General features: G+C 39.7%; 3 protein-coding genes across 22 annotated transcripts in view; 2 read left to right on the top strand and 1 right to left on the bottom strand.

Moving 5' to 3' along the window:
* FAM114A1 (family with sequence similarity 114 member A1) overlaps positions 1-4873 on the bottom strand; it is an 82597-nt gene extending 77724 nt beyond the window's left edge. For 8 of the 12 annotated variants that reach the window (XR_004628901.1, XM_034671944.1, XM_034671943.1 and 5 more), the window contains exon 1: positions 4678-4763. The gene's annotated coding sequence lies outside the window, so the exon portion shown is untranslated. Of the gene's footprint in view, positions 1-4677 lie in introns of all 12 variants that reach the window. The other 4 variants (XM_034671942.1, XM_034671940.1, XM_034671939.1 and 1 more) reach the window with 2 other exon arrangements.
* Positions 4874-14512: 9639 nt separating this feature from the next.
* Positions 14513-34694, top strand: TLR6 (toll like receptor 6). 6 transcript variants are annotated; one of them, XM_019808907.2, is made up of 4 exons: positions 14514-14635; positions 25173-25300; positions 31428-31570; positions 31754-34694. In XM_019808907.2, exon 4 carries the CDS (start codon positions 31823-31825, stop codon positions 34205-34207), a length of 2385 nt encoding a protein of 794 aa, XP_019664466.1. In that variant the 5' UTR covers positions 14514-14635; positions 25173-25300; positions 31428-31570; positions 31754-31822; the 3' UTR covers positions 34208-34694. The 6 variants fall into 6 exon arrangements, with proteins under 6 accessions (XP_019664469.2, XP_019664466.1, XP_011234245.1 ...); XM_019808909.2 differs by having other exon boundaries at positions 14519-14635; positions 25180-25300; XM_034671952.1 differs by lacking the exon at positions 14514-14635 and adding an exon at positions 14704-14726.
* Positions 34695-38565: 3871 nt separating this feature from the next.
* TLR1 (toll like receptor 1) lies at positions 38566-57725 on the top strand. 4 transcript variants are annotated; one of them, XM_019808911.2, is made up of 4 exons: positions 38566-39282; positions 43374-43633; positions 51620-51706; positions 55119-57725. In XM_019808911.2, exon 4 carries the CDS (start codon positions 55186-55188, stop codon positions 57568-57570), a length of 2385 nt encoding a protein of 794 aa, XP_019664470.2. In that variant the 5' UTR covers positions 38566-39282; positions 43374-43633; positions 51620-51706; positions 55119-55185; the 3' UTR covers positions 57571-57725. The 4 variants fall into 4 exon arrangements, with proteins under 4 accessions (XP_019664470.2, XP_034527846.1, XP_019664471.2 ...); XM_034671955.1 differs by having other exon boundaries at positions 43374-43581; XM_019808912.2 differs by lacking the exon at positions 43374-43633.
* The last annotated feature ends 14364 nt before the right edge of the window (positions 57726-72089 follow it).

Consider the following 72089-nt stretch of genomic DNA (forward strand, 5'->3'; position numbering starts at 1 on the left):
ATACTTCCCTTTAGCTGGTATAAAAAGTTGAGGACATTTAAGGTGGGAAATGGACTGTCAATGAGTACGGCCAATGCCTAGTTGAAACCGTAAAGAAGGAAACAAGGCCACTGTACAGAAAAGGTAGTTTGGCCCTTGACAAAAATGTTTGCTGCCCCATGGTCTAGAACATTGCTTGGTTGCCATGACCTGAACATTTTTTTGTTTCATCCTAGCCTTGCCTGGGTCCTTGGGGCATAAGGAGAACGGGATTGTGAATAAATGATGCTCTGGCATCACTTCTGTTCCCACTTCGTATTCATCAGTAGCTGGTCATAGGCACTGTCTGCTAGTTTCATTTCTTTGTAAAGTAATTTGAAAATCATTATTAATCTGGATGTCTAAGGCGCTCCAAACTATTTCACTTTTCCACAAGCAGGGATGCGAGAATAAACCTGGTTATAATAAACATTCACGGGCAAATAAAAACCATTTTGGACACTTCCTGATTATGCTTTGCCCTAGATGTGTCGCCATGCTGTTCATAATGTGCTTGGAAATACTCCATTATCTATTGTGTGACACACGCGCAGCGTAGGTGAAATTTACAGCCGAGGGGTGGATGGTTCACATCTGAGGTGCCCTATTCACTAGGACTTGAGTTAGCATTCAAAATCTGTAACTGGGTGTCCCCCTCTAGAGAGGGTTTCACTAACACCCTCTTTAGTCAGTGCTAATTAGCACAAGGGATATTAGAAACCATTTTTCACCGGTGAAATGGGAAGTGCCTACGGTATGTGGATTGGCAAGCAGTCATGTACAGGTGCGATCTGACCTTCTACTCCCAGGGCGTAAGATTATATTGAGTACAGCAGCTTAGCGCTCCCTGAGATAGAGATTTTCTAGTTATGCTCTGATTGCGGGAGCACCCCAAAGCCTGATTGGGCTAGCTGAGTCCTGCCTCTAGAGGCCCTAAAGGATGGAGAGCACAGACTTCATCAAGCTTCTAAGAACCAGCTGAGGGTCAAATTGCCCTAGATCCGTTTGCCTTAACTGTAGAAAATTTGGCTGTGACAAAAACCTCTTTTCCCTGCAACTGCTCTGCATTTAGCTAGCAAGAGGGAGCCATCCCTTCAGAAATACCCCAAATCAGCTGTAAGGTGTTGAGCCCATACTGTTAAAAATATTTACAGACTACTTATACATTTCAGAGACTGTATTTTTACATCAGTTTGATAATAAAAATGCCCACCAGAATATTCAGTCCTACTTTAACTGTATCTTTAATCTCTATTTACTTCTACCTGTTAGAGGTCTCCTTTTTCTCTAAACCAAAACCAAACCCCCAAATCTTCTTCGTTTGTTCTAGTAGGCCTTCCTTTCCTCTGGGGGTTGTGACAGGAGGGATGAAATCAGTTTCAAGACTGTGCCCCTGTATCTGAGACCGTTAGACACTGTTGTGTCCTAGAGACACGGCTGTTTGGGCACAGTGACTTTTGGAGTCCACCCGGACGACAGCTGTGACACATACTGTTTCCTGGGACAGTCCCCATCTCGGCCTGGGTGCCCCAGAAGCAGTCAGACATAAATCTCTCCCGAGGTAGGGTTGGAAACACGCATCACCGCAGCCTGTCTTGTGGCTTTGAAGCTAGCGAAACTCAACCCACAGAAACAAGGAGGCTTCTTTAGCAAACTTCAAGGAGAGGAAGAGTAGCATATAAAGGAGGCTTTGTGGGCTGGGAATGAGTTAGTTTTTCATGAGTAAATTCATTCATCACCTAAAATGCTCCCAGAACTACGCTGGGAGCAGCACCATCATGGGCTCCAAAAATAAGTTTCAAACGGAAGACATGGCTACTATCCTTCAGAAAATGACTGATCTGTTTTCATGCTATCCCTGGTCAATGAAGGTCCAGAAAACCACTTCAAGCTAACATGCAATGGTTAAGTGAGGATATAAAACAGCACACCAAATAAGGGAAAGACCTGCTGGAATTAGACTGACCTTGTGCAAAGGAGAACCTTGACAGTGGCTTTGATAGGAATACTCCAGCATGATGGGATAAGAGTCTGTGACAACGGCCCGCATCAGGAGTGAACTCTAGATAACTGGGATGAACGTGGCCCAGCCAGGAGGCAGTACAGAGGACTAGCAGGGCAGACGGCTGGGGGCGGGGGGCGGTACTCTGAGGTGGAGAGGGCATGCTCTGGTCCCACCATCTCTTTGTGGGCGCACAACTCACTCCTGCTGGGCTTCCTCACTTCCTCCTCTGCAGAGTAAGACTGGACAAAGTGATCTGGATACTTGGTTCCCAAACCCCAAAGACTGCAGGGCTGGGACCGGTCCATGATGATATAGAAAAATCAGGACAAGATCGCAAGTTTTTCATTAACCTAAATTTATTAAAGGACTGACTTCATCTTGCAGGTTTAGCCTCCATGCTTTTCTTGGTATTAAAATCTTTCATTTTATGAAATAGTAATGCAGCGGATGGATTTTTTTAAATGGCCTCATTTGGCAAAATATGAATTTCGTAACACGACACCCTAGGTAAAATCACTGCTCCCAATTTTAAAAAGGGCTGGACAGTGAAGCACAGGAACAAAAACTCTGGATGAGAGGCTAATCAGCTCCTAAGAGCTCCTGCCTATGAAGCCCCAACCTGTTTCCTCCCATCTAGCCTCCACCAGTCTCCTATGTATTTTTCTGAAACACAGATGGGACCTATTTTGCTTCCCTGTTTAAAAACAACTAGGTTTGGGACACCTGGGTGGCTTAGTCAGTTAAGCGTCTGCCTTCAGCTCTGGTCATGATCCTGGGGTCCTTGGATCGAGTCCTGCATCGGGCTCCTTGCTCAGCTGGGAGCCTGCTTTTCCCTCTACCTGCTGCTCCCCCTGCTTGTGCTCTCTCTCTCTCTCTCTCTCTGACAAATAAATAAAATCTTAAAAAATAAATAAAAACCATTAGCTTAAACACCTTTGCATGACATCTGTGGCCCCTCATGGTCCAGCTCCGATCTCTTTATCCACCTCTTGGAACTCTTCGGACACCTTACGCTCTCGACTCGGCAGACTTTCCATTATTGCCCACAGCTTGCAACCACTCCCACCTTGCGTTTGCCTCTCGGCTTCCTCTGCCTAGGCTGCCCTGCCTTCAACTGCCTGGCACACTTCTATTCGTCTCTCCATGTCTAGCGTTGCTTTTTACTCTACAATTTTCCTTAATTTCCCCCACTCCTTTCCCAAGAATTAATTGCTCTGTCTGTGGAAGATGCTGTGTGTGTGTGTCTGTGTGATACTTTGCACGGACTTCTACGGCATTTATAAGGAGTATCTGTCTCTGTGTCATTTCCTCCTCCTCCTCCAGGACTGTGACCAACAAGCACTTAGCTTGGGTTCTGACCCTCAGATGTTTACAGAACTGAAATATATTGTTTGATACTGATTCAAAAGAAAGAATATTTGACATAAGCCAGACTTACAAATAAATGGCTACTTATATGGGCTGAATCCTTGGTATTCTAGAAGGCTCCCTGTCACCCTCAAATTCCTTCTGCACTGGCTCCCTTGTGTTTCAAATACCACCCTGGAAGTTTCATTCCTTTGCTTAAAGCTTACAATGTAAGGAGTTATCAGAGTCTTTCCGAGCTCAGGCTCTGACAGAGGAAAGGAAGGAGGGAGCAGGGGGTGAATATGGGTGAGGTTGGAAAGGGGCATCAGGAGGAAAAGAGGACAGAAAGAGGCCTCTGAGGAGAGAGGCTGTCTCCTTGGTTACCTCGGGGTGGGGTTCAAGAGACATCGATTTTAGAAGCCACCTGCTAGTACCCCTAACGTTCAGGATGGGAACTGATGGGATTAAGAGGGTACAGATATACAGCCCTCAGCACGGACAGAGATGTCTTTCTGCTCCAGGAAAGGGCAGTGAAGTTCAGGCGCCTGATCTGACATGGCTGGAAATACTCACCAGATTCCAGGGCAGAAAAGGAGACAGTGGGTGAGGGGTGGGGCCTGGGGAGCTGGGGGTAGGCTCCGCCCGGGGGCTGTGAAGCCAGGTGCTACTAGCTTAGGGTGTTGGCTGAGGTGGAAGAGCAACCTAGGCTGCAAGAGGAGAGATGATGAAGTTGGGTGGGAGGTCAAGGCCAGAGCTCCGGTTTTCTGAGGCCAATGGCAGGCAAACCCCAGGATAGAGGCCTTTGCCTCATGAGGACTCGCTCCCTCTGTGCCCCCGGCGGCGGGGGCCCTGTAGCCTGCCTCTGACTCGGACCTGGGACACGGGGAGAACTTTCTCAGCCTTGCTTGGTGCCGGGACCGAATGCTTGGAGAGCACAAGGCAGGCTCCGCGGAGGTTCACGCCGGCCGAGGGGGCAGACCCCGAGTGCGGGCGTGTGGGTGTGTGCATGAGCGTGGACCCGGAGCGACACACACTCACACACACACACTCACACGCCCGCACCCACGCAGGGCCCTCGGCCGCGCCGCCGGCGCCTCCCCGTACCTTCACCCCAAGGTCCGGTCCTCCCGGGTCCCGCGCCCGGTGCCAAGTCCCTGCCGATGGCTTCCCACTAACGCAGCGGGCAGAATTCGGGGGCCAGGACAAGGAGCGACAGCAGGGTCTCCCCACCACCCCGCTGCGGCTGTCCCCGCACTCCGCCGCCCGCCCGGGGAAGGGGATGGGGAGAGGGTGCCCGGGGCTCTTACCGCTCCGGCGGCCGAGTGCGCGCGGGAGCGCCCGGCGGGTCCCGCCCCGCCACGTCGGCAAGGCCGGCGGGGACGCGGCCGGAGGGCGGCCCCGCGTGCGGCGGGCGCTGGAGCCCGAGCGGCGGGCTGGGATCCTCCCTGGGAAACTTGGCCTTTCCCGCTCTGTGCCCGCGGGGAGAGCCGGAGGGCGCCACCCCGACCTGGGGCAGGCCTCGAGGCTCCCCGCACCCGTTTCCTGCCTTTAAGGGTGCCCGGAAAACCCCGCGGGCGGTTCCCCTGAAAGGCGTCGCTCAAGTTCAGCGAGAGTTTACGATGCCCCGGTTATGCGTTAAAGAGCTTTTTCTTACCTTGCCCGAGGGAGTGCAATCTGATTTAAAACCGACCAGCTAAACAAAAACGCTTTCTAGAAGGTCAGTTTGGAAATGTGAATCAAAATCCAAAAGCATTAGCTTTGGCCCAGGAATTCCTCATCCGCAAATTTGTCTTAAGTAAACAGTCAAATGTGCAAATATGTATGTACAAGGGTATTGATTGTTGTATGCCCGCAAAAACCCGGGCATAATCCGACACACAATAAAGGATTGGTTAAGTAAATTATAGCAGCCTCAAACAGTCGCGTAAACTGTAGCCATTAAAAATTATTAACTATCCATTTGATTTGTTGACAGGCAAAGAAGGCAGGCCATCGCCAAATTCTAAGTCGATACTGGAGGAAGTTTACAAAAAGCTATGTAGAGTGCAAATATTTTCTTCTAAATACATCTCTGTGTGTGTGTGTATTTATATATATTAGGGAAAATACAATTTTAAAAACAGTGATTCTTTCCGAGTTCTGCAATTCTGAGCGTTAGCAAATTTTGTTAAAGAAGGTACGACAGGTGTGTTTGGGCGTACCGTGGACACAGGCACCGCGACTGTAACTTCTGTGCCTGCCGCACCTGCCCGCCCTGCTGCCCCGAATGGCCAGAGCTCAATCAGACATTCCCTTTTAAGGGCTCGTTTCCTTTTCTCCTTTGACCCAAACCACACCTTTCCAATAAAAGACTACCAAGGAAGCAAGTCTAGCAGCAAGTTTCATAGCTGACTGCAAATTATGCCGTTTTACTTAACTGTGGCTGCTTCCAAGCCCGTCAGGTTTTACTTCAAAAAGTGTTACTTTTTGCAACTTAAAAGTTCTTTATTCACTAAAAAAAATTCCAGTCTTTAAATCATACAGAAAATCAGAGAATAATATTTCAAGTATTTATTTGTGTAAGGAAAAAAGTAGAGAAAATTATGACAATAGGTAGATTGAACTTTTCTTTGTGTCACATTTATTTTAGAACCTTCTTTTAAAAGAAAAAAGAATGTTAAAGATATGTCGGAAATCCTTTCCCTTGCAGCGCCGCCTTCCCTGAAGGTGACCCCTGTCCTGAGGTTGCTGTGTATCCTTCCCACCCATATTTCCATACTTTACTGCACATACCTTTATCCATATGATGTAGGAAAGATGTTAGGGTTCGAAGCCAACATCCAAGAAAGAATTCTGGAGACGTCTTTGGTGCAAAAAGGTAGTTTTATTAAAGCACAGGGACAGGAACCGTGGGCAGGAAGAGTTGCACTGGGGTCATGAGAAGTGGCCCATTATATACTTTAAAGTTGGGAGGGGGTTTGGGTTCTAAGGAATTTTGGAAGCACGGTTTCCAGGACTTTGTAGGGGCTACCTGTTGTTGGGAAAGGGTCATTTATTACTGTCTAATAAAACCTGAACCATGAGACCCTTCAGATGTATATCGGCAGGTCATATGCTTGGGGGATGATTGCCAACATGCATCATGTGGGGTAGAGATAAAGGAAATTTCTAAAGGAATTTTTATATGTTAAAGCAGACTCACAGGATCCTGGGGGGTTGGGTAAAATTGCCTTTTGCTCTTAGCAAAGTATTAACATTGAGGCAGTTGAGTCCCTAGAGAAATGTCACTCTGCCTGTTTCAAGGACTTGTCAATGGGCTGTAGATAGTAAGGAAATTTAATAATTTTTCTTCTACTTTTGTTTCCCACATCACATTGACACTAAATAGAACTCTTTTTTCAATGTTTTAAAATTGTATAAATAACATCCTATACATTTGTTTACCCAACCTTATATTTTGGAGACTCATTTATGTTCATGAGTGTAGATCTAGTACTTTGATTTCAAAGTCTCATAGGATTCCACTGTATGAATATCCATGATTTATCTATTCCCCAATTGATGGACATTGGATGTATTTCATGTTTCACTATCGCACAAGGGCTGCAATGGCCATCTTTGTGTATGCTTTCTGGTATCTCAGGTGAGAAATGGAATAGCCCACTCATCTTACTAGATATTTGAAATTGTCTGTCCTCCTGTGTGGTTCAGCTGAGATAGGGGAACTGAAGGGACTCCATAAAAATCTGCTTTTTGCTCCTTTTCCCACTTCTATTCTTGCTAGGACCTGCACCCCCACCTTACATGTGCCTCATGTACAAATAATACATGTCCTCTCACTAGGGGACAAGGATTTAATGATTTCTTCAGTCTTCAGCAGGACAGATAACATCTCAGAAAGGACTGGGTGAGAATGACCAGACAAACTGTATTGCAGACCACTGGCTCTATTCATCTCAATGGCAAGACCCCTGGGCTCCAAGCAATATGGGACTTATAGAGGACACCTGGACCCTTGTCCTTGTTCTGACCAGTTCTTGGGTGCCTGAGCAGACACGTACACTAGACCACAATTCTCAATAAAAACTCCAGACCCTGAACCAAAAAAAGTCTCTCTTTCCTTTTCCTTTCTGAGTCTCCCAGATGCTCTATCTGTATCTGCACTCTCTCCCTATCCTTAATAAACTCTGCTCTCACTCCTTCCCGACCCACATGTGATTTCTATCCTGCATATAGCCAAGGACCCTCTTGGCTGGTTCTGTGGGACCCCTTCTGGGTTCTTGGTCCCAGCCTGCCTACATCACAACCATTCATTAAACAAAACTTTTTTTTTAAAGTTTTTATTTGTTTATTTAAGTAATCTCTACACCCAACATGGGCCTCAAACTCACGACCCTGAGATCAAGAGTCACATGCTCTTCTGACTGAGCCAGGCAGGTGCCCAATTAAACAAAACTTTTTTGAGTATCTACTATGTACCTAGATCTGCTTTAGATGCTGGGAATACAGTAAGGAGTAAAGCAAAGTCCTGCTCTCAAAGAACTTACATTTGTTGAAAGGGAGAGACCCTAACTAGATAACATCAGGTGGTGGCATAAAGCAGGATATAGTGTCCTTAGGTCTAGAGAATGATGGGTGGGAGCCGCTGTGATCTGGGAAGGCCATGACAATGAAGTGACATCTCAGTGTAGACTTTAAAGAAGGGAGTGAACATTTCAGGCAGAGAGAACTGCAAGACCAGGGTGGGAACATGCCTGGTGCACTCACAGAACGGTAAAGTGGCCAGTGTGGCTGGAGTAGAGGGAGGGTGGGCCAGAGTGGAAGGAATGAGGCCATAGAGGTAGCGGACTCTAAGAGATGAGGCAGACTAGGCTGTGCCTTGCAAACCACAGCAGGGATTTTGGTTTGGACTCTGAATGAGAAGAGAATCCTTACAGATTTTGAGTAGGCGTGTGCCGTGATTCTAGTGTCTGATTCTAACTGGGGTGGGAGAGGATGAAGGTGGGTGGGTGGAGGGCAGGGCAGAGGCAGACAGACCAGTTAGGAGGCCACTGTGGTTATCCACATGAGAGATGACTGTGGATTTGGCCACCATGGGAGTGGTGGAGGGCATGAGAAGTGTTTTTCTTGTGGAGATATTTCAAAGAAATACCCAATAGAATTTGGTCAAGGATTGGATGTGGTTTGAGGAAAAGAAAGAAGTCACACAGTAGTCCAAGAATTTTGACCTGAATGACTGCAAGAATAGAAGTATCACGGGGCCCCTGGGTGGCTCCGTCGGTAAAGCGTCTGACTCTCGCTTTCTGCTCAGGTCGTGATCTCAGGGTCACGAGACTGAGCCCCACCGCAGGCTCTGCCCTGAGTGTGGAGTCTACTGGAGATTCTCTCTCCTTCCTCTGCACCTCCCACTTGTACTCTTTCTCTCTCTCAAAATAAATAAATAGATCTTTTTTTTTTTTTTTTAAGTGTCACTTATTGAGATCAGGAAGAATGCAAAAGAGGCAGTTTGGGGTCTGAGGTAGTGAGGATTCATGCATTTGATTTTCAACAAGAAAAGTTTAGCAAATGTTTAGCAGGCAGTTGGATGTAAGAGTCTGGAGTTCAGGGGAGAAGTCTGGGCTGGAGATAATAACTGGGGAATCAGCAGCAAATCGATAGTTTTGAAGCCATGAACCAGGATGAGAATGCATGGAGTTACAGAAGAGAGGAGGGTCAAGACTGAGTCTTGGCTGTGCCAAGTCAGAGAGATAAGGAGGACCCAGAAGGAGACTGGTAAGGAATGTAGTGATTTAGCACGAAGTTGGGGGGAAGGTATGTGGGAGTGAGAGTGGAGGAAGGGAGTATGGGGTCCCAGAAGCCAAGTAAGAAAACCTTTCAAGATCCTTTAACTGTGTTAAATACTGCTGAGAGTTCTGATCAACACTGAGAATTGACCCTTGGATTTGGCAATGTGAATTATTAACAGGAACCATTTCTCTGGAGTGGTAGAGAAAGAAATCTGATCAGAGTGGGTTTGAGAAAATGGAAAAAAATATTTAGAGACAGTGAGTAAAGTGACTTTTTCAAGGAGTTCTGATGTAAAGAGGAACAAAGATGAAGAGATTGGGAGTTCAAATATGAGAGAAGTTGTACCATTATATGCTAATTAGAACCATACAGTAAAGCAAAAAAAAAAAAAATGATAATATAGTAGAAGAAAGATCATTGCTAGAGTGAAAGAGTGATTTTCTTGAGTAGACAAGCAGGAATGGAATTCAGTGCTCAATGGGCAGGAGTTGGCTCTTGACAGAGTTCATTCAGGAGATCAGAGGAAAGTACAGGTAGACAGGTACAAGGAGGCTAGTAGAGTTTTGGGGGGAGGATGAGGAAATGCTCTTCTGGTTGCATTTATTTTCTGCATGAAAAATGAAGCATCATCAGCTGAGAGAGAGGAAGGAAGGAGGTGTTGGAAACATAAGAGAGGGAAGGAGGTATAAAATAGAGCAAACGGGCTAGGGAAGGGGAGTAGAAAGGGTAGTAGGTGGGGTGCCTGGGTGGCACAGCGGTTGGGCATCTGCCTTCGGCTCAGGGCGTGATCCCAGCATTGTGGGATCGAGCCCCACGTCGGGCTCTTCCACTGTGNGCGTGATCCTGGCGTTGTGGGATCGAGCCCCACATCAGGCTCTNCTCTTCCGCTGTGGGCCTGCTTCTTCCTCTCCTACTCCCCCTGCTTGTGTTCCCTCTCTCACTGGCTGTCTCTATCTCTGTCGAATAAATAAATAAAATATTAAAAAAAAAAAAAAAGGGTAGTAGGATTGCTGCTCCCTCTTGAGGTTGGGACCCAGTCATGAATTTCGAGTAAAACAAGTCAGCATGGATGTATATTTTCTCCATTTGCAACCAGCTGTTCAAGCTCCGTGTGGTCAGTCCGGTGATGAGTTGAATTTAACCTGGGTAGAGGAGAGAGGAGGAAGGGAGCTGAAGGTGAATGCAGAGGGATGATTAAACGGCTGGATCATGACCTTTCAGTCCAGTGCAGTGGGGCTGAGGAATTATTGGCAGTAGAGGGAAAGAGTTGGGGGTGGTAGCTGGAGAGTGGGATGCTGGCGGTTGAGATTACGGAGAGGGTATGGCCATTGGTAATAATAATATCTAGGGTATCATGAGGAAATGCCTGGCTGGGGTATATCACAGTATACTATCATTAGAGGAGAGAATATCCAAGAACTAAGAAGCTGGGGGAATAAATCTCCACATAGCTACTGAAATCACTAGAATTATGGCAGGGGCGGTGTTGCACTGGGACTCTGAGTGGTGCTGAAATGCTCAGTGAATGAGGGAGTGATGGACCTCTGTGGATGACTGCACACAGGAGGGGTAGGTTTCAAGGGTTGGAGGGAGAAAGATGATCAGGAAGTGGCAGTAAGAGGGTGGCTAAATCACCTCCAGGCCCTGAGGTGTGAGGGGTGCAGTTGAGGACAATATGAACCACTAGAGGGGGTGTGTTCAGCATGGCCTTTAGATCTCAGAGTGCCCTGGTCCTTTGCAACTAGATCGCCTAAGAGCTTTTAATTTAATTTAATTTAATTTTTATTTTATTTTATTTTATCGAGCTTTTAAAATAATACAGATGCCTGTTGCCATCCGAGACCATTTAAGTCTCTGAACACGTGTGAGAGCTCCTGTTTCCTCACATTCTGACCAACATTTGGTAGTATCAGATGTTTTAATATTTGTCCATCCCAGGTGTGTACAATGGTGCCTCCTGGTTGTCTTACTTTGTATTTTCCCATATTCTAATGAGGATGCATTCCTTACATGTTTGATCTACTTACTTTCCTGTTGTCCATCTGTTTATATCCTTTGCTAGTTTCGCCCCCATTGGGTTTGTTAGTCATTTTCCTGTTGGTTTGTAGGAACTCGTTATATATTTTGGATATTAATCCTTTTGTGATTATATGTGTTGCAAATATCATTTCCCTGCATGTGGCTTGCCTTTTTTCTTTTTATTAAGCAGATTTGGATTTTAATATCAATATTTAAGTTACCAATTTTATTTCTAGTGGTTTGTACATTTTATGATATAATTTTCATATAGGCTGTTTTAAAGCTGTTGGTAGACACAAGTCTTCATTGATTGATTTTCCAGGAAAAGAGAAAGGCAGTTTTTTAAAAAGTAAAAATCATCAAAATAATGTTTTGCTCTCTCTATATTGGGATAGTGTATTTGCCATTCTTAGACTGTTATTTTACCCATTTTACTATGACACTGGTTTTTTCTTTTTAAGATTTATTTATCTATTTAAGAGAGAGAGAGAGCAGGGGGAGGAGCAGAGGGAGAGGGACAAGCAGACTCTGTGCTGAGCATAGAGCCTGACTCGGGGTTTGATTCCACAACTCCAAAATCATGACCTGAGCTGAAATCAAGAGTTGGACACTTAACTGACTGAGCCATCCAGGCACCCTGACATTGTTCTATTTTTTAAAATAAAGCTAATGCATGGACCTAGTAAAAAAATTTAAAAAGGACAAAAAAGCATAAAATGGTGAATAAAAATCTCTCTTTCCTTTGGTTCTTCTGCTCAAAGTTAACAGTTTCTTAAGATTTTTATGCATATACCAGAAAAAAAGATTTTTATGCATGTACCAGCATATGTATGTGGACGGTATCAGTGTCCTGTGGCTGTCATAACAAATTCCCATAAACTGCGTGGCTTAAAACAACAGAGAGATTCATTCTCTCCGAGTTCTGGAGGCCAGAAGTCCAAAATCAAGGTGTTGGCAGGCCTGTTGGCTTGTGACGGTCCCAGGCATTCCTTGGCTTGTGGCTGCAAAGCTCCAGTCTCTGCCCACCCTCTCTCTCTCTGTCTCTCCTTTGTGGGTCTTGTAAGGACACGCGGTATCTTCCAAGGCACCTGGCTTGGTGCTGAAGCACACAGATACTGGGGCTGGATTTCATCTGGGTTTAGACCCCCGGTCCCACTATGCGCAACCACGGACAGTTACTTGATGGCTTCTCCCCCAGTTTAAGTGGGGCTAGAGATAGGACTTATCTCATAGCCCCTTGATGAGGGTTAAGTGAGTTAATATTTGTGAAGTGCCAGAAGGTAACCTAAGTGAATATCTGACAGACCAGATTTTACACATATGATATCAATGCTCTCCTTGATTTTCTTCACTTAATAGTATATCCTGAAGTCTTTCCATCTCAACGTGTACAAATGTAAGGCTTGTATAGAATTGCAAAGCTTCTTACTAGAAGAACTTCTCTTCTGTGTCAAGCACGATTCCAGCCACTTTATAGTCATTATCTTCCCTAAAAATCGCAACTATTCCCATTTGGAGTAAATAAATGGAGACCCTCTGAGGTTAAGCAATTTGCCCAAGACGTACTTGGTATTGGGAGTTCAGCCCAATACTGTCTGTTCCACCGCCATCCGGTCTTCTATACAAGCTGACTTCTGTGGCTTTACAGTCGCCTTAGAGGCACTTCTCCGAATTCTAACAGCCTCAACAGGAATAGTCTTCTTGTTCCCGAAAACCGACATTGTGAAATGTCCTCATGAGCATTTGTTCAGTCATTGAGCGATGTGACCAAATCTGCAGCGATGGGTCTATGTGTGCGCATGAACGTCGTGTATGTAAATATGTGTGTGTGTTTTCTTAAAGACTTCAGTCCATAGTCGCTTAAAATTCCCTTAAAACCCCAGATGGCCCCTTTCTCCTCTGCCTGTTTCACAAAGCGGGTTTCCCAGTGTCAGTGATACCTTGCTGCTCCCTAGCTGTTTCCTTTTGCTGGAGCCTCAGAGATCCATCGCTCCTTGCTGGCCCTCCCCGGGCCCGAGAAGACTTCCTGTTAAGGTTGATGAGTAAGAATGAATAGTAGAAACTAGCCTTTCCCTTCCTTCCGAAAGCAGAAGTGACTCTTACCCAAACATCTCACTTTGTTATGGGCCGAATTGTAGGGTCTCAACTTGTTTTTCGTAAAGATGAGGAAATGCTGGACAATGGGATCGATTATAGAATAATTATTTAACTCATATGTTCAGTTCTTTACAGGATCTTTATTAAGTAGAAAGTCTTGGAAATTAGATATCCTGGCTGCCTGAAGCGTCTGGTTAACCAGACACCTTCTTTTTGTATGAACCTTTGTTGATTGTTCTAAAATTATTCTAAATGGCCTCTAGAAAATGGATTTTTATTTAGTCCTGCAGCATCTCCGTGTTGTTATTCTAGAAATAAGAATTAGTGCATCGGGGCACTTGGGTGGCTCAGTCGTTGGGCATCTGCCTTCGGCTCAGGGCGTGATCCCGGCATTATGGGATCGAGCCCCGCAACAGGCTCCTCCGCTGTGAGCCTGCTTCTTCCTCTCCTATTCCCCCTGCCTGTGTTCCCTCTCTCTCTGGCTGTCTCTCTCTGTCAAATAAATAAATAAAATCTTAAAAAAAAAAAAAAGGAATTAGTCCATCTATTGGCCCTTATTAGCTGCGTGACTTTGGGCAAATTCTCCAGCCTTTAAGGCTTAGTTTCCTCATCTACAAAATGGGCACAATCATAATATCTACCCCGAGGGATTGTTATTACCATCACATGTGATAATGGCATAGAAAGCCAATAACACAGTATGTAGCACACCATGAAAGCCCAATAAATGTGATTAGTAGTGAAAAAAAGAATTAATGCATCTAATAATACCAAATGTTGGTCAGAATGTGGGGAAACAGGATGCAATATCCCCCAGGTGTGGCTATATACTTATGTATCAACTACTAAACTTTCTTTGAAAGCTGATTTTTCAAAAAATGAATCCTTGGACCTAAGCTTATTTTACTTTAAAGGACCTCATCCAGCTAAAGCAATGCTCCAAAATTACTTGGTAATGGTGGCTGCAATCATTTTGGAAATGTTAAGTACACTGATCGTAGAAAACAGGCCATGTTCAATAACTCTACTCTGGTAACAATTCAACATTCTGGCTGCAAACTCTTACACATAAATCTTACCTTAGAAAAAAACATTTTTCCTTCACACTGAAATTGTCCTACACTGTGTGTTCATACGAATTTAAAAATTGGATTACTGTTTGAGTCCAGAGCCCAGAAAAATCTTGCTGCCCACATGCTTTTCACGTGATCTTTGAAAAAGAAATCCCTGCGTCGGTGTAATTCCAGGAAGACTCAACAGATGGCACAAAATTGTTTCTGGGGCACCACTTTCCTCATACCAAGGACCTGCATTTTGTCAAGTGCTTGCTTTCCCGTGAGTTTTGAAGTTACTTTCTCTTCTCCGGGGGAAAGAAACACCTTGGTAAGTAAGCAGGCTTTTGTGGTTTGTTCAAATTATGGCATAAATATACCTGAAATGTGCGAGAAAATGCCAACGATGACACAGGAGACAGGTAAGGCTTTGACAAGTTTGCCAGATGATTTAAGTGTCCTTTGAAAAATGTTGTGGATGTTCTTTCAATTTCCAAGAATGATCGAAAGTGGGGTGTCTTCTGGGCCTTCTTGAAAAGATGTAACTAGCACTTGCAGCCATAGTGCAGGGAAAACACTGATGTTATTTCTTCTATTTCCGTCTACACTTGTCACCTCTCTCTAGTTGCTCACTTCCAGGAACGTTCACAGCAGTTTCTGCCACTGGCACGGCACGCAGCCCAAGTTCTGTGTTTCTGTAGTGGATGTGAGCGTTTGATCTCCCCCATCACCTGGTGCTGTCCTTGTTCCTTCGTATCTGTCATTCCTGTAGGAGCCCTTTGAAAGCAGGGATTATTTTGTCAGCGCTCTTGGTATTTCTACCCCCAGCTCCTGCCTTCTGGCACAGTGCACCCTGAAGAAACATTTATTAAATGGAGGAAGCGCCAGGGATGGGTCTAGCACTGCCTTCCTCCAGGTCTCTTACTTTCGCTTTGGCAAATAGAGCAATGCCTTTCTTTCTTTCTTTCTTTCTTTCTTTCTTTCTTTCTTTCTCTTTCTTTCTTTCTTTCTTTCTTTGTTGACTTCACGATGGACTCACATGTATCTCAATGTTTTGCTCATCGTTGTCTTTTTCATAGTTTTAATTTTCATAGATTCTAATCCACCAGAGTTTTTCTTCCCCCCTTAAATCAGAGCTTTTTCCATCTGTCTTTTTTTTTGCCCTCTTTTTGTTGGATGCATTAAAGAAAAAAAAAAAAAAACTTTTACATTTGGTCTCTTTTTACTTTTAAAGCAAATTACAAACTCTCTGACCCTCTGTCCCTCTTTTCCCTCTCCTTTATTTTGCTTAAATAGACAAGCTCCTGGCTGGCTTGTTAAGGGTACACACTAGAAGCTGCTTGAGGATAAAAATGCCCTTGGAGGAATATTTGTGTGTGTAGGGGGCAGGATGTTCTCAGGGCAGCTGGTCAGCTTTCCTACATGGTGGCTGAATTTCAGTCCCCTGAATATAGACACCATGGAGGGACCTCTCCGTGGGTCCTTATCCACGATGTCAGTGATCTACTATCGTGTAGAAGAAGTTCTCTGGGGCGCCTGGGTGGCTCAGCGGTTAAGCGTCTGCCTTCGGCTCAGGGCGTGATCCCGGCGTTACGGGATCGAGCCCCACATCGGGATCCTCCGCTATGAGCCTGCTTCTTCCTCTCCCACTCCCCCTGCTTGTGTTCCCTCTCTCGCTGGCTGTCTCTATCTCTGTCGAATAAATAATAAAATCTTTAAAAAAAAAAAAAGAAGTTCTCCGATACATCAATATTCCAAATAATATAAGCATGTTTCTTTAAATATAAAATATTTTTATGTTAGCTTTATTTTGAGACAAATCTTTTGAGTTAAAAAAATGTTCAAAATTAGAAATTTTCAACTATATGCAAAAGTATAAGAAAGAAGATGAAATGTACCTGTGATTCAGAGATCACCGCTATTAGCATTTGGTATATTTCTTCCCTATTCTCTTTTGCCTGAGGCTTTGTGTATTTTATCAGGTTTTAATATTTTACAAAATTCGGGGCGCCTGGGTGGCACAGCGGTTAAGCGTCTGCCTTCTGCTCAGGGCGTGATCCCGGCCTTTTGGGATCGAGCCCCACATCAGGCTCCTCTGCTGGAGGCCTGCTTCTTCCTCTCCCACTCCCCCTGCTGTGTTCCCTCTCTCGCTGGCTGTCTCTATCTCTGTCAAGTAAATAAATAAAATCTTTAAAAAAAAAAATATTTTACAAAATTCGAGTCCTACTACATACACAATTTTGTATTCTTTTATTCATTATATTATTTATAGCCTATATTTAATATAAATTTAAATTATATTTACATAACATATTACTTCAAAAGTACCATATTTGAGGCTGCATGCTATTCCATGTTATAGGTATACAACAACTGATTAAACTCTTTTCTACACTAGACATTATCATTTCTTTTCAATTTTTCCTCATGTCACAAGGATTTTCATAGTAATATTTTATGTGTATTTCTGATAATTCCTTTAGGAGAAAAATCTGAGAAGTGGAATTGCTAAAATAAGGGTAAGGGTGTTTCTAAGGAATTTATGTATGTGACCAAATTGCCCTTCAGAAAGTATGTACTAATTTTTCATTTCTGCCGGCAGTAAACAAGAGTTCATATTTTAGTCACACCTGCCAATATTGGTTATTATATATATATATAATATAAATATATATATAATATATTATATATATATATTTTAAAAGATTTTATTTATTTGAGAGTGCATGTGCGTGCGAGAGAAAGCGAGAGAGCACAAGCAGGGGGAATGGGAGAAGCAGGCTCCCTGCTCAGCGGGGAGCCTGTTGCAGGACTCAATCCCAGGACCCTGGGGATTGTGACCCAAGTCGAAGGCAGATGCCCAACTGACTGACCCACCCAGGCGCCCCTGGCTATTATATTTTTTAATTCTTCCAGATTGGTAGGTAAAATAACCATACTTTTTTTTTTATCTTTAAGAAACAAAAATTCCCATTTGATTCCCTTTATCTTTTTATGCTTAAATATCTTAAATTATAGACATCCTAACATTCCCTCTGTAAGTGCTTCATTCTCTATCTCTAAAAGAAGTACATTTTCCTACATGGCCAAAGCACATTATCAAAAATTAACATTTATTATTTTTTAATAGAATCTAATGCTGGGTCCATCTTAAAATCCCTTCTCCTTTTGTTATTCAAGTAACTTCTTTGCCTGGGTCCATCTAAACTGAGATCTAGAACATGATTCATCTAGATGTTATGTCCTGTTTTGTTTTAATATGCATTTTTAAAAAATTCGAGATGGTTGACAGGCAATGTTACATTGGTTTTAATACATTAGTATCAGTTCACAACATAGTGATTCAACAAGTCTAAATGTTTTGCTATGGTTACCACAAGTGTGGTTACCATCTGTCACCATATGATACTATGACAATGACATCTATATTTCCTATGATGTACTTTTTTTCACCTTGAAGTTTTCATTCCATAGCTGGAAGCCCATACCTCTCACTCCCCTTTACCCATTTTGCCCGTCTTCCCACCCCACTCCCCTTTGGCAACCACCAATTTGTTCTCTGTATTTATGGGTCTGTTTTCTACTCTTTGTTTGTTTATTCGTTTGTTTTGTTTTTTAGGTTCCATATGTAAGTGAAATCTTATGGTATTTGTCTTTCTCTGTCTGACTTCACTTAACATTATAAGTCCATTCACATTGTTGCAAATGACAAGTAATAATTCCTCAATAATTATTGAGGAATATTCTATTGTATAAATATTGTATAAATATCTTCTTTGTCCATTCATCTATGGATGGACACTTGAGTTGCTTCTATATCCTGGCTTTTGTAAATAATGCTGCAGTAAACCTAGGGAGCATTTTTATTTTTTGTGAGGTTGGACATAATTCATATTGTTAACTATTGATTTTTAATTTTTTCGTATATTTTATGAGCAAATAATGTGCTCCTCTTTTTTATTTTTTCTTATTTTTAATTAATTATTTTAGAGAGAGAGTGAGTGTGAGGGGGGGAGGGGGCAGAGGGAGAGAGAGAGAATCTTATGCAGGCTTCACACCCAGTGTAGAGCCTCATGGGAGCTCTATCTCATGACCCTGAGATCAGGACCTGGCTGAAATCAAGTCAGACACTTAACCAACTGAGCCACCCAGACACTCCAGTAATGTGCTCTTCTTAATTTGAATGTTGAAAAATTGAAGAATACAGGTAACAGCTAAGAGGAAAATAAAACTCCCTCATAATCTTACCATGTAGAGATAATTACTTAGTATCTTGATATGTATCTTAATTTTCCCACATGTATCTATACATATTTATTGCTGTACATTTTTAAAATAGACTTTTTGTCACTTATAGATGGTGTGCAATTTCCCATGAAATTAGGTTTTTATTATTTTTAAAGGCCACATAGTAATATTTAATTATATGGAGATAACCATAATTTACTTGACAACCCACTATTTTTAGATGATTAGATTTCCTTTTCAGAAAATAATTTATTTTGTACTGGCCACTTCAGCATATTCTTCTACTGGTTCTAACAGTTTTTCCATTACTTCTCTTGGGTTTTTCACACTAACAATCATATATCTAAAAATAGTGATCATTTTATTTTCTGCATTCCTATATTTCTCTCTCATTCCTCCTCTCCCTCCACCTTAATTATAATGGTTGGAACTTCTAGAACACTGTTAAATAACAGTGGGCATTCTTGACTTTGAATTTAACAGAAATGCCTTGGGAGTGGGATATTTTTAAGTTAGATACTTAATATATTTTTCATCAAGTTTTCAAAGTATCTTTTCAATATCTACTTTAATTAAAGTTGTATTTTTAGTCAAAGGTGAATGCTGAATTTAACAAGTGAATTTTTTTTAATTTTATTTTATTATATTATGTTAATCACCATACAGTACATCCCCAGATTCCGATGTAAAGTTTGATGCTTCATTAGTTGCGTATAACACCCAGTGCACCATGCAATACGTGCCCTCCTTACTACCCATCACCAGTCTATCCCATTCCCCCACCCCCTCCCCTCTGAAGTCTTCAGTTTGTTTCTCATAGTCCATAGTCTCTCATGTTTCATTCCCCCTTCTGATTACCCCCCTTTTCTTTATCCCTTTCTTCCCCTACCGATCCTCCTAGTTCTTATGTTCCATAGATGAGAGAAATCATATGATAATTGTCTTTCTCTGCTTGACTTATTTCACTTAGCATTATCTCCTCCAGTGCCGTCCATGTTGCAGCAAATGTTGAGAATTCGTTCTTTCTGATAGCTGAGTAATATTCCATTGTATATATGGACCACAGCTTCTTAATCCAGTCATCTTAACAAGTGAATTTTTAACATCTGTAGAGATGCTCATCTGTTTCTCTCCTTTTATCTATTGGTGTATTATCATCATAGATTTGCTAATAATAATAAACAATTCTTACAATATTAGATTCTAATCCTAATTGATTGTTACGTGCTATTCCTTCAGTAAGAGCTTCTGCCCACCACCAAATGATTGGAATTTATCTCTTTTATTTGTATTTTCTAGTAATTACTCTTAATTTTATAACATACATACTTAGACTTGTATTTTTCTAGCAACATCTTGAATTAACTGTATCTATCTATAGATTCTCCTTAATCAGGCAAGGATCATAGCATGCTTTTAGTTCACTCTCTCCCTCTCCCCCTCTGTCTACTAACTCCCTTGTAATTGTTGGCAATTTTAGTTCCATATTGTTTTTAAAATTTTTGTCATCAGTACTTATTGGAATTTAGCACTAAATTTTCCTACCTTCTTTGCAAAGTATTCCTTCTTGCATCCACTTCATTGCTCTTTTTGTGGGGGAGTCAGTTTATTTTTCAGAGGATAGTCTGTCTTCTGGTAATTCAGATGGTGGATCTATCTTCCAAGTCTTTTAGTATTTCTTTCATATATATCATCATTTTAGCCTCTTGTGCTGTGTTTTGGGAAAATTCCTCTTCTTGGTCTTCCATCTCACAAATTCTTACATCAGCATTAGCCACTCTGCAATTCAACTCATGCAATGAGTTTTCCATTTTAGTTGTTACGTTTTTAATTTCCATGATCCCTATTCCATTCTTTTTTAGAATTCTTATCTCTCTCTGAGGATATCTATCTATTATCAATGGCCATTCTGCTCTTTTATCTCTGTTTCCTTGGGCGTTAACTTCTCTCATATCTTCAATTTGGTTCCCTTCTATCGTGGTGTTTGCTTTGTAAATGTCATGCTTCTTGATTGTGCAACCCAAATTATGGTTGAAACTCTATGTCAAACTGCTTGTTGATCTGTTTTCACAGCCTATTTGTCAGAAGGGTGTATGAAACTAGTCTGTAGGAATTTTATATTGCTGCTATGACAAATTACCATGATCTCAGTGGCTTAAACAACATATCTATTATCTCACAGTTATGTAAGTTAGTTAGTACTCCACCATAGGTCTTGTTGGGCTTATCTAAAGGTGTTGGCAAGGCTGCATTCCTTCTGGAGGCTCTAGGGGAGAATCATTTACTTGTCTTTTTGAGTTTCTGAAGGCTACCTGCATTTCTTGGCTCATGGCCCCTACCTCATGGCAACTCAAGTCCTTTTTACATCACATCACATCACATCACTCTGACCTCCCCTCTTCTGCCTCCCTCTTCTGTTTTTAAGGACCCTTGTAATGACATTGGTTCTACTTGAATAATCCAGGATAACCCTCTTATTTTAAGGTCTGTGAATGAGCAAATTTAATTCCATCTTCAACTTGAATTCCCTTTTTCCATGTAATAGCATATTCACAAGTTCTGAGATTAGGAGGTAGATATCTTTCAGAAGCTGGTACTCTATCGCAGTCCAATCTTGATTTACAGAGACTTCTCTTGGTTTCAGTTCCCCTAAAGACTTCTCTTCCTGACTTTAAGTGTGTGTGTGTGTGTGTGTGTGTGTGTGTGTGTGTATTTTTAGGGGATTTAGGGCAAGAGGAGGCGGCTAGAGTATGTGCACACCACATTATTGACTCTCATAGTTTTTAATGTTTGTCATTGAAAACGTGATTTTCTTGATCCAGAAAATGTTTAGAACATTTTAAAAAGTGGTTTAAAAAGTTCATTTTGGGGGCGCCTGGGTGGTACAGTCGTTAAGCATCTGCCTTCGGCTCAGGGCGTGATCCCAGCGTTCTGGGATCGAGCCCCACATCAAGCTCCTCCGCTGGGAGCCTGCTTCTTCCTCTCCCACTCCCCCTGCTTGTGTTCCCTCTCTCGCTGTCTGTCTCTCTCTCTGTCAAATAAATAAATAAAATCTTTTTTTAAAAAAGTTCATTTTGTAGTCTGAAAAATGACTTTACAAATTTCTGCTTTGGGAAATTTATTAAAAAATGTATTTGACTGAATAATCAATATTACCAAATGCTCCATGAAACCTGGGGACTTAGATATACAATATTCTTTTTTTTTATAGGTTCAAAGTCTAGTAAATCCTTTATTTTTTTATTCAAATCCTCGTATGCTTCTCTTATGCTGCTTGATTTAATGTGACCCAGAGAAATGCACTACATGTCTTCACTATCAATATCTCCTTACGTTTTGAGCATTTTTACTTTGCAAATTTTGATGCAGTTATTCACTGTGTCTTTATCTGTTATATTTTCATTTGGGGCTGTTTGTTTTAACCAGTATGAAGTAGTAGCCTCTCTTATCCTCACTGCCCAATTCTCTGATACTTTGACCTAATGGAGTATTACATATACAAACTGCAATTCCGGATGAATACAGCCCCCTAGTGTTCTTAGCTTTGCCCTTTCACAAGTATTGTTGTATGGCTTACACATCTCATAATGCAATATGCACTCACCTTCAAGTCCCTCCCTACCTCTTGTTAAGTTCTTTTATCCCCCTAGATTTATTGAGATATAATAAACATATAACACTGTGTAAATTTAAGATCTACAACGTGGTAATTATATATATATATTATATATATATATAATATATATATAATTATATATATAATATAATATATATAATATATATAATTATATATATAATTATATATATATAACATATATATATAAATTATATATATTATATATATATAATTATATATATGGCAAAATGGTTACCACCAAAAGGTTAGTTAACACATCTGTCACCTCACATAGTGACCTTTTATTTTTGATTGTGAGAATCTCTCTCTTAGCAACTCTTAAGTATATAATACACTACTGTTAATTATAGTCATCAGGCTGCACATTAGATCCCCGGAACCCATTCATCTTTTATCTGGAAGTTTGTACCCTTTGACCAACATCTCATTTTCCCTGTCTCTAAGCCCTTGGCAACCCCCTTTCTACTCTCTGTTTCTATCAGTTTGGCTTTTTTAGATTCTCATATAAGTGAGATCATACAGAGTTTTTTTTTCTTAGTCTGACTTTATTTCACTTAGCATAATGCCCTCAACTTCCATCCATGTTGTCACAAATGGCAGGCTTTCCTTCTTTTTATGCCTAAATAATATCCCATTATATATATATATATCTCACATTTTCTTTACCTATTCATCTGTCATTGGACACCTATGTTGTTTCCATGTCTTGACTATTGTGAATAATGCTGCAACAAATATGGTGATGCATGATTTTTTAAGACAGTGATTTCATTGCCTTTGGATATATGCCCAGAAGTGGGATTGCTGGATCATATGCTAATTCTATTTTTAATTTTTTGAGGAAACTGCTGTTTTCCACGATGGCTGTACCAATTTACCTTCCCACCAATGGTACACAAGGGTTTCCTTTTCTCTACATCCTTGTCAACACAGGTTATCTTTTGTCTTTTTGATATCCATTCTAACGAGCGTGAGCTGATAGCTCATTGTGGTTTGGATTTGCATTTCCCTGATGGTCAGTGATGTTGAGCATCTTCTGATGTACTAGCTGGATATGTCTTCCTTGGAAAAATGTCTATTCAGGTCTTCTGTCCATTTTTAAACCAAATTATTTTTTAAAATGTATTGTTATTATTTCCTATTGAATTGTCTGAGTTCCTTATATATTTTGGATCTTAATCCTTTATCAGATAATATGATTTATAAATATTTTCTTCAATTTTGTAGGTTGAGTTCGCATTTTGCTGCTTTTTTCTTTCATTGTACAGATGCTTTTTAGTTTGATGTAGCTTCATTTGTTTATTTTTATTTTTGTTGCCTATGTTTTTGGTGTCAGATCCAAAAAATTATTGCCAAGACCAATGTCAGGGAGCTTTCCCCCTATGTATTCTTCAGGAACTTTATGATTTCAGGTCTTATAGTTAAATTTTTAATCATTTGGAGTAAGTTTTTTTGTTAGTGGGGTAAGATAGGGGTCCAGTTCTTTTACATGTGCATATCCAGTTTTCCCAACACCATTCACTGAAGATAATACATTTTCCTTATTGAGTATTTTTGACTCCCTTGTCAAATGTTAGTTGACTTTATATGCATGGGTTTATTTCTGGGCTCTTGATTCTGTTCCACTGGTCCACATGTCTGTTTTTATGCCAACACCATACTGTTTTGATTACTACAGCTTTGTAGTATAGTTTGAAATCAGGAAGTGTGATGCCTCTAACACAGTTCTGCCTTAGGATTGCTTTGACAGTTGGAGTCTTTTGTAATTTCATATGAATTTTATAATTCTCTTTTCCACTTCTGTGAAAAAAGCCCTTGGAATTTTAACAGAGATTGCACTGAATCTATAGATGGCTTTGGGTAGTGTGAACATTCTAACAGTATAATTCTTCTCATTCATGAATACAGGATATCTTTCTATTTATTTGTGTGTTCTTCAACTTCTTTCATCAATGTCTTATAGTTTTCAGTATACAGGTCTTTCACCTCCTTGGTTAAAATTATTCCCAGGTATTTTAGTCTTTTTGATGCATTTGTAGCGGGATTTTTTTTTTTCATTTCTTTTTCAGATAGTTTGTTGTTAATACATAGACATGCAACTGTTTGTATGTTGGCTTTGTATCCTGCAACCTTACTGAACTTAATAGTTCTAACAGTTTTTTCATGAAGTCATTCAGACTCTCCACATATAACATCGTACATCTGCAAACAGAGATATGCAAACAGAGGGAGAGAAAATTCCTTCCCACCCTTTGTGAAGGAGTCTTTTCCTGAGACAAAGCTTGAGTATGATGGCTCCTGATCCCTTTTCATGGATGTAGATGCTTTTCAATCCCACCATTAATTTTCTATCCTCCTTTGTTTTTGGTGGCAGGATGGGTTTTTAAAAGTTTCTGTGTTTTCATGGGTGTTTTGGTGGCAATTGGGAGAGGCTCTAGAAGAGAAGCAGTGAGGGACTTTAAAAAATGTTCTTATTTATTTATTTATTTATTTATTTATTTATTTATTTATTTATGAGAGAGAGAGAGAGACAGTGTGTGTGTGTGTGTGTGTGTGTGTTTGTGTGTGTGGCAGGGGGTGGGGAGCAGAAAAGTAGGGGGAAAGAATCTCAAGCAGAGTCCATGCAGAGTGCAGAGCTGAGATGGGGCTTGATCTTATGATCCTGAGATCATGACCTGAGTCGAAACCAAGAGTTGGACACTTAACCGGTTGAACCACCCAGGCACCCCTAGAGACTTTTAACCATATGCCATTTTGTAATGAAATTCTCCAGCCCAGAAGAGTTTTACTCTCCCAAAGAATGGTTAATTGAAACCCTACTTATCTCTTAACTGTTTTACTATTTCCAATATACCTTCAGGTGATGAACAGTGGATCGTTTTGTTAATAAAACTGAACAATAAGTAGTCAACATCTGCTTTCAATTGTTCCTGCTATGCAAGGCCCTACTTAAGAAATGTTGTCTATTCTTGTCTCCTGGGAGCTTCTAGATGTTTACGTGTGCAGATCAGCTCTTGAATAGGGTAGAGTGGACCTCATATTCCAACCGTTTGTACCAGTCTCAAGTATGGCATCTGTGGGTTCGTGCACCTGCCTCCGCCCTTCAGACAGGTAATCTTTTCTCATTCACTCAGCATCAGTGTCATGAACATCAACACCTGTAATCTGTTGTAGTACAGTGAGACTTTCTGGGCTCTGGGGAAAACTGTTATCCCACACATACAGCAGCTTCTAATAGACATGCCTTCTGACTTCTTCAGTGTACTTTTTAATATTTCACTGTCTCTTCCTGTTTTATCAGCATGTCAACTGTAGGAACTTGATGTTTTCAGATTATCAAATGCCCATTCCTGTCTCTCTCAATTTGTGGCTTTTGGTCTAGTGTGAATTGGAAAAACACATATCCATTTTTATGGGAATTATGTCAAAGAATGAGATCCTATGACAAAAAAAAATTTCCTGTGCCCACAAAGGATGGAGTCTATGTTATCTCATCTGCCTCTTCCCGGTCTGTGAGAGCACCTCTAACGTCTACCTGTCGGTGCTTCCAGGCAGGTGTGGTCGTGGGCACTCTGTGTAGGTGTAGGATGCTGCCTGTGGCCAGCACAGCTGCCACTTCTGCTTTTAGGATGCTGCATGGGAAGGGGGCAGCTATGGAGCCCTGTCTGTCCTGCTAGCTTTTGTTCCCTGCAGGGGCTCATAAATGCTTTTCCATGCAGATCAAAGCTGGAATGGTATAGACTCATGAATGTATGTCTTAGTTTCTGGGACTAGCTTCTTGCTTGATCTTTTGCACAATTATAGTTCCGCTGCTTTGTCTCAGTCACAAACATGGGGCCCATGGGCTGCTGTGCCTGCTTCTACCCCTCAGCCAATCAAAAATGTCTAGTTTGGTGTGTATTAATCATATCTTCTCAAATAGCTCCATGAACAGTGGTATCATCTCTGCCAGCCCAGCTACAACTGGTTTTGGTGAGGTCCAATTCATGGAGGTGGAGGGAGGGAGTAGGTGGTTCTTCCTTATGACACAAACTTGGCTCTATTCCAATCTTCACCTTCACAGAACGATCTATCCTGTCATGTACCACAGACATTTAGGCATCAAGCCACAGGTGGATGGACCTTCCAACCTGTCACCCACTACCCTCCCCATTCCTGTTTTTAAAAGACTTATTTGTTTTTACTTGAGAGACAGAGCATGTGAGTATGAGCAGGGGGAGGGACAGTGGGAGAGGGAGAGAGAATCCTGAAGTAGACTCCCTGCTGAGCATGGAGCCCAGTGTGGGGCTCGATCTCACGACACTGAGATCATGACCTGAGCCAAAATCAAGAGCTGGATGCTCATCCCACTGAGCCACCCAGGTGTCCCCCATTCCTTTTATCTCATGTTGCCTTGGCCAAACTGAGTTGAGGATCTCAAAGTCTGGCCAACTGCATGCTATGGCTTCACAATGGCCACCAGGAGCTTACCTCATGCTCATCTAATCATTCAGACTCACAAGCCCTCATAGGCCACACTTGGTCCACTTTTCTTGGAAAGATATAGGAGAGGAAATACAGCACAGGCTTCTTACTTTGCACATATAGTTCACACACAGTCCTTTTAACATGGATGCTATTTACCATTCAAGAGTCATTGTTACCGAAAAGTAATGTTTTCTGGTAACAAGGGACATTCTACATGTGTTAGGTTTTCAGAAAAGAGCTAGAAAGTTAATCCTAGGTAAGATTAGTCACTGGAGAAAGAGATAAATGGGTTTTATTAACCCTTCACCCATGAGAAGTCACTGGTTACAGCAGATGGCTGAGTTTAGTGCCAAATTAAATACTGGTGTAGATTCTTCAGAATGTCTTGTAATTTCTGGAAATAGCTCCTTGATTGCCCTTGTGTACAATTTTAGATTATCAAACTGAGTGCTACAACATTTTGGAGGGATAAAGGACTGCCTTGTAAAGGAAAATAAAGTATCTTCTAAGTCCAATGAAAAGAGACCATAGTTATGTCATTAACTTTTAAGACAGTTGATTTAAAACCTTTGTCTAGGAAGTCAATGCCTGTGATTCTTCAGAAACCATTTCTATTAATTTCTTCTTCTCCTTTTTTCCCTATTTTTTAAAATCCATTTTGATTTTATTTTTGTGTATGGTCCAGTTTTCCCAACACCATTTTTTGAATAAACTGTCTTTTCCCCATTGTATAGTCTTACCTCCTTTATTGAAGATGAATGAACCACATAAATGTGGGTTTACTTCTGGGGTCTCTATTCTGTTCTGTTGATCTATGTGTCTATTTTTGTGCAAGTATAGTTTTTTTAATTACTACAGCTTTGTAGTATATCTTGAAATCTGAGGCTGTGATACCTTTGCTTTGTTCTTCTTTCTCAAGATTGCTTTGGCTATTCAGGGCCTTTTGTTGTTCCATACAAATTTTAGTATCTGTGAAAAATGATGTTGGTATATTGACAGAGATTGCATTAAAATCTGTAGATTGCCTTGGGTAGCATGGACATTTTGATAATATTGATTCTTCCAGTCCATGAGCATGGAATATTTTTTAATTTGTTTGTGTCATCTTCAATTTCATTCATCAGTGTTTTATTGTTTTTGGAGTACAGACCTTTCACCTCCTTGGTTAAGTTTATTCCTAGGTATTTTATTATTTTTGATGCAATTGTAAATGGGATTGTTTCTCTTAATTTCAAATTGGACAACAGAAGAAATGGATAAAATCCATTTGTAACCTTCCAAAACTGAATCAGGAAGAAATAGAAAATTTGAACAGACTGATTACTAGCAATAAAATTAGATCACTATTCAAAAAACTCCCAAAGAAGAAAAGTCCAGGAGCAGCTGGGTTCACAGACAAATTCTACCAAACTTTAAAGAAGAGTTAATAGCTGGTCTTCTCAAACTATTCTTAAAAAACAAACAAACAAACAAACAAACAAAAAAACCCAACAACACACACCACAGAAAGGGATGAAAAGCTTCCAAATTCATTCTAAGAGGCCAGCATTACTCTGAAATGAAAACCAGATAAAGACACTACAAAAAAAGAAATACAAGCCAATATCTCTGATGAACATAGATGCAAAAGTCCTATCAAAATACAAGCAAAATGAATCCAATAATACAGTAAAAAAAAAAAATCACTCACCACTATCAAATGGGATTTATTCTGGGGATGTAAGCGTGGTTCAGTATTTGCAAAGCAATCAGTGTGATACATACAACAAAAGAAAGGATAAAACCATATGATCTTCTCAATAGATCCAGAAAAAGCATTTGACGAAGTGTAACATCCATTCATGATAAAAACTCTCAAATCAAAACAGGCTTACAGAGAACATACCTCAACATAGTAAAGTCCTTATATGAAAAACCCATAGCTAACATCATACTCAATGGTGAAAAACTGAGAGCTTTTCCTCCAAGATCAGGAACAAGACAAGGTTGTCCATTCTCACCACCCTTATTCAACATGGTACCAGAAGTCCTAGCCACAGCAATCAGACAAGAAAAAGAAATAAAAGGCATCCAAATTGGCAAAGAAGAAGTACATTTTCATTATTTGCAGATGACATGATACTGTATGTAGAAAACCCTAAAGAGTCCATCAAAAAACTACCAGAATTGTTAAGTGAACTCAGTGAAGTTGCAGGATACAAAATTAATATGCAGAAATTTGTTGCATTTCTATATACTTCTCCTCTAAATTAATGGACTCTATTTTTTTAAAGAAGTTTCAGTTTTACAGAAACATTGAGCAAATAGTCCAGGAGTTCCCATATACCCCTTCTTCACTGTGTACAGCTTTTCCTATTACAACATTTTGCATTAGTGTGGTACATTATATAATTGATATATTATTGTTAACTAAGGTCCATAATTTACATTTGGATTCAGTCTTTGTGTTGTGTAGTTCTGTGGGCTTTGACAAATGCAGAAGGTCCTGTATCCACCATTACAATATCATATGGAACAGTCTCACTGTCCTAAAAATCCTCTGTGCCCTGGTTATTCATCCCTCTCTTCTCCCAAACACTAGCAACCATTGATCTTTTTATTTTCTCTTTAGTTCTGCCTTTTTATGAACACCATAAAGTTGGAATTATACAGCATGTAGCCTTTTCAGATTTGTTTCTTTTACTTAGAAACATGCATTTGGTTCCTCCATGACTTTTTGTGGCTTGATCACTCATTTCTTTTCAGCACTGAATAATATTCCATTATATGGGTGTACCACAGTTTGTTTATCTTTCTACCTACTGAAGGACAGCTTGTTGCTTTCAGTTTTTGGTAGCTGTGAATAAAGCTGCTAAAACATCTACATGCAAACTTTTTCAGTGAACTAGATTTTCAATTCATTTGGGTAAATACCCAGGAGTGTGACTGATGGATCATGTGGTCAGAGTATATTTATCTTTGTAAGAAACTGGCAGACTATCTTCCAAAGTGTCTGTACCATTTTGAATTCCCACCAACAATGAATGAATGTCCCTGTTGCACCATAGCCTCACCAATATTTGGTGTTGTTTCAGGATTTTGGCCACCCTAATGGGAATGTAATGGTATCTCATTATTTTAATTTACAATTCTCTGATGGCATATGATATTGAGTATCTTTTCATATACTAATTTGTTATTTGGTGAGATCACTGTTCAGATCTTTTGTCCATTTTTAAATTGTTATTTTCTTATTGCTGAATTTAAGAGTTCAGTGTGTGTGTGTGTGTGTGTGTGTGCGTGTGTGTATAAAACACAAGTTCTTTATCAGGTATATGTTGTGTAAATATTTTCTTCCAGACAGGGGCTTGTCTTTTCATTGTCTTAATGGTGTCTTTTGCAAAGTAGAAAATTTTAATTTTAGTGAAGTCCAACTTAACAATGTTTTCTTTCATGGATTGTGCTTTTGATGTTGTATCTAAAAAGTCATCTCCAAACCCAAGGTCACCTAGATTTTTTTCCTATATTATCCCCTAGAAGTTTTCTAGTTTTACAGTTTACATTTAGGTTTATGATCCATTTGGGGGTTATTTTTGTGAAAGGTGTAAGGTCTTTGTTAGACCCTCCCCTCCTTTTTTTTGATTGTTTGTTTTTGTTTTGTTGTTGTTGTTGTTGTTGTTGCATGTGGCTGTCTTATAGTTCTAGCACCATTTGTTGGAAAGATTATCTTTTCTTTACTGAATTGCCTTTGCTTCTTTGTCAAAGACCAGTTGGCTATCTTTGTGTAGGCCTATTTCTGACTTCTTCATTCTGGTCCACTGATCTCTCTGTCCATTCTTTCACCAATACCATACTGTCTTGTTTACTGTAGCTTTATAGGAAGGCTTGAAGTTGGGTGTGTCACTTCTCTAACTTTGTTCTTTTCTTTTTTTTAAAGATTTTATTTATTTATTTGACAGAGATAGAGACAGCCAGCGAGAGAGGGAACACAAGCAGGGGGAGTGGGAGAGGAAGAAGCAGGCTCCCAGCGGAGGAGCCTGATGTGGGGCTCAATCCCATAACGCCGGGATCACGCCCTGAGCCGAAGGCAGACGCTTAATGACTGAGCCACCCAGGCGCCCCTTTTTTTCTCCTATAAATGGATAATACTTTCTAACTTATTTGCATGCCTTCTATTGTTTAAAGTAGGCATTTTGAATGTTGTAATGTGGTAACTCTGGAAGTATTACAATGTGGTAACTCACATTCTCCTCTCTCTCATGTTTTGTTGCTGCTGCTTGTCGTGGGGTGTGGTTGGTTGTTTAATGCTTAGTGACTGCTCTATTGTGTAAGGACTGTATTTTTTGTTATGTGTGGCCATTGAATTCTCTGCTCCATTAGCTTAGTGGCTAGCTTGTGCTTTGATGGAGATTTTACTTAAACATCTAGAGAAAAAATAAAACAAAACTTCTGATCTTTGTAGATTGGCTCTTGATTTCTGGCATTTTCTCAGTGCTTATCCAGGCTCTTTACAGCCCTGCCCTAGCTTTCACTTTCTGCTTTCACAGAGCCAAAGGTCAGCCAGAGGTGAAAATTTAGGATTTTCTTAGATCTTTTGAGCTTCCACACAGCCCTGGACATATGCGTAGTTTTCTAGATTTCATGGTATACATGGAGTTTTCCAAAGACTTTTTTCTCCCCTGTATCTATTTTCCCAGCCTCTTCCTTCCCTGGCTTTTTGGTGTGTGTGCTGTTTGTCACATTTGTTATTCCTTGTTCCAGGTGCCTGTGGCTAATATGTTTGCTTTTAAAGATTTTCAGTAAACATTATCCAGGAGGCTGCTCCAGCCCTGAGAAAGTTCTGAAGAGGGTGAAACAAAGCCGAGCTCCTGAGTGGATCCCTCAGAAAGTACCCAGACAGGATAAAACACAGAACCATAATTCTTTGGTAATAAGGTCTGTATTGCCTCCCCTGGCACCAGCAAGCTGTGTAACTGGGAAAATATCACACTTAATTATGTGGGCAGAAATGATTCTGATAGTGAATGAAAAAGATCATTAAGATCTTGTGTTTCGAAAGTGAAGGTTTGAGAGCAATTATCCAATAGTTATACATCTTAATGTGTATTATATTTCTAGAATTTGGACACATATCAAGATGCTCTGAGGAACAGCAACAACGCTTTGGGGAATAGCCATCTCAACATCATGACCAAAGACAAAGAATCTATCACTGGAAGCTTTCACTTTGTGTACACGGTCACCTTAATAGTTGGAACCATAATCCAGTTCTCTGATGAAAGTGAATTTGCAGTAGACATGTCAAATATGAAGCTTACTCATGTGCCAAAAGACCTGCCAACAAAAACCAAAATCTTGGATATTTCTCAGAACAACATATCCGAGCTTCACATCTCTGACTTGAGCTACCTCTCAGGGCTAAAAGTTTTGAGACTTTCTCATAATAAAATCTGGTGCCTTGATTTTAGCATTTTCAAGTTCAACCAGGATTTGGAATATTTGGATTTATCTTACAATCAGTTACAGAGTATATCCTGCCATCTTATCACAAGTCTCAAGCATTTAGACCTCTCATTCAATGACTTTGATGTCCTGCCCATCTGTAAGGAATTTGGCAACTTGACGCAACTACATTTCCTAGGATTAAGTGCTACAAAGTTACGACAATTAGATCTGCTACCAATTGCTCATCTGCATCTAAATTATATCCTTCTGGATTTAGAAGGTTATTATGCAAAAGAAACAGAAAGTCTTCAAATTCTGAATACGAAAACACTTCACCTTGTTTTTCATCCAGATCAGTTATTCTCTGTCCAAGCGAACATATCAGTTAATAGTTTAGGGTGCTTACAACTGACTAATATTATACTGAATAATGACAACTGTGAAGTTTTAACTAAATTTTTATCAGGACTCACTAGAGGTCCAACTTTATTGAATTTTACTCTCAAACATATGAAAACAACTTGGAAATGCCTGGTTAGAATTTTTCAATTTCTTTGGCCCAAACCTATAGAATATCTCAGTATTTATAATTTAACAATAGTTGAAAGTATTGATGAAGAAGATTTTCATTATTCTGAAACAGCACTGAAGGCATTGAAAATAGAACATGTTAAAAATGAAGTTTTTATTTTTTCACAGACAGTGTTGTATACAGTTTTTTCTGAGATGAACATTATGATGTTAACCATATCAGATACACCTTTTATACACATGCTTTGTCCTCCGCCATCAAATGCATTTAAGTTTTTGAACTTTACCCAGAATGGTTTCACAGATAGTGTTTTTCAAAATTGTTCCCAACTAGTTAGATTGGAAACACTTATCTTACGAAAGAATAAATTAAAATCCCTTCACAAAGTAGGTCTCATGACTAAGCATATGACATCTTTGGAAATACTGGATGTTAGTGGGAATTCTCTGGAATATGATAGAGATGATGGAGCTTGCACTTGGGTTGGGAGTATAGTGGTGTTAAATTTGTCTTCAAATATCCTTGCTGACTCTGTTTTCAGATGTTTACCTCCCAAGGTCAAGGTACTTGATCTTCACGATAACAGAATTAGGAGCATTCCTAAACCAATCATGAAACTAGAAGCTTTGCAAGAACTCAATGTTGCTTCCAATTCTTTAGCCCACCTTCCTGACTGTGGTACTTTTAGCAGCCTTTCTGTACTGATCATTGACTCTAATTCAATTTCCGACCCATCAGCTGATTTCTTCCAGAGCTGCCAGAAGATTAGGTCCATAAGAGCAGGGAACAATCCATTCCAATGTACATGTGAGCTCAGAGAATTTGTCCAAAGTCTAGGCCAAGTATCAAGTGAAGTGGTAGAAGGTTGGCCTGATTCTTATCAGTGTGACTCTCCAGAAAACTATAAGGGAACCCCACTGAAGGACTTCCACGTGTCTCAGTTATCCTGCAACACGACTCTGCTGCTTGTTACCATTGGGGTCACTGTGCTGGGGTTGACTGTTATTGTGACTGCCCTCTGTATCTACTTTGATCTGCCCTGGTATCTCAGGATGATGTGTCAGTGGACCCAGACCCGGCGCAGGGCAAGAAACATACCTTTAGAAGAACTCCAAAGAACCCTCCAGTTCCATGCTTTTATTTCATACAGTGAACATGATTCTGCTTGGGTGAAAAATGAACTGGTACCTTGGCTAGAAAAAGAAAATATAAAGATTTGTCTCCATGAGAGAAACTTCGTTCCTGGCAAAAGCATTGTGGAAAATATCATAAACTGCATTGAGAAAAGTTATAAGTCGATCTTTGTTTTGTCTCCCAACTTTGTCCAAAGTGAGTGGTGCCATTATGAACTCTACTTTGCCCACCACAATCTATTTCATGAAGGATCTAATAACTTAATCCTAATCTTGCTGGAACCCATTCCACAAAACTGCATTCCCAGCAAGTATCACAAGCTGAGGGCTCTCATGACACAGCGGACTTACTTGGAATGGCCCAAGGAGAAGAACAAACATGGACTTTTTTGGGCTAATATTAGAGCTGCTTTTAATATGAAGTTAACACTAATTGGTGAAAACAATGTTGCAGAAACTTAAAGTCAGGAAATTCTATTTAAGAAACCGTCATTCACTTGGATTGTGGTGAACGTGAAGGTTTTAAGTTGCTGTCTAGGTGGTGCCTCTATTAGTTCTACACGTTCGGGGAAGAATTAATGAAAACTATGTTTGAACTAAGCTAGGGAGCAAGGCTGGAGGCTGAAGTGGTGCTCAAACTTGCCTATTACAGGTACCTCAGTCCCTTCTGGTTCAACCATTCTGTTTCAAATGGAAACACTCTTGAGTAAATGCTCATTCAAGGACCTGTACTCTCCCTTCTCCTTTTCCAAATGGATTCTGTGTGAACGGGAATTTTTGGGATTTCATGGCAGCAAGGAAAGGGTCAACCTCAGAAGTGTACACAGTGGCCCTTGGAGCGTCTTCCGGAGCCTCACTGGCCTCTGGGTGAGCTTTGTCATCCTGTTCAACTTTGGAGCTTGGGAAAAAAATTAGACCAGTTGTGAAAAATAAAGATTTTTTGTTCACATAGGAGTATATTATTTTTTACCCTGCCACACAAATATGTAGTTAACCAGTGGGGACTCATGACAATAATTTATATATATAAAGAGAAATACAGTTGACCCCTGAGCAACATGGGTTTGAACTGCATGGATCCACTTGTACATGGACTTTATCCAGTGCAGTACTATGTAAATATATTTTCTCTTCCTTGTGATTTTCTTAATGTTTTCTTTTCCCCTCCAGTTTTATTGTGAGAACACAATATATGATACCCATAACATATAAAAAATGTGTTAACTGACTATTTAAGTTATTGGTGAGACTTCTGGTCAACAGGAGGCCATTAGTAATTAAGTTCTGGGGGTGTTAAAAGTTATACACAGATTTTTTACTAATTAAGTTTTGGAGGTATTATAAGTTATACACAGATTTTTGACTGCACAAGGGGTCAGCACTATTAACCCTGACATTGTTCAAGGGTCAACTATATAGCCTACAGTCACAGGCTGTTGAGGGCAAAGGCGTAGATTTATTTGCTTGCAAAGGAAACTCAGAGCCACATTTATTTATAACTGGTTACTGAATAGGACTTTTCTGGTTGTCTTAGAATTTTAGCAAATGGCTGCCTTCGTGCTGTGTCTTTAGATGGCCTTTCCACTGTATGTACACATCCCTGGTGTCTCTTCCTCTTCTAATAAGGACACCAGTCATATTGGATTAGGGTCCTACCCTTATGACCTCATTTAACCTTAATTACCTCTTCAAATATCTTTCCTATCTCTTAACAGAGTCACATTCTAAGGTACTGGGGGTGAGGGCTTCAACATGTGAATTTTGGAGGGGACACAATTCAGCCCCTAACAGATGACTAAATTAAAAAATGTTGTGAGAGAGATTTTTGTCACCAATATCCCCTCACCCTTTATTTAATTAATGTGTGAGTTTTTTCAGGGCACTGACAATCCAGCTAGAGAGTACATTTCCCAGCCTCCCTTGCAGCTTGATGTGGACATGTGACTGAAATCTCGCTGTGGGATGTATCTGGAAACTGGGTCATATCTCTAAGAAAAATGAGTATGGATTCCTTTGACCCTTTTACCCTTCTCCTGGATAGGAGATCTGAACTGGAGGATCCATCCAGAAGCTGGAGATGAAAGCCACACATGGAGAACATGCTCCTCAGTGTACCACTATTGTGCTTTTCAGGCCAGCTCCTCACCTAGTCCTGGAGTGCTCACCTCTGTTATGTGAGACAGAAGTAAACCTGCACCTTGTTTAAACCAAATATGTTTGGGATCTTTTGACCCAGCACCCTCATCTGCACCCTCATGAATACAGACATTAATGCCCCACAGGCAGGGGTGTAGCCTTTGACATTTTCCTGTGTACGCCTATTATGAGAGGAGAGTGTGTATAGTCCATTCTGCAACCCCTGCCATCCTGACAGCCACCAATACCTGTCACTTGTACAACCTCTGGCCTCTTAACTGGCCTCCTTGCTTTTACTGTTTCCTCACATATTCTCCAAACAGCAATCGGAGGGAGTGTTTTTAAAGTGTGAGTTATATCAAGCTACTGCCCTGCTTAAAACCTTCTAACGACCTCCGACCTCCGCTTACAGTTAGAACAAAAGCCAAGCCCCTCATGACCTGTCATTATGGTCTCCCTTCCTCCCACTCTGAACTTACCTGTGCATCTTTTTCCTCTCTCCCCTTGCCCACCACACTCCAGCTACAGCTTCCTCTGGCTCTTCCCCCATGTGCCACATTGATTCCCACCTCTGTCCCCTCTGTCACCTCTGCTCCTGGCACTTGCTACTCTCTCTGTTGAGATTATTCTTTCCTCAGAATATGCCTACCTTGTTCTGGCCATTCACATCTCAGCTTAAATGTCACCTCCTCAGAGAGACTGCCTGTAATTCCCAACCTACGGAAGCATTCGTCCCAGTCACTCTGGTGCAATACTCCCTTTGGTTTCCTTTACAGCACACATCACCCTCTAAATTATCTTGTTTACTTGTTTTCTGTTTCTGTCCACTAAAATATAAGCTCCAGGAGAAAAAGAACCAACCGCCCCTTGTTTTCTGCTCATCCCCAGAAACCTTTCTAGAGGTTTTTAATTATAGTTTATGAGAAATCTCAAGAGAGCCATATGTAAATATGTAGTTTTTATTTTTCCCCATTCAGTCAACTGGATTCTGAAATTCTCCCCTTCTCATTCCTTAGTGATGAGCAGACTTCATAGCTCTCTAGTCCTTTTGAGGTATTAATATTGCAGTCTAGTTTTAAAATTTTAATCTCTGTCTCCATCTAAAGCTCCTCTCCTTTCTCCATATCATAGACAGAGCTTATAGCTCAATCTTGGCATATAAATGAGAGGCAGACATGGTCTACCTGAGATACATACTTCTTGCCACTCCCTCTTCCAGACCTGATGTAGGGACCAGGGGTGAGGGGTAGGGAGGCATATGTCCTTTTCTATAATTGTGTTGGTTAAGGTACGGAATGAGGAGACCTCAAACACAGGCGCTAAAATAAAATAGAAATTTCTTTCTTTCTTAAATGTAAGTCAAGTATAGTCAGGAGGTCTAGGAAAGGTAGCACTGTCTACCCCAGAAAGTCATTCAAGAGCTCAAACTTGCCAGTTGGCTCTGTTTTCCATGAGGGTGAGGTAATGGTGGTTATGGCTAGTGTCTGGTTCAACTGCTTTTTAGAATGCCCTGAGGAAGGTGGTTGGCCCCAGCTGTTGGCAGCCCTCTTAAGAACATGTGGTATGTAAGGCAGCAACCTATATGACATCGGCCAAAGCAACCTTTTTCATGACACATCTCCAAAGGCAAGAGAAACAAAAGATAATGAACTTATGGGACTTCATCAAGATAAAAAGCTTCTGCACAGCCAAGGAAACAGTCAAAAAAAACTAAGAGGCAGCCTACGGAATGGGAGAATATATTTGCAAATGACACTACAGATAAAAGACTGGTATCTAAGATCTACAAATAACTTCTTAAACTCCATATGCGAGAAACAAATAAACAAATCAAAAAATGGGCAGAAGATATGAACAGACACTTTTCCAATAAAGACATACAAATGGCTAACAGACACATGAAAAAATGTTCAAAATCATTAGCCATCAGGGAAATTCAAATCAAAACCACACTGAGATACCACCTTACGCCAGTTAGAATGGCAAAGATAGACAAGGCAAGAAACAACAATTGTTGGAGAGGATGTGGAGAAAGGGGATCCCTCCTACATTGTTGGTGGGAATGCAAGTTGGTACAGCCACTCTGGAAAACAGTGTGGAGGTCCCTTAAAAAGTTAAAAATTGAACTACCCTATGACCCAGCCATTGCACTACTGGGTGTTTACCCCAAAGATACAGACGTAGTAAAGAGAAGGGCCATATGCACCCCAATGTTCATAGCAGCATTGTCCACAATAGCCAAATCGTGGAAGGAACCGAGATGCCCTTCAACAGATGACTGGATTAAGAAGCTGTGGTCCATATATACAATGGAATATTACTCAGCTATCAGAAAGAATGAATTCTGAACATTTGCTGCAACATGGACGGCACTGGAGGAGATAATGCTAAGTGAAATAAGTCAAGCAGAGAAAGACCAATTATCATATGATTTCTCTCATCTATGGAACATAAGAACTAGGAAGATCAGTAGGGGAAGAAAGGGATAAAGAAAGGAGGGGTAATCAGAAGGGAGAATGAAGCATGAGAGACTATGGACTCTGAGAAACAAACTGAGGGCTTCAGAGGGGAGGGGGGTGGGGGAATGGGACAGACTGGTCATGGGTAGTAAGGAAGGCACATATTCCATGATGCACTGGGTGTTATACGCAACTAATGAATCATCGAACTTTACATCGGAAACCGGGGATGTACTGTGTGGTGACTAACGTAATATAATTTAAAAAATTAAAATAAAAATAAAAAAATAAAATAAAATCCGAAAAAAAAAAAAGAACATGTGGTATGTAACATTTTCCTGTCTTCAGTTTTGGATCCAAGTTATAGGGAAAATTCCAGTTAACACCCTATTATGTAATCAGTAGAACCAACAGATTGTAAGGGAACTTGAAATTGTTGGTGGGCTACTGAATTACATAGCAGATGAGCAACTTAAAATTCCATCCTAAATTTGGATTAAATAATCATTAAAAAGATATATCATTCATAGTGGCAGAAGAAAAAGCAGAGAATAATGGCACAGATTTATGTCAATTGGTGAAGAAAGTCTACTTCATGGAGTATATCCTTTTTTTTTTTTTAAGGTTTACTTATTTATTTGAGAGAGACACAGAGCAAGTGAATGCACACATAAGTGGGGGGAGGGACAGAAGGAGGGGAAGAGAATTCTTTTTTTTAACCCCCCACCTTAAAAATATCTAATCAGTCCTTCATCACAATCCCAGTGCAGTTCTTCCTGCCCACAGGTCCTGTCCTTGTGCTTTAATAAAAACACATTTTGCACCAGAACATCTCAAGAATGCTTTCTTGACTGTTTGCTGCTGGCCCACATCACATCATTTTGGTGCCCAACGTGGGGCCTGAGTCTTCTCATCTGTACTCCAAGCCTTGGTGCAAACTTGGTGAGTAGTTCCTCTTCTTTTTCTTTATTTTCATTTGGGCAGCTTTTTAAGGGGTATGCTCTTATTGGAACACTTTCATGTTGATTGCTTAGGCTGCAACCCTCTAGCCTGTGGCTATTCCATGGGAAGGAAAAAAAGCCTGCCTTTCACCTGGTAGCTAGTACTCTGGCCAGAATGGTAATAAGACTCAGAAACTTGATGCCCTCTCTTTATTCTTACTGTTACACAAAGTTGTCTTTCTTGGGCATGAACAGCCACCTAAGTCACAAGGATGGCTGCCAACCTTAAGGCTCCCGTGTGTGGTTTCCTCCTCACTGGTCTAATGTGATTCCTCCACATCTCTGGCCTAGCCACTCTGGCTACAAGACCTCTGCTAGGAACTGGCCAAAATCTGTACCAGACTGAATTAAAACCCAGCCAGGGACCATTACCTTGGGAAGTCAGCTGGAAAAACTACATATGTTGAAATGTTGCTTAGACCATGACAGATTTCTATCTTTTTTCCCTCAATGTCCCGTACTATTTACATCACAATGTTGGGTAATTTCTCCTTGTAAAGTTTTTCGAGTGATTTCCATGGGTTAAAATGGTGGGTTTTTCTTCAGTCCATTCACTGGCACCCATTTGTAGCCTAGGATACAATGGATAAGTGGGGGGAAGGCCAGCATCTTTCCTACAAGACAAGGCAGTGTTTCAGTAGTTTTTACACTGGGAACCTCCGACATATCTTGTGCGGGACACCACCTGGGAGTCTTGGGGGATTTTCTTGGTAATGGTCCTTCCCTAACACTGCATGGCCCTAGTACTTCTTAGGAGATAGGGAAAAATGGTCCATTAATGGGACATTAAACTTCAATATGATCTATCCCTTAGATCCTTCTGCAGGAAAGAGGGCAAATGAAATGAAGTATCCTATGTCTAGGTCTGCATGACCCTAAATCAGGACCCTGACCTAAGGGCCTCTTGCAGAATGTGTTTGGCCACTAACCAGGATAATGAGTCCCCTCCCAATATATTGGATGATGATCATCTAAATAGGCCTCCCTCTTCCTAATAAACCCAAGTTGTTGGAGGAATCACAGGTGATCCCTAACAAAGGGGACACTGACTGTCTCACTGTTCCACCTCCTAATAGACCCAGGTTACTCTTGTATGTGGGGGCTTCTCCCTCATTCATTTCCTGGGTAAAATGCTGTGATAATTGGAGCCAACTGTCTCTGGCTAGTCTACCTCCGAACAGGGACTTTAAGGAATATTCTCAAGCAGCTGCCAAACTCCTTTAGTTTCAGGGAAGTCCCCTGTCTTCTCTGGCCTGGTGTGGACTGCCTATTTTCATTTGTTGGTAAAAGGAAAACATGTCTTTTCATCTGTCCAAGCTGATGAGCTTTAGGACCAGGAGTCCACTTTCTCTGCCCTCTGAGCTTTTATCTGCCTCCAGCCTTGCTGGCAGCACCTCACTCTTCTGCCTTCCCCTGCCCTCCTGTTTCTGCACCAGCTTGGGTGGGCCTTGCATAACTGCTTCCTGTACCATCCTGGGTGCCTCCAACACCACTGGCTCTTCTTCCTACCCTTGCTATCAAGGAGCAAAGAGCACCCCGTTGGACTTATATCACCCACTTCAGATTACCCCACTCGTGCCCCAGCTAAAAATTGACAATGGGGAACAAATTGATTGGCTTTTAAGTGGATTGACTTTAAAGGTGGGACTTATTCAGTATTTAAATTAATTTAAGTTTGTTAAGTTTAATTAAGATAGATCTATCTTTAGAATTATCAGCATTAAATATAAAATTTATTCTACCAAGGTTTACTAAAGTCAAGTAAGCTCCTATTATCTCTGTTACAATTTGTCAGCAAAAAGATGATTTAAAATGATGCTTAATTTTTGTCTCAAAGTTTTCATGGGTAATTGTTAAGATAGCTTTCAAAGTCATTGGTAACTGAAACTTTAAAGTTTTGCCTGGATGATGAATTGGATTGAATTTGTTGGACATTTAAGTCTTTTCCAAATAAGATAAAACACTAAAGAGCATTGATTACAGAATGTAGGTTTGTATTTTTGGCTTCTTATTGCAGAAAAGCTGAGGATACTTGGATCTGTTGGTCAACATGCTTTGTGCTTTATTAAAAGATTGCACTATGGAAACACATGTTTTTAAAAAATTATGAAATCTACTCATGAATTTCAAATCTAAAATCTCCTGGTGTAACAGACAGTTCACAATTGGTTACTACTTAATTTTCCCTGGAAACCTAGGTTTCTAAGAGTTGAAATTCTGCTAAACGTAATTAAGACTGATGGAAATAAGGAAAGCAACTCTGTATGTAGGAAAATAGGAGATATATGAGAAAGATATAAGGAATAGGAATACATTTTATTCAGATGAAAGTAATTTTGTCCTAAAACGAGACTGGTTGTTTGCACAGAAAAGGCTTAGGACAAAATCTGAATGAAAAAGGAAGTTGTAGAAGGTTTATGAAGGGAAATATTTGGAAAGGAATTTTATGTGTGGTCAGGACTGAGGTTGAAATGAATAGATTTTAAAAGTACACCAGTGTACTGAGGAGCCTGGGTGGCTCAGTCAGTTAAGTGTCCAACTCTTGATTTCAGCTCTGGTCATGATCTTGGGGTTGTGGGATCGAGTCCTGTGTCAGGCTCTGCGCTCAGCACAGAATCTGCTAGAGATTCTCTCTCCCCCTCTGCCCCTACCCCTGCTTGCAGGCGTGCTCTTCCTGTAAGTAAGTAAATAAATAAATAAAACCTTTTTAAAAACGTACACTGTTATATAAGATTGACTCTCTGTTAAAAAGACAAAGTTTTCTTGGATTGTTGGTCTGCTCGTGATAAGAAAATGTAAATAGGGCACCTGGGTGGCTCAGTCAGTTAAATGTCTGCCTTCAGCTCAGGTCATGATCTCAAGGTCCTGGGATCAAGTCCCACATCAGGCTCTCTGCTTGCGGGGAGGCAGGGAGCCTGCTTCTCCTTCTCACTCTCCCTCTGTGCTCTCCCTCTCTCTCTCTCAAATAGATAAAATCTTTAAAAAAAAAAACCTAAAGAAAAGAAAATGTAAATAAAGTTTTTTCTCTTTTGTCTGCCTGGAAAACCAAAACTTTTATGCTTTGTCTTTATCAGGTCTTTGATTACTTAAGATGGCTAAAACTTCTCAATATTAATAGAGCTAAATTTTGCTAACAACTATATAACTCTACGTATTTGCCTTTGGAATCTTTTATTGCCACCGGAGTTAAATAAATAATTAAGTTTCAAGTTTTGTAAAGATCTGTAATCCTATTTAGGCATGTGCTTTATAACTTTCTGAGATTTTAAACAAACTTCCCCAAGATTGAATTGTAAATGAAATCTTTTTGACTAATTAGGCCTTTTTATTTGGTATATTAGGTTATTTCAGAAGCACCGTTAAATAATGATAAACCTTAGGTTATGTTGTTTGGGTAAATGCTATAGTTATTCTAGAGATTATATGAAATTCCTGAAGTTTTAACAGGTTTTGGTATAAGGCCATTATTGATATTCTGATTATTGAAGTGTTATGTGTCACAAAAATAACTGGATTTCCTTATCAGCTATATTATAATGAACTATCCTACCAGATCTTTCACCATGTCCATTTTTGAGCTCTTGTCATTTATAGTTACTGTTCTTATTCTCTTTCAAAATGTGTTTCATCTTCAAGGAGATTCAGAAATTTAGGTTTTTGACATCTTTAAAATCATAAAACTAAGATGGGTAAGAATTTCCAAAACTAACTAAAAAAAGCTGCATTCAAACTGAACATGAATTAGTAACATGGGACTAAATAAATTGAGGAAGAGGATTATAGTTTTTGTGACTCTTGTTTGAAACATTGTTGGTTCATTAATGTTTGCTCTTCTAGACTAAGGACACTTTCTCTAAGATATCCATGATATACAGAAATATGACAAAATATTCCTTTGTGAACACATTGAAGCATTTAACTCTTCTCTCTACCTGAACCCTGGGATGCAAAACTCTCAGTGAGTGTTCTTTCTTTCATGGCAATTACAATTATTTGCCTAAGTTCAATAAAAATCTATTCTCTTTGTAACAGGACACCATCGGAAACATTGGTTATTTTACTAAGGCTTTGACTGGAATGTCATATTTGAGAGAAACATGCATAGATCAGATATAACCATACAGCCTTAAGGAAGTAAGACTGACTTTATGAAGCATGAAGACAATAGAGCCCCTTGGACACTGCCTACAGAGGTCTCAGCAGCCTTATCAAGTGAGAAGAGAGTGTCACTTCCTGGCAGGTACAGGAACTTCAGGATATTTGGGTGAAGAGGAATTCACCCAAGTATACAGGTATTGCAGGCATGTCTGATGTTAAGGGGAACAAAGGCAAAAGAAATACAGATAAAATTACATTTCCTTACAACTTGCAGCCCATTGATAAATACCTGAGACAGGCAGAGTATAATATTCCTCAAGGAACTCAAGGCTGCCTTAAGGTTAATGCTTTGCTAGAGGCAAAATGCAACCTCAGCATGACAATAGCCAGATCTCCAGTATTCTAGTAAGTCTTCTTTAACATATGAAAATCCTTTTGGAAACTTCCTCTTTCTTTACTCCCCCAAATTTAAAGGCATCTAATCAATCCTTCCTCACGATCCCAATGCAGCTCTTCCTGCCCACAGGATCCTGTCCCTGTGCTGTAATAAAAACACCTTTTGCACCAAAAACATCTCAAGAATTCTTTCTTGACCATTTACTCCCGACCCACATCACATCAGTAGATAGATATTTACTGACATGAAAAGATATTTATGATGTGTTATAAATTAAGAAAAGCAGATAACAAAACAGCATACATAGTCTAATGCCATCTGAGTGTGTGTGTATGTGTGTGTGTGTGCGTTTATAAAGTGGTACAAACTTTCTGGACAACAGTTTGGGAGCAGGCATCAAGAGACTAAATCATGTTCATTTACATAAAGTCTGCATGGTTGCTACAAAAATGATGCTGGTGTATCTATATGGTGAGATTATTGCTGATTTAAATTTTTTCTTTTTATTGATTTATATATTCTGGTTTCTTTTCAGTAAACATGTATTACTTAGATAATAAAAAATTATGCTTGAGAAGAACACATACACATATATTTGTTTGACCTTGTTATAGAGAAGAATTTTCTAAACCTAAAAGCAATGTAGCAGTGGTCTGCTGGAGTTTGTATAGACTGTGAGAGCCAACTGTTAAATATTCAGGAATTTTGCAAGCAAGTCAGTTGGCAGCTAGAAATCAACTACTGTGGAAATATTTGCAGGGCAGATATTGGCAAGTGCTACAGATTGGGCTTTTTTGGGGGGTGGTGGTGATGGTGAGTAATTTGGTTTACCAGGACACAACTGAATGATAGTGATAGCAAAGAAAAAGTCAACTTACTTGTTTATATAAAAATGTATGTATTTACTGATTTGAAAGATCATGAAGTGAAAAGGAAACAATGGGGAAAGATGTTTGCAAAAAGTTTGACAGAGTTAGTGTCAGTAACATAAAAGAGAATGTATAATTAAATAGTAAAAAACATAACCCTGATAGAGAAATGGGCAAATGATGTGAATAGGTAATTCACTAAAAGATAAAAAATTGGCAATAAACATGAAACACCATCTGAGACATTTATAATAAGAGAAAATAAAAATGAAACAATAGCAAGATACCACTCTTCATATATGAAATTGTCTCCAAAATGCTACTTTTGTGGAGAATGTAGAGAGTGAGTATTCTGACACCCTTGGGGGCAGGAAAATCTGCTCAAACTTAATGGAGAGCACTTTGGCAGTTATGCATCAAGCACATAACGTTGTCCATAACCTTTAACCTATTCATTCCTTTCAAAAGTTTATCCTAAGACAACAGTAAAAAACTCCAACCAAAACTGTGTACAAAGGTGCTTGCTGAAATTTTATGAAACTGAAAGAGGGAACTTCCCATCAGTAAATAGCTGGAGACAAAGGTGGCCTTGGCCTACAATTTACTCAGGTGTAGTTTCAAAACTTTGGCTGGAAAACTTTCAGTAATTAAGGCAGAATTAATTTTAAGGCAAATGTCCAAGTGATACCATTTTTCAATCCCAGCGAGCCTGATGAGACACAATTTGAGCACTAGGGTCAGGAAGAATGGTGGTGTAAGAAAAGTAGGGAGGGCAGGAAGGAAACAGAGGCACCCCCCAAAGTAAGGCACTGTGGTCATAGCCTTGTCCTCTTCATTATTGATTAAGAAACCATACTCTCTACCCCTTTCTGATTAAAGCACTCAACAAACAAGGACTAGATGGAAACTTTTTCAACCTGGTAAAAAGCATCAGTGAAACATTCACAGCTAACATCATCCTTAATGGTGAAATACTCAAAGCTTTCCCCTTAACATCAGGAACGAGATGAGGATATCTGGTCTCACCACTTCTATTCAACACTGTCCTGGAAATGCTAGCCATGACAATTAGGCAAGACAATGTTATAAAAGGCATCCATATTGGAAAGAAAGATGATATTTTGCAGATGACATGATCTTGTTTGTAGAAAATATTTAGGAATCTGCTAAAAAACTAATGAGAACTAATAAACAAGTTCAGGAAGGTTGCAGAGGAGATATACAAGAGACCAGTCTGCACATGAAAAGATGCTGCATATCCTTAGGCATCAGGGATATGCAAAATAAAACCATAATGAGATACCACCTCATTCCCACTAAGAAGGCTATAATAAAAGTCAGGTAATAACAAGTGGTAGCAAGGATGTGGGGAAATTAGAAGACTTACACACTGCTGCTAGGAACTTAAAATGGTGAAGCTGCTTTGGATACAGCCTAGAACTTTCCAAAAGGATAAACATAGTTACTATATGATGCAGCAATTCCACCCCTAGGTATATACCCAAGAGAAAATATGTCTATAGAAAAACCTGTACACAAATGTTCACAGCATTATTCATAAAAGCCATTAAGTGCAAGCAACCCAATTGTCCATCAACTGACAAATAGGTAATAAAATGTGGGCTATCCATACAATAGAAAATTATTTAGCAATAAAAAAATAAAACACTGATACCAGCCTAACATGAATAAATCTTGAAAACATCAAGCTAAGTGAAAGAAACCAATTACAAAGAAACATATATAGATTCCATTTACATGAAATGTCCAAAACAGGGAAATCTATAGGGTACAATGTATCATGGTTTTCTAAGGCTGGGGCCTATGCAGGAGTGGAGAGTGACAGAGAAGGGGTATGGTGTATCTCTTTAGGGTGTCGAAGTGTTCTAAATTGATTGTGGTGATGGTTGCATAATTCTATGAATTACTTAAAGCCATTGAATTATATACTTTAAATGGGTGAACTTTTTTTATGGTATGTGAATTATATCTCAATAAATCTTTTGTTAAAAAAAGAAGAAAACAACTACAGGTCATAACTTATTGGCAGGATATTTACAATGCCCTAGATCCAAAAAGAAATGCCTGGGTATGGGTGGGCAGAAACTGCTGTTGAGAGTAGGTGAGGAGTGCCCAGAGTCTAAGATATGGAAGCTCTACTTGGAGTTCATTCTCTGGGCTCCTATCGACTAGACTTAGGCTTGTCCTCATTTGCATGGCTGTGGTAACTCCATCCAGACCTGGGCTCTCCCATATGGTAGCCACCAGCCCAATGTGTCCATTGAGCACCTGAACTGTAGGTAGCCCAAATGAGATGTGCTGTAGGTGTAAGACACACACTGGATTTTGAAGACTTAGAATAAAGCACATATAAAATATCTCATTAGTAATGTTTTATGTTGATTGCTTGTTGAAGTAATATTTTGGACCTATTAGGTCAAATGAAATATTTAAATTTTACAAAGAAACCATATTTTCTGAGAATTAAAGTTTTTTTTAAGAACATGTGGATCCATGCATGATTACAAGTAGACATGATTATAAGTGTGTGTTCATCCAATGACGATAAGGAGGAAAGAAAGGCAGGTGGGCAACTCAGTGGTGGGGAGGAGTTTGAAGGGAAGCACAGGACTCTAGAATGCTCAAATGCCTCCTCCCTAGACTTGGTTCACAAAGTCAAATACCTTTGGGAGCCAGAAGCTGAATTTTTAGTCAAAGAAGGCCCTCATTTCCTGTTAGGGATCTGAGGGAAGAAATGGTTAACATGGAGGTGAAGGAGGTTCATTCTTTCAGTTTCAGAAATATATTTATAGACACATTTCCCCTATTATATTGTGAGGGGTTAGGGGGAAACACAGAGAGAGTAACAGAGAGAGGGAAGTTGGCCTTGCTCATTGTGGAAGAAAAAGCTGATTACAGCAAAAAATTGTATCTAGTCTATGACGGCACATCATGGAGTCCTAGGTTGGGGACAAGTTCTGAGGCAGACAGTGGGCATTTCTTAGCTTTGTTTGCCCATCTGTTGTTATTGTTGCCTTTGTTATTTTAAAAGAGTGGAGCTGTCAGAATGGATTCCTGGGGTGTGCAGATAACTAACCCAAAGGAGATGTTTTAGACTTTATCGGACAAAAGAGATTGTTAGATAGAACGTTTCTCACGTAGAGTTTTGAAAAATCCCTTTTTGAAGAAAGTTTCAAAACATCAATGGAAAAAATTTGAGCACCAGATTTTCTCTGAAAACCAATTTGTCAAAGAAAAAGACATGATTAGCATCCATTCTATATCAGCACATGAATGATCTTCCCTCTTTATGAGTTTTAGCAGAACTTTGATCTTGAACCCTTCCTCTTTCCTCTCTCAATTACTTTTAATGGACTGATCACGAGTCAAGATGAAAAGCAAAGCACGTGAGATACACCCAGACTTGTACTACCTTGATCAACACAGCTGCAACCATATGAATTTTTAATTCAGTCAGTAATCATCTGTGGTGTATTAATACCACCTCCTTCACTTCATTAGTAGGCAAGAGTGAGCTGACTATAGTGAAATAGAGAGCCACAAAAATTCTATTTAAATACATGTCCATCAGTCGATCCACCAGACCCTATTCTACATAGAAGAAATAGGTTTCTAGAATTTTCTTCTGAATAGAAGAAAATAGGTTTATACTTACTATGTAATTTCAGTGGGATTCAGTAGATGGCATAAAAGAGCTTTTCTCTCCACCCCCCGACATTTAAATGTAGTTACTAGTGAAATAAATGTTTGAGGAAGTACTTAAATTTCCTACAGACTGCCAACGCGACAGACGGGCAGGTTGTGTTGGTAAGCGGCATTTTTTTCTATTCTATAAAAGAAAATAATGGTTTAACTAGTTATTGCACACAAAAATCTCAAAAGTCTCTATGATTAAGAGATACTGTGGGTTTGGGGTGTTTTTCTAAATATATTATTTCTGACATGGGCTTACTGTGGTTTGAACTAGCATTTGTTTATCAGCTTCTCATCCTAACTCGGAGGAAGGGTTTTGTTTGTTTGTCTGTTTGGTTTGGTTTTTTGGTGTGTATTTGTTTGTTTTTCTTTGGGTGTATTTGTTTTTCTTTGGATGCCACCTCATCTCATGCATGGCTTGCTTTCAGGAGCTGAATTTGAGTCGGGAGGTGAATTTTTGGATCGCAAACATCTCATAGTTTTCTTACAGAGCTGCTAGCTGTGGGTCTCAGGTGGCACTGGTCCTCAACCCATCGCTCCCATTTCTTCCTTTGCAGCAAGAATGCTGAAGAAGATGGGGGTGTAGGAAGATGGGGGTGCAGGTAAATTACTCCTGGAGGCAGTGCTGTCAAACAAGCCCTCTGTTTTCATGGGCAGGTTGATTTTAATTTTTTCTCTGGGCTGTTCCCACTAGATATTCTTTCCCGTTTCCTCAATATTCTGGGTGCTACTAGTCAGGTGCAACTGTAGATTTTGAAAGTGCTTCCCAGGCTACACCCAATTTGATCAAAAGAATTGAAAGTAAGTACATCTTTACAATAAAAAGCAAAAGTTTACAAAACCACATAGGAAATAAAGCCAAAATGCTCTTGAACTGGTTCTGATCCTTTCAACCTAATAGCTAGTTGTCCTTGTGTAGAGAAGACTTGCAATTACTATTCGTGGTACTGAACTTAATAAGCCAGGTTTACTGTCTGGATTTTATCCATGAAGTCAAGGCAAAGTCCTGATTTGATTATGCCAAACTCTCTAAAGACAACTCAAATGTACTGATGTATTGTATTACAGAAAGTGAAGCCAAATCTATCATAATCATTAATATTGACATAAACACACCTAGAGATACTTTCATACTTTTGAATTAAATCTTCCTTTTACTAATCAAGTTAGCAAATAATCATTTTATTTGGTAGTAAAATAGTTTGGAGATTCAGTGCTGGCCATCAGGACTTTGATAAAATATATATATATATATATAAAATTTGCTGATTTAGCAAGTTTGGTATATGAAATTTCAAGATCCTCTAAGTACCTAAAAGTCAGTTCCTCATGTGTACAATACTTTGACTTCTTAATCACAGAAATAAAAGTGGTTTCATAAACCAAGTACTTTAAATTGATGATTATAAAGGGGAGGACAAAACAGAGGCTGGAAAAATAGAGGATATTTAAGTCAATTCATTTAACTAGATAGAAAACTGAAGCCATGTTTTCATTAAGTGCTTGAGACAGGCAGTTTCTAAGAAAACAAGGACCACTTTTTCATCTCGTTTGTGGTGGGTTCACTGTGTGCTAAGCACGCACATCCACGCATGGGGCCCTGTCTCGGCTTCTTGTCTCTCATCACTCTCTTGAACCACACCTGATTACACTGATCACTGCTACCTTCGATCCTAGAGTTGGCCAGAAGTTAGAAAGATGCCCAGATTTGGATTCAGGCTAAGGAATAAGTCAAGAAATCCCACTTGAACCTTAAACCAACGCCACTTTTACTTCGACCTAGCTTTTACTAGCTGGTTCTGTTTAATAGATTAGGCATTGGCCCAGACAGTAATTGAGTATAATTTTGATTCTCACTTAAGTATTTTTACTTGTATGAGTAGCTCTTTCAGGAAGCTGGAGAGAAAAAATTGGGAAATTTCTGGGTCTTTCAGCCAAATATAATCAATGTCATAAAAATGCTACCTTTACTTTTTTTTTTTTAATTTAGACATTCTTTAAGTATAGTTGACATACAATGTTATATTAATTTCAGGTGTACAACCTAGTGATTCAGCAATTCTATACAATAAGCTGTATTAACTATAAGTACAATTACCATCTCTCACCATAAAATGTTATTGCAATATTATTGACTATAGTTCTAATGCCGTACTTTTCATCCCAGTGACTTATTTATTTTATAACTGGAAGTTGGTATCTCTTATACCCCTTCAGCTATTTTGCCCATCCTCCCAACCCCGTTCCCTTTGGCAACCACCAGCTTGTTCTCTGTATTTTTGATTCTGTTTTTTTCTTTGTTTTGTTTTTTAGATTTTCATGTAAGTGAAAACATATGATATTTTTTTCTGTTTGATTTATTTTACTTAGCATAATATCCTTTAGGTCCATCCATGTTGTTGTAAATGGCAAGATCTCATTCTTTTTAATGGCTGAGTACTATTCCACTGTGTGTGTGTGTGTGTGCGTGCGTGTGTGTGTGTGTGTCTTCTTTATCCATTCATCTATCAGCAGACACTTGAGTTGCTTCCATATCTTGGCTCTTGTAAATAATGCTGCAATAAACATAGGGCTGCATTTATCTTTTCAGAATAGTGTTTTTATTTTCTTTGGGTAAATACCCAGTAGGGGATTACTGGATCATATGGTATTTCTTCTTTTTTTAAAAGATTTTATTTATTTATTTGGGGGGGGGAGAGAGTAAGCAGGGGAAAGGGCAGAGGAACAAACAGACTCCCCGCTGAGCATGGAGCCCATTGTGGGGCTTGATCCCAGGACCCTGAGATTGTGACCTGAGCCAAAGGCAGACACTTAACCAAATGAACCACCCGGGTGCCCCTGGATCATACGGTATTTCTATCTTTAATCCTTTGGGGGAACCTCCACACTGTTTTCCACAGTAGCTGCACCAGTGTACATTCCCACCAACAGTGCACAAAGGCTCTCTTTCTCCACATCCTCGCCAACACTTCTTATTTCTTGTCTTTTATGTTAGCCAGATGTTAGCCATTCTGACTAATGTCAGACACTTGTGCAAAATGATATCTCATTCTGATACATGTGCAAAGTTATATCTCATTGTGGTTTTGATTTGCATTTCATTGATGATTAGTGATGTTAAGCATCTTTTCATGTGTCTTTTGGATGCTACCTTTCCTTTGAACATGAATTTTCATGGCTGGGTTCCTTTCCTTGCACAGAGTTTACATGAATGGTGATGAAAGGACCCTCTCATATATTCGAAGAAATCAAGATAACCAAGGCATCACTGGATACCTCTCCAAAGGGTAAGTCCAAACAGTACTCCAAATACTAGATAAGTTTGCATGTGTACCTTGAGGAATTTTTACAACTTAGGGTTGTTTCTGGGACTTTAATTATTTAGGTCCTTTTGTGCCCATTGAGAGATGTGAGGGGTATGTGAAAAGGAAATTGACTCTTTGCTGATATTGATGGCTTGCCTGTCTGATGCAGCTCCAAGAGATTGGATAAGTTCCCTGAAAGATCCTTGTAGCTATGTAGTCCCAGCTGAAGGGTCTGGGTGGGGCAGAATAGGGGGTGTAGATAATGCTCTAGGGTCCATCCCAACACAACACCCTCTGGTCTCCTGTGTCATTAGAATCTTGATAACAAAATAGTTTCTGGACTATAGTGGGTTGATAACTAGTGCAATAAGCATAACCTAGAATAATGCCTAGTACTTCATAGGGAATAAATACATATTTGATAAATGGATAAACAAAATTTTTCTGAAGAGGAGGAAACTACTCCTATCCTTGACACCCTTTAGTGCTCACCATTCCCTCTTGACTCTCAGACTAGAATCCCAACTCCTTGCAATGATCTGCATCTTGTACAATCTTAGTTCTACTTCCTTTCATCCTCACTCACTCCATACTAACACTGACCATCTTACTATGCCTCAGATAAGCCACCTCAGGACCTTTGCACTTGCCTTTTTCTTTCTCAGAAATGCTTTCCCCCCAGATCTTCCCATAGATTACTCATTCACTCCATTCTGGTTTACACCACAATGGCATCTTCTCAGAAAGGTCCTCTCTGACCAATCAATCTAAAAAATCCACCAACCACTGTTACATACCTACCATTATTCTTGATTCATTTACTCTGCTTAATTTTTCTTTTCTTTTTTTTTTTTTGAGATAGCGTGTGCATGTTGTGGGGAGGGGAGGGCAGATGGAGAGGAGAGGGAGAGGCTCTTAAGCAGGTTCCATGCTCAGCACAGAGCCCAATGTGGGGCTCAATCCCACAACCTGAGCTAAAACCAAGAGTTGGATGCTCAACTGATGGGACTGGCCAGGTGCCCCTCTGCTTAAATTTTCTCTATAATATTTAATACTACATGAAATTTCATTTAGTTATTTATTTTCCATCTCTCCACTAGATAATAAGCTCCTTGAGAATTAGGGCTTTATCTTGTTCACTGCTTTATCTCTAGTTCCTAAAACATGGCCAGTAGATTATCAATAAATAGTGGTTGAATAAATAAATGGATGAATAAATGGATTTTCTGAGAGACCTTTTACCATGGTCTAATTACCTTTTGAATAAGACCAAAGTTAGGCATGAAACAATGTGCAGGTAATAGAAAGTAATGCAAGAAGAGTCTGAATTCAACCCCATGGGAAAGGAACTCTTAAGAAAGCCATGAGGGGGTACATGTCAAAGGTAGAAAATGCACCAGCTGTGAATCCTAGCTCGAGTTCTATATGATCTTGGGAGGGTTGGGGTCAGTGGACTTCCCATAAATATGTAAAACCATCTGTATTAGTTTTCTGTGGCTGCTGTAACAAGTTACCATAAACTTGGTGGCTAAAAACAAGAGAAATTTATTCTCTTGTGGTTCTGGAGACCAGAAGTCTAAAATCAAGGTGTTGATTCTCCCTAAAACCTCTTCCAGCTTCCAGTAGCTATCAGTATTCCTTGGTTTGTGACTGTATCCCCTCCAATCTCTGCCTCCTTCTTCAGATGGCCTTCTCTGTGTCTCTGTTGTCTCCATCAAATACCCTCTGCCTTTTTCTTTTTCTTAAATTTTTTTTTTATTATGTTATGTTAGTCACCATACAGTACATCATTAGTTTTTGATGTAGTGGTCCATGATTCATTGTTTGCACATAACACCCAGTGTTCCATCCAATATGTGCCCTTCTTAATACCCATCACTGGCTAACCCATCCCCCTACCCCCTCCCCTCTAAAACCCTCAGTTTGTTTCCCGGAGTCCATAGTTTCTCAAGGTTCATATCCTCCTCTGATTTCTCCCCCTTCAGTTTTCCCTTCCTTCTCCTAATATCCTCCATGCTATTCCTTATGTTCCACAAATAAGTGAAACCATATGATAATTGTCTTTCTGTGCTTGACTTACTTCACTTAGCATAATCTCCTCCAGTTCTATCCATGTCGATGCAAATGGTGGGTATTCATCCTTTCTGATGGCTGAGTAATATTCCATTCTATATATGAACTAGATCTTCTTTATCCATTTGTCTGGTGAAGGTCATCTCTGCTCCTTCCACAGTTTGGCTATTGTGGACATTGCTGCTATGAACATAGGGGTGCATATGGCCCTTCATTTCACTACATCTGTATCTTTGGGGTAAATACCCAGTAGTACAATTGCTGGGTCATAGGGTAGCTCTATTTTTAACTTTTTGAGGAACATCCACACTGTTTTCCCAAGTGGCTGTACCAACTTGCATTCCCACCAACAGTGTAAGAGGGTGCCCCTTTCTTCACATCCTCTCCAACATTTGTTGTTTCTTGCCTTGTCAATTTTTGCCATTCTAACTGGCATAAGGTGGTATCTCAATGAGTTTTTGATTTGAATTTTTCTGATGGCTAATGATGTTGAACATTTTTTCATGTGGCTGTTAGCCATTTGTATGTCTTCTTCGGAAAAGTGTCTGTTCACATCTTCTGCCCATTTTTTTACTTGATTATTTGTTTTTTGGCTGTTGAGTTTGAGAAGTTCTTTATAGATCTTGGATACCAGCCCTTCATCTGTAGTGTCATTTCCAAATATCTTCTCCCATTCCGTGGGTTGTCTGTTTTGTTGACTGTTTCCTTTGCTCTGCAGAAGCCTTTTATCTTTCTAAGTCCCAAAAGTTCATTTTTGCTTTTGTTTCCCTCACCTTTGGAGACGTGTCTTGAAAGCAGTTGCTGTGGCCAATGTCGAAGAGGTTACAGCCATGTTCTCCTCTGTGATTTTGATGGATTCCTGTCTCACATCGAGGTCTTTCATCCATTTAGAGTTTATCTTTGTGAATGTTGTAAGAGTCTTTTTCTTATAAGAAGACTTGTCACTGGATTTAAAGACCACCTGGATAATCCAGGATGATCCCCTCATCTAAAAACCCTTAACCTAATCATCTCTACAAAGACCCTTTTTCCAAATTAGGTAAAATTCAGTTTCTGGTGATTAGGACAGGGTTAGAAGGTGGGTATATCTTTTGGGTGGAGCCACAGAATTCAACCCATTACACCTTCCATATTAAAAGTGATTTGATTAGAGGTAGTATAATTGTTTATCGATACATATATTTCCCTGGTTTCAGTTATGTGACTCCAAAGAACGCAGCTTCATTTTATGAGTTTCTCAGAAAAAATGTTTAATGTCAGCCATGCCTGGTTTAATACAGTCATTTAAAGTGTTTTATTTTGTTTTGTTTTGTTTTTTAAGGATCTGTACCTGTATCGAGATGCTCTGAAGAATAGCAACTATGCCTAGGAATGTCTAGTGTTACAAAATGATGAAAACTAATTCTAGCATCTTCCATTTTGCCATAATCTTCATGTTAATATTTGAGATCAGAATCCAATTGTCCAATGAAAGTGAATTTCTAGTTAACAGATCAAAAGCAGGTCTCTTTCATGTTCCCAAAGACCTATCCTTGAAAACAACAATCTTAGATATATCACAAAACTATATATCTGAGCTTCAGACTTCGGACATCCTATCACTATCAAAGCTGAGGATTTTGATAGTTTCTCATAATAGAATTCAGTTTCTTGATATCAGTGTTTTCAAATTCAACCAGGAATTGGAATACTTGGATTTGTCCCACAATGAGTTGGGGAAGATTTCTTGCCATCCTACTGTGAACCTCAAGCACTTAGACCTCTCGTTTAATGCATTTGATGATCTGCCCATATGCAAGGAGTTTGGCAACATGTCTCAACTAGAATTTCTGGGATTAAGTGCCACACATTTACAAAAATCTAGTGTGCTACCAATTGCTTCTTTGCATATAAGGAAGGTTTTACTGGTCTTAGGAGACACTTATGGGGAAAAAGAAGACCCCAAGAGCCTTCAAAACCTCAACACAGAAAGTCTACACATTGTTTTCCCCAGAACAAAGGAATTCAGTTTTACTTTGGATGTATCAGTCAGCACTGCAATAAGTCTGGAACTATCTAATATCAAATGTATCCTAGATGATAATGGATGTTCTTATTTCCAAAATGTTCTGTCAAAACTTCAAAAGAATTCAAGGTTATCAAATCTTACTTTAAACAACATTGAAACAACGTGGAGTTTCTTCATTACAATCCTCCAAATGGTTTGGCATACAAACATAGAGTATTTCTCAATTTCAAATATAAAACTACAAGGTTACCTTAACTTAAGATATTTTGATTATTCTGACACGTCACTGAAGGCCTTATCTATACACCACGTTGTCAGTGATGTGTTCAGTTTGTCACAAAGTTATATCTATAAAATCATTTCAAACATGAACATCCAAAATGTCACAGTGTCTGGTACACACATGGTCCACATGGTTTGCCCATCCCAACTTAGTCCATTTCTGTATTTGGATTTTTCTAATAATCTCTTAACAGACCTGGTTTTTAAAAATTGTGGAACCTTGGCTAAACTGGAGACACTTAATTTACAAATGAATCAATTAAAAAATCTTGCAAGTATAGTTAATATGACCAAGGAGATGAAGTCTCTACAACAATTGGATATTAGCCAGAATTCTCTAAAGTATGATGAAAATGAAGGAAATTGTGCTTGGACTAGAAGTTTATTAAGTTTAAATATGTCTTCAAATATACTTACTGACTCTGTTTTCAGATGTTTACCTCCCAAGGTCAAGGTACTTGATCTTCACAATAACAGAATAAGGAACATTCCTAAACCAATCATGAAACTAGAAGCTTTGCAAGAACTCAATGTTGCTTCCAATTCTTTAGCCCACCTTCCTGACTGTGGTACTTTTAGCAGCCTTTCTATACTGATCATTGACTCTAATTCAATTTCCGACCCATCAGCTGATTTCTTCCAGAGCTGCCAGAAGATTAGGTCCATAAGAGCAGGGAACAATCCATTCCAATGTACATGTGAGCTCAGAGAATTTGTCCAAAGTCTAGGCCAAGTATCAAGTGAAGTGATAGAAGGTTGGCCTGATTCTTATCAGTGTGACTCTCCAGAAAACTATAAGGGAACCCCACTGAAGGACTTCCACGTGTCTCAGTTATCCTGCAACACGACTCTGCTGCTTGTTACCATTGGGGTCACTGTGCTGGGGTTGACTGTTATTGTGACTGCCCTCTGTATCTACTTTGATCTGCCCTGGTATCTCAGGATGATGTATCAGTGGACCCAGACCCGGCGCAGGGCAAGGAATGCACCCTTAGAAGAACTCCAAAGAACCCTCCAGTTCCATGCTTTTATTTCATATAGTGGGCATGATTCTGCCTGGGTGAAGAGTGAATTACTACCAAACCTAGAAAAAGAAGATATAAGGATTTGTCTCCATGAGAGAAACTTTGTTCCTGGCAAGAGCATTGTGGAAAATATCATAAACTGCATTGAGAAAAGTTATAAGTCGATCTTTGTTTTGTCTCCCAACTTCATCCAGAGTGAGTGGTGCCATTATGAACTCTACTTTGCCCACCACAATCTCTTTCATGAAGCTTTTGATAACTTAATCTTAATCTTGCTGGAACCTATTCCACAGTATTCCATTCCTAGCAGCTATCACAAGCTCAAAAATCTCATGGCACAAAGGACTTACTTGGAATGGCCCAAGGAGAAGAGCAAACATGGACTTTTTTGGGCTAACCTAAGAGCTTCTATTAATATTAAACTGATGGAGCAAGCAAAAAAAATAGATCACACATAGATCTAAAACTATTCCTTTGCTGCTTTTGGAAGTTCCAGCAGTGACTTATTCTGCATCAATACAAATCTAAATGCAATTTTGAATATATGATGTAGATAAAAATGTGTAATTTCAGGCTCTCCATTTCACTATTTATAAATGGTAACAAACATTAATGCAATGATATAATTTTGATTTAAGTAATTAATTTCTAACACATGAGGAATTAATCTTTTTTTTTTTTTTTTTGCTAGGACTGAATTCACTTATTGCTAATGCTACAGACTCTTTACCAGGATGGTTTTCTCTTGGCCATGAGAACCTACTTGGGTCACACAATGGGCAATTTAGAAGTGATGGGGATTTTTTTTTTTTTAAGATTTATTTATTTGAGAGAGAGAGAGCACAAGCGGGAGGGGCAGAGGGAGAGAGAAATTCAAGCAGACTTTATGCTAAGCACGGAGCCCAACATGGGGCTCAATCTCACAACCCTAAGATCAGGACCCTGAGATCACGACCTGAGCTGAAACCAACAGTTAGACTCTTAACCATCTGCACCATCAGGCGCCCCAAGAAGTGCCAGAGAAGGAGCTCTTGGAAGGAGCTCTCAATGAATATCAGGAAGAGAATTGGTGGATAAATGACCCAAGGAGCTCTCAATGAATATCAGGAAGAGAATTGGTGGATAAATGACCCAAATTTCTCACTCATTTTGGAGATAAATCTGGGCTGTGCTTTACATTATCCCTGAATTCCAAGTAGAATGGAATTTTAATTCTCCATGGTGGAAACAGCTTGATAAATATATTTTTTTATTGGCTTCCTTTCTATCCTTATCTCCTATCCTCATTCCTCTAAGGGTGTTTCCTGGGATCACCTTTGAAATAAATTACCTGCAGTTGAATAGTTGTTTCAGGGTCTGCACCTGGGGGAACCCAAACCAAGAGTTTTTGAATTACATCTCAGGCCAAATGGAAATTCTGAGTCTGGTTTTCTGTGGCTGGAGATCTTGCTGAGATTCTAGTTGCATGACCTGGCATGCACAAGACTTTGCTCTTTTGATCAGAAGGAGGAATATAGTCCATGTGTACTGTTTCTATACATAGCAGTCTTGCCTTTGGGAACTATTAAACATGAGCAGGGCATGAGCAGATTGGAACAGTACAAGGAATGGGCTATATTAGGTATTTTTTCCTAACATCATTTTATCAGATTTTGTACTCATCAGTCCTTCCCCCTGTCTATCCTTTCAGTCTAGCTGCCAGCTCTAGGAAGGTATAATCAGATAGCATCTTGTCATAACTGCACCATGTATCTCTCACTTTATGCCCTGTGGCTTCATTAATACCCCTGCACGTGATGTTCATAGAAGCTTGTTCAACCATTCTGGTGTATGCACAAACCCAGAAGTGCCAGAGATATCCCCTAAGGAGATCTTTGACCACTTAAGGGAAGGGAGCCATTAGATAAATATTGTTTTCTTTTATTCTTGGGTTAACAAATGAGTTATGTTCTACACCATTCCTCAGTGCGTCCCCAGTAGGACTGAGTTTTACTCACTCTGAGATTGGCTTTTCACTTCTTCCTTGTTTCGTTCTTCCCAGTCTCCTTACTCTTGATCCCTGACATTACTTCTCCAAACAAATGACCTGTACACAAAACTCTTGTCTCAGTCTTCACTTTTGAAGAAGAAACCCAAATAATGACCTGTACTTGTTGTTTCTTGCCCTAAGAAACTGAAAGTCAATCAGAGGATATTACATGAATCTAGATAACTAAAATAAAAATCACTGTAACAGGGGCGCCTGGGTGGTGCAGTCCTTAGGCGTCTGCCTTCAGCTCAGGGCGTGATCCCAGCGTTCTGGGATCGAGCCCCACATCGGGCTTCTCCACTAGGAGCCTGCTTCTTCCTCTCCCACTCCCCCTGCTTCTGTTCCCTCTCTTGCTGGCTGTCTCTCTCTGTCAAATAAATAAATAAAATCTTTAAAAAAATAAAAATAAAAATCACTGAAACAAAAATACGCAATGGAAATTCAGAACCATTTAGATCGAATGAAAAAAAGTCTTAGACGTGATGGTTTTTCTACTGGGCACTGAAGGAAGATTTTAACTTTGGATTTTTCAATGTGTGATGATGAGGAATAGAAAGACCATTCTAAATAGAGAGATGAAGGGAACAAAGACAAGAATATCCAGCCTATTTTGGGGATGGTGTCCCAATTTGAGCCATGAGGTTTATGAAAAATGACAGTGAAAAGTTAGATTAAGATCATATTGTCAAGGATCTTGAAAAGTTTTTTTTTTTTAAAGATTTTTATTTATTCATTTGAGGGAGAGACAGCCAGCGAGAGAGGGAACACAAGCAGAGGGAGTGGGAGAGGAAGAAGCAGGCTCCTAGCGGAGGAACTTGATGTGGAGCTCGATCCCAGAATGCCGGGATCACGCCCTGAGCTGAAGGCAGACGCTTAATGACTGAGCCACCCAGGCACCCCATGGATCTTGAAAAGTTAAGCTATGGAGTTAGAATTTAGGGATATAGAAAAATCATCATTTAAACTTTTATGACACATTGTAGTGGAAAGGAAATAAAACCATGAAATATACGCTAAAAATATATATAAAAGTTCTTGCTCTGGGGCACCTGATTAGCTCAGTGAGTTGAGCATCTGACTCTTGATTTCAGCTCAGGTCATGATCTCAGGGTCCTGAGGTTGAGCCCTGCATCAGGCTTAGGGTGGAATCTGCTTGAGATTCTTTTTCCCTCTCCCTCTATCCCTGCCCCTGCTCACACTCCAAATAAACAAATAAAATCTTTTTTTTTTTTTTCCAGGCTCTTGCTCTGTAATGGAAATTGCAATAGTTGTTAGGACTGGATTTTCCTGTTTTCTCTAGGATGATTGCACTTCCTGTACTGAACTTCAAGATTTTGTAATCAAGCTTCAGTGCTCAGCACTAGTTGTGTATTAGTTTGCTAGGGCTAATGTAAAGAAGTACTACAACCTGAGTGGCCTAACCGACAGAAGTGTATTGGCTCACAGTTCTGGAGGCTTGAAGTCTAATAGTAAGGTGTTAGTTATGTATTTTTTTACCACAATCTAAAAAAATAATACAAGAAGTCTTTCCTATTAACATAAGAGAATGCTTATATTACAATATAAATGAAAAACATAGGATACAAAAGTATATGTACAGGATGGTTTCATATGTTAAAAATATGCAGAATAAAAGGTCTAGGTGAAAATATACAAAAACATTATCACTGCTTGCCTGTGGTTGGTGCTTGCTTTTACTTTTATACTTTTCTTTTTCTTTTTCTTTTTCTTTTTTTTAAAGATTTTATTTAGTTATTTGACAGAGATAGAGACAGCCAGTGAGAGAGGGAACACAAGCAGGGGGAGAGGGAGAGGAAGAAGCAGGCTCACAGCAGAGGAGCCTGACATGGGGCTCGATCCCACAACGCCGGGATCACGCCCTGAGCCGAAGGCAGACGCCCAACCGTTGTGCCACCCAGGCGCCCCGTATACTTTTCTGTACTTGAAAAATTTACAACCAACAAAAGGAAAGGATATCAAAACTAAGTCTTCATTCACAGTGAACCTCTCTGGGAACAAAGGAACTTCATGGCATCATTGTCCCCTGCCACCCCCAAGCATAAACACAGAGCCTCTGAGGGAAGCAGCTCAGAGAAGACACTGGCTGCCTAACTTGCTTATGACAAGCCCCGCCCCTCTGTGCTCTCGTGGGACTGCCTTTCTCAGTCCCAGTAGAGTAGGCCCCTCCCCAGAAAACCAGTACATACCCCTGCCCACACCACATCTCCTGACCAGAGAGTTCTGTACAGGTCTCATTTCACAAGGAGACCAGGGCACATCTAGTTAAAAGTTGCCACATTCAGGCCAAGAACCAAACACTGCCCACAGCAGGCAAGGAGAGCCTCAGGAGACAACTAGCCTGAAGGATAGAGCAGCCAAAACACAACAGCAGAACACACTCAGTGCACACAAAAGACACCCCTGAGGCACAGGCCCTGGGCACTATGAGACCTCTTCTTCATAAGGCCATTATGTTCAGCAGCCGGAGACATAACTGGCTTTTTAAAACACACAGAAGAAGGCAGAGACTTAGATAAAATGCCAAGACAGAGGAATTTTTCCCAAATAAAAATAAGATAAGGCCATGGCCAGAGACCTAAGTGAAACAGATATAAGTAACATGCCTGATGGAGAATTTAAAGCAATAATCATAAGGATACTCACTGGGCTTGAGAACAAATAAATGAATACATAATGGTAAATAATGAAGCTGAACAAAAGAGAGAAAGAATTGTGCAACATGAGAATACATTAGAGAACTCAGTGACTCCATCAAATGTAATAATATTCATATTACAGGAGTCGCAGAAGAAAAATAGAAAAGAGGGAAGAAAATTTATTTGAAGAAATAATAGCTGAAAACTTCCCTAATCTGGGGAAGGAGACAGACATTCAGACCCAGGCAGCACAGAGAACCCCCATCAAAATCAATAAAAAAAGGCCAACACCAAGACATATTGTAATTAAATTTGCAAAGTATAGTGATAAACAATTTCAAAAGTCGTAAGACAAAAGAAGTCCATAACTTATGAGGGAAAACCTATAAGGCTAGCTGGAGATTTCTCAACAGCAACTTGGCAAGCCAGGAGGGAGGACCATAATATATTCAATGTGCTGAATGGGAAAAACCTGCAGCCAAGAATACTCTATCCAGCAAAGCTATCATGAGGGGTAGAAGGAGAGATAAACAGTTTCCCAAACAAAAACTAAAGGAGTTTGTGACCATTAAACCAGCCCTGTAAGAAATATTAAAGAGGACTTTGAGTACAAAGGAGAGACCAAAAGTGACAAAGACAAGAAAGGATCAGAGAAAATCTCCAGAAACAACCACAAAACAAGCAATAAAATGGCAATAAATACATATCTATCAATAATTACTTTGAATGCTAATGGACTAAATGGTCCAATGAAAAGACATACAGTGTCAGAATGGATAAAACAAACAAACAAACAAGACCTATCTATATGCTGTCTACAAGAGACCCATTTTAGACCTAAGGACCTACAGATTGAAAGTGAGGGTGTGGGAGAAACATGTATCACTCGAATGGTGTCAAAAGAAAGCCCGAGTAACAATACTTATATTGGACAAATTAGCCTTTAAAACAAAGACTGCAATAAGAGACAAAGAGGGGCATTATACAATCATTTAAAAAAAATCACAATCCAATAAGAAAAAATAGCAATTGTAGATATTTACGCACCCAACATGGGAGCACCCAAATATATAAAACAATAACAAACATAAAGGAACTAATTGATAATAGCACAATAATTGTAGGAAATTTTAACACCCCACTTACATAAATAGACAGATCATCTAAACAGAAAATCGACAAGGAAACAATGGCTTTGAATGACACACTGGACCACATGGACCTAACAGATATATGCAGAACATTCCATCCTAAAACAGCAGAATACACATTCTTTCAAGTGCACATGGAACGTTCTCCAGAATAGATCACATATTAGGCCCCAAAACAGTTCTCATCAAATACAAGAGGATGGAAGTCATACTGTGCATCTTTTCTGACCATAGCACTATGAAACTACAAATCAACCAAAAGAAAAAAATCTGGAAAGACTACGAATACATGGAGGTTAAACAACATGCTACTAAACAATGAATGGGTCAACCAGGAAACCAAAGAAGAAATTAAAAAATACATAGAAACAAATTAAAATCAAAACACAATGGTCTAAAACCTTCACGATGCAGCAAAAGCGGTCCTATAAGGGAAGTATATAATACAGGCCTATCTCAAGAAGCAAGAAAAATCTGAGATAAACAACCTAACTTTACACCTAAAGGAGCTAGAAAAAGAACAACAAACAAATCCTAAAGCTAGTGGAAGGAAGGGAGTAATAAGGATTAGAGCAGAAATAAATGATACAGAAACTAAAAAAAACAGTAGAACAGATCAATGAAATCAGGAGCTGGTTCTTTGAAAAAAAAAATCAATAAAATTGATAAACCTTTATGGGGTGCCTGGGTGGCTCAGTCGTTAAGCGTCTGCCTTCGGCTCAGGGCGTGATCCCGGCATTGTGGATCGAGCCCCACATCAGGCTCCTCCGCTATGAGCCTGCTTCTTCCTCTCCCACTCCCCTTGCTTGTGTTCCTTCTCTCGCTGGCTGTCTCTCTCTCTGTCAAATAAATAAATAAAATCTTTAAAAAAATTGATAAACCTTTAGCCAGACTTATCAAAAAGAGAAGAAAAAGGATCCAAATAAGTAAAATCACAAACGAGAGGGGAGAAATAACAATCAACACCACAGAAATGCAAGCAATGTGGAGAAAGGGGAACCTTCTTGCGCTGTTGGTGGGAATGCAAACTGGTGCAGCCACTCCTGAAAACAATATGGAGGTTCCTCAAAAAGTAGAACTACTCTATGACCCAGTAATCGCACTACTGGGTATTTACCCAAAGAAGACAAAAATACTAATCCAAAGGAATAAATGCACCTCGATGTTTATAGCAACTTATCTACAATAGCCAAGTAATGGAAAGAGCTGTAGTGTCCATCCACTGATGAATGGATAAAGAAGAAGTGGTATGTATATACACAATGGACTATGACTCAGTCATAAGAATGAATGATATCTTGCCATTTGCAATGATATGGATGGAGCTGGAGAGCATTATGCTAAGTGAAATGAGTCAGTCAGAGAAATACAAATACAATATGATTTCACTCATATGTGAATTTAAGAAAGAAAACAAATGAACAAAGGAGGGAAAAAGAGGAGGCAAGCCAAGAAACAGACTCTTAACTATAGAGAACAAACATGGTTACCAGAGGTGGGGGGTGGGAATGGATTAAATAGGTGATGGGGATTAAGGAGTGCACTTGATGTGATGACCACCAGGTGTTGTATGGAAGTGTTGAATCACTCTATCGTACACCTGAAACTAATATTAAACTGTATGTTAACTAACTGGAATTTAAATTAAAACTTAAAAAAATACCCCAAAAATATAAATATAAACTAAAAAATCCCCCACAAAACATCATCAAAGATAAAAGTAGTAAAGAATAGAGGTTATAAAGCTGATTTCTGTACACAAACATTCTGGAATTAAGTCCTGGCTCCATTTCTCTGTAGCTTTGTGCCCTTGGATGAATTCCTTAACCTCTTCCAGCCTCCTTTTCACATCTGTAAAACGAGCATAATAATGATGCTTCCCTATGTTTGTTATAAGAAACGAGGGGTATGAAGTGTGGAAAGCCAGGGTCTGGCTCTTCCCTCTCCAGCTGGCAGGACACAGTGAGTAGGATGAGCACTCCAGAGACAGACCACCGCAGCCTGAATTCTGCCTTTTCCACCTTCTAGTGACCCTGAGTGGTTATGCATTCCCTCTCTGCTTTATTACCTTGAATATAAATGAGAATACTCGTATTTGCCTCGTACTATTGTTAGGAGCATCAAATGAGTTAAAACATGTAATGTGCATAGAATAGTGCCTGGTGCAGAACAGAAGCTCTGTAACTGTTAGCTCTTATGACGACGCCATTATTATTGTTATTATTGGGATCTTCATTATCTTATGCCAGCCCATGTGGCACTGGAGCTGAGCTGGTAATCATGTGCAGTCTACATAGTCCTAGGCTTCATCTAGGATTAAATAAAATCAGAAAAGAGATGGAATTAGACTGCATAAAAACTAGAAACAGCTCCCTGTTAAGACAAGCAAATGAATAAGCAAACAAACACAAACAGCTAAACATGGCCAATGGAGAAATAGTAAATTGAGAAGTAAACTGGTAGTAAATATTACAGATAAAATTGACTTTTTTTCATTTATATAAAGAACAAGTAGAATAAAATAGAAAAGCACTAAATCCCAGTTGGTATATTGGCAATGAGATGGACAGCTCAAAACAGGATTCAGTTAGAGAACAAACACACAGAAAACTTTAACCTCACTAATGTAACCCAAACATCACCACAGTTTCTAGTTTTTCCTTTAATTTTCGAGTAAAACCATTCAAGTCCCCCATCTGCATAGTTACAGGAGAGCAGTCCCTCCTGAGGATTTCAGAGACGTGCTGAATTTCTGGCTACCTCTCATGTTCTCTCTTTCTGGACTATTTCTTCCAGTGGCTACCCAACACTATGGACCAGCTCATCCCTGCCTTCCTTCACTGCTTCAGAGCTCTCTAATGGACCTCATCCCCTTACTAGGACACAGTCAGTTCTTGAATTCCACAAATTAACACCCACACAAGTGGATGACCACCCTTAATAAAAATCCATTATCAAAGTTAGTCTACTAGGTCCCAGGAACTCATGTCTTCGAGAGTCAGGGGAAGGGGTGTTGCGTGTTGATGATGTGGGCTGTGAGGATGTCAACCTCTCTTCCAAGACACCTTGAAGATACTTCTTGGAACTTAACTATGATAGCCCCATCCCCCAAAGAAATGGAAGCATTGTAAATTATGCTAAGGGAAGTTTTAAGGACTTAGAATAAAGGGATTAGTTGCCAAGGTAAGGGAAAAAATAAGAAATAAGAGCCTAGGGGCGCCTGGGTGGCACAGCGGTTAAGCATCTGCCTTCCGCTCAGGGCGTGATCCCGGCGTTATGGGATCAAGCCCCACATCAGGCTCCTCTGCTATGAGCCTGCTTCTTCCTCTCCCACTCCCCCTGCTTGTGTTCCCTCTCTCGCTGGCTGTCTCTATCTCTGTCAAATAAATAAATAAAGTCTTAAAAAAAAAAAGATTGTAAAAATGAAAAAAAAAAAAAGAAATAAGAGCCTAAATCTGGGAGCTCCACCTGCATCTAGTAAGTGTTTCCAGACAGAGAAAAAGGAGGGGAAGACATCGTCAAAGTAATACAGCAAAAAAAATTCCACTGTAAGACCCGAATCTCTTAACTATGCCCAGCAAAATAAATGGTAGAAGTCACCTCCTCTCGAAATTATAGAACAATTTTAGAATAATGTTAGACAATGATGCTAAAAGTTTCCAGAGAGAGAGAGAAAAGCACATACTAACAATCAGAAACCAATATGGCATTGTACTTCTCAATACCAGAAGCTAGAAAATAAAATTGTGTGGGGTAAATTATTTGTAACTTAGGAATTTAGATACAGCTAAACAATCAATCAAATATGAAGCAGGACATGTAAAATTCCACTCTAAATTAACCCTCAAAGACTCTTAGGAAATTACTGGAGGATGTGTTCCACTAGAGACATAAAAACCAGGAAAGACAATGCTATGCATTCTCTAGAGTGTTTCTGTCATACCAATGCAAAGGACGTGAGTAACTTCAGGAGCATAACAAACCATAAATATCTAGTAAACTAATTAGGAAACGATGAGTTTTGCTTACCTATTACTTTTGATTTTAATATAGTTTATTTAATTGCAAGCATATGCAATTTAATTTTTAATAATAGTTCCTTTTAACAACTGGTTCACAAAATTCTTAAAAATTAAAAATTGGGGGCGCTTGGGTGGCACAGCAGTTAAGCGTCTGCATTCGGCTCAGGGCGTGATCCCGGCGTTCTGGGATCAAGCCCCACCAGGCTCCTCTGCTATGAGCCTGCTTCTTCCTCTCCTACTCCCCCTGCTTGTTGTTCCCTCTCTCGCTGGCTGTCTCTATCTCTGTCAAATAAATAAATAAAATCTTTTAAAAAAAATTAAAAATTGGCCCTTATGAGCTGGTATAACCCAGCTCTAGCACGCCACTGGATATATTGGAAGATATCTTAGTAAGCGTGATTCAGTGAGTACTTTTTTCATATTCAGTCAAAACATTGCACATATTTGGTTGCCAACAAGGAAATCTAGGGAGATTCCTCACGCTGACATGTCTTATGGGATGTTTGTTACGTGATGGCATTTCTCTATTACTCCGTCTAAAACAAACATGAAGCAACTTATTAATAAAGCTATAATAATAACTGGTACCTGGATGAGAAATCCACTCCTTTCCTTCTCTACTGTTTTCCCTTTGTCATCCCTTGTTTAGCCTATAAATTTTATTTTCTCCCTTTTTTGGGGGCCTCCATTCCTATCCTGTCCTTTGCCTTCCATCCTGATTTTCTCTATTTTGTTGTCCCCTCTTCTTTCCACTATGTTTTTGCTTTCTCTTTTAATCCGCTATCCTTTCTGCTTTTTAAAAACCGTCCATTTTCTCTCTCTTTTCTTCTTTAATCTTTACTTAGTATTTGCTTATCTTCACTCTTCTCTCCTCCATTCCACCTCTAATATACGTTATCTTCTTCTTTCTTAATCTCCTTCTCTTTCTACTGCCAACTTCTCTTTAAGCTGCCTTTGCTTCTATTTCTTCTGACAGACTTTTCTCAGTGTCATAGCTTATGGGCAGGACAGAGACTCATCCTGAGGGTACATTCTGAAGATAAGAAATCTGATTATATATATAATGTATTATATATATTCTTTCTCATCCCTAAAGGCTTTGTGGGTAATTTCTGAGGACACAGGTCCTGATAGGCGTTTCGACAAGAGGATCATTTGCAGAGTGAACAGGATCATTTGAGAAAGGGTGTGAGAGCTGAAGTCAGGAAAGGTGAGGAAATGAGAAATATCAATATTTGGCATTACTGGGGAAAATTCTGTGGGTGAATAGGAGTTGCAGTTTGTTGGCTAATTGCAGGATGGTCATTAATTAAGTTAAGGCTCTAGCCCTATTTGTCCAATATGGCAGCCACTAGCCATAGGTGGCTACCACGCGTTTGAAATGCAGCAAGTCTGTGTTGAAATGTGCTCTAAGTATAAAACACAAACCAGATTTCTAAGACATTTTATGAAAAAAATACTAAATATCTTAATAGTTTTTATATTGAATATGTTAATATTTGGTTACAGTGATTCGATATATTATTAAAACTAACTTAACCTGTTTCTTTTTGTTTCTTTAAATATAGTTACTAGGTAACTTAAAATTACTTGTGTGACTTGCATTATTTCTATATTCTATTAGACAGTGCTGCTCCAGTCCTTGATAATGGAGTATTTACCAAATCTCTGTAAAATCTTCCTTTCGGTTTCCATTACATATTTAGGACCATTCAATTTATTTGTTCAGACAAAAATTTTCTCCCCTCCATATACTTGTCAAGTATAGTAAATTTTAGTGTATGTGCTGCCGAAGTGAGCACTCAAGTTTAGTGAGAATTTTGTTACCTTTTATTTTTCAGATAAAGAAAAGGGGGTAATCAGAAGGGGGAATGAAGCATGAGAGACTATGGACTCTGAGAAACAAACTGAGGGCTTCAGAGGGAAGGGGGGTGGGGGAATGGGATAGGCTGGTGATGGGTAGTAAGGAGGGCACGTATTGCATGGTGCACTGGGTGTTATACGCAACTACCTTACAACAAAACCTTACATCAAAAACCAGGGATGTACTGTATGGTGACTAACATAATATAATAAAAAAAATATTATTATTAAAAAAAGAAATATAATTTAGAAAAAAAAACTGCCACTCTTATCTCTTATTGATATTTATAATTAAACTAGAGGAACTTTACTCAATTAACGCCTGCTTCATACTAGACTATGAGCTAGCCTGTAGTGGCTTTAAGGGAAAACAGCCACAGTCCCTTCATTCCACCAGTGGGGAGCCTTGAGTTACGTGACTTTCCGCCCCGCACCTGGGCCGTATCAAAGGCAAGACATAAAATAGGCCAGTAGACTATCAGATGGTCCATGGGTCCTCTGCCTAACAGAGATGCTCCATTTGGAGCTCCTTGTATGGATCCAGTTAGATTTCTTATCTTCAGAAAGTACCCTCAGGATGTCTCTGTCCTGTCCATAAGCTATGACACCTAGAAAAGGCTGTAGGAAGAAACAGAAGCAAAGGCAGCTATAAAAAGAAGCTGGCAGTAGAAAGAGAAGAAGATTAAGAAAGAGGAAGGGTCAAAGAGAAGCTGACTCATTACTAGAGTAGAGAACAGCTTTTCCCACTTTGGAGAGTACAGTAAGATGGCCCGACCACCAGGGCTACTGCGGTAGCCATTTTGTTAGTTCTCTGTGAGGTCTGGCAGTGTGCTGCTATGGTTCCTTACTTCTTGGAGTGCCTTTAAAATAAACTTCCGTCCTCCTGAGGTAACACAGGTTCTCTGTTCATTGCAATTTATATATGAAGGAAGAAATAGGGCAGGCAGAATTCTGAAATCAGGGGAAGTTCTAAGAGGGGAAAGGTATGTGAGAGAGAATGTGTGTGCATTTGTATATGTGTGGGGTAGTTACCAATGCAGATATCTCTGAAACAGAGTAAGGGAAGAGGGGGAAAAGGGACAGAAAAAGGGGAAAGATTTTTGAAAGAAATAAAGAAAATTACATCCCCAAATTATCAGTATATGGTTCTCAGCTGGCGACACAGAATACTTCTCTTTAACTGGGCTCAACTGGTTTTTGATAAAGTAAATTTTAAAAAAGTAAAGAAAACTTCTCCATTCACAGATGGAGTGAAGTGTTTAGACATTTTGGGCTCTGGGAAAAGGAAGAATATGTCTTTGGACACCAAAAAAACCCAAATGATTTTTTTTTTCTTTGAGAGGACAATACGGATGTGAGTGTGCTGATCATGGTCTGAGAACTTCCGAGATGAAAGAGATTTTAGAGCTTAGTTCATCCAACAAGCTAGGAGGATTCTCCTCCACGCTCATGATGGCTGTGTGTCCGGCACCTGTTTTTATGTGTATGTGTATATGGACATGTTTGCATAGTTTAGGTGTGCAGTAGACTGCTCATTTTCTGTAGTTGTTTTACTTTATACTGTTACTTATTGTGTGATTCCCCCCTCTAAATTATGTGTAGGAATACATGCATCACATTTTTACTAAAAACCCCAATATTACTGTTAAAAAATTCTTGTTTTAAGAAAGTACTCCCTCCCCACTTTTACGTTTACATAAACCTATTATAATCATTCATTTTTGAATTGGCCATTCCTCCTGTGGACAGTCCATTTGGAAGTTTTAATCTTCACTAGTGACGTCAAACAGTGTCACCTGAACCTTAAATATAAATAAAATCTCAAAAACTGTTGCTTTGAAAAAATTGATGTGTACTCCGTGATCTATATAAATAGTGCCATGTTTGTCTCACCACGTTACTTCTAAATGAGGCCTCTAGCTAACCCCTTCCCACTCCTTTCTAGTTAGATTAGTGAAATTATGGAGTCATTGTTCCTATCCTTCTGATCACTACTTAGCCCTCCCACCCAGTTTGATGGGTGGGATAACTGACCTGAACCTTGAAGCAAGCCACCATCACAGTGCTCTAAAATGCCTTGGGAAGCAATATGGCAGTTCTGCAGAAAACCAAACATAAAATTGCCATGTGATCCAGCAATTCTACTTCTAGATATAAACCCAAAAGAATTAAAAGCAGGGACTTGAACAGGTATTTGTACACCCATCTTCACAGCAACATTATTCATAAGAGCCAAACGGTGAAAACAACCCAAATATCCATGGATGGATGAATGGATAAACAAAATGTGGCATATACACAATAAATTATTATTCAGTCTGGAAAACAAAGGACATTCTAATATATACTATGACATGGAAGAATAAAGTCCTGCCTTGCCATTCTTTTTTTTTTAAGATTTATTTTTATTTATTTATTTGAGAGAGAGAGAGAGGGTGTGTGTGTGTGTGCGCGAGCACATGCATGAGTGAGGGGAGGGGTAAGGACAAAGACCGTGCTGAGTGTGGAGCCCGACACCAATGTGGGGCTCGATCTCACAACGCTGAGATCATAACTGAGCAACCAGGTGCCCCCTCCCTTACCATTCTTTGACAAGAATTATCAATAATTTTTTCTTTAACAAAGTTTGATCTTGAAGTCTGAATGAGAGCAGTTAGAGAAAGAAAGACAAATAAAGGAAACAGGATGATAATGGAGGGTATGGCACTGGGCCTTATCACCACTGCCATATAGAGAGAAGGATTTCCCTGAGAATCAGTTTTTGGTTTTTTGTTTTGTTTTGTTTTGTTTTTTGTTTAAGCAGCCTCCGTGGCCTGAGTCAAAATCAAGAGTCGGACTTTTAACTGACTGAGCCACCCAGGTGCCCTGAGAAACAGGTTTTGGTCGGGGAGGCCAGACTATTCCAATATGAAAGGTGAAATGAGATATGCATGCACCTAACTGTTCTCAAGGAAGGTATGAGAAACCCTTTTTGTTTGTTTTGGTTATTACTAGACCAGAAAATGTGACTGGGCCCCAAAGAACTCTTACTGAAGGAGATGAGATTTCAGAAAACAGACCCAAATAGTCTTTACCCTGCCACCCCAATGAGGGAATGCAGTCCCAAGAAGCTTTACAGAAGTGTCCTTTTTTTTTTTTTTTTTTTTTTTTAAATTCATTCATTTATTTGAGAGAGAGAGGGCATGAGCAGGCAGAGGGCACAGGGAGAAGGAGAGAGAATCCTTAAGCAGACTCCCTGCTGAGCGTGGAGCTCGA

Source organism: Ailuropoda melanoleuca, chromosome 11, assembly GCF_002007445.2.
Source record: "Ailuropoda melanoleuca isolate Jingjing chromosome 11, ASM200744v2, whole genome shotgun sequence".
NCBI classification, from domain to species: Eukaryota; Metazoa; Chordata; class Mammalia; order Carnivora; family Ursidae; genus Ailuropoda; species Ailuropoda melanoleuca.

Bases quoted from the DNA above. Each gene is read 5' to 3' on its own strand.
- TLR1 (XM_019808911.2), top strand. From the start codon at position 55,186: ATGATGAAAACTAATTCTAGCATCTTCCATTTTGCCATAATCTTCATG.
- TLR6 (XM_019808910.2), top strand. From the start codon at position 14,513: ATGGCACAAAATTGTTTCTGGGGCACCACTTTCCTCATACCAAGGACC. The intron at 14,636-31,753 runs GTAAGTAAGCAG...TTATATTTCTAG, and splicing joins CGGGGGAAAGAAACACCTTG to AATTTGGACACATATCAAGA.